Below are 71,445 nucleotides of genomic sequence, written 5' to 3'. Positions count from 1 at the left end.
AAGAGGTTAATTGAGTCATCGCCACAAATCAGATTGCTTTCACAAATGTAGCTTTACACCCTCCTCTAGAGTAAATAGATGTGAAAACCCGGCATATTGACAGCTGAGATAAACAGTGGACTGATAGGCTGATGAATGCCAGCCCATTTGAGGTGACTCGGGGTAAAAAGAACAAATAATTGCAAAATATTTGACAAATATTCTGATTTTTTTTCCTGATTTGTCACTAGATGTTTATTATTAAAATATGTTAAAATATGGTGTTTCAGGGAGAGACTTTATCCATGCTCCTAGATGCATGAAGGAGCATTTCTGCAGGTCCTTCCTTCCTGCAGCTGTCAGACTGTACAATCAATATAGCTCCCAACAAACATAGATGTTTACATCTGTGCTGTATCTTATCAACCGATTCACACTACAACCTGGGCCTCTTATCTGTATTTAATTTTATTTAATATCAATAACTATACAGAACTCTGTTTTTGGTAACTATTGACCTTGATGTAAATGTGTAAAAAAAAATGTGCATGTGTATGTTGTGTATGTGTGCTGTGTACTGTTTGTTTGTATATGTGTTTTTCATTATGCTGCTGTTACAACCAAATTTCCCCTTGTGGGACAATTAAAGGATTATTCTATTCTGTTCTCTATTCTATTCTATCAGAGAGACTTTATTAATCGCAGAGGGACATTGAGTACAAAAAGGTTTTTATACACGGTCATGGCTGTTATAGGGTTGTTGGGTTCAGTTTTGATAAAATGTTGTTAAACATCATCATGCTTCCTGTTTGACAGACACAACTTGTCCAAACTCGACTGGATTCATATTTCATCTCTGCATACTGCATTTCCTGCCATGTTTCTCTGCTGTGTCGAAATTAGAGTTCGTCCAGATTTATAGTGTGTGTTGTTTTTGATCATTCTGTCTTACAGGAGATCTTGTTGGATTATTCCGTATTGGTAGGTTCTTTTTTTTTTTTTCCAAGGTCCGCAGCTGCTGTCTCTCAGTTTTAGCTTTGTAATCTCTTTTTTTTCTTTTTTCTTTTTTTCATTGTGACCTTTCTGCTGCTGTGACCTTGGTCTGGGCGATAAAAATACTCTTCACACAAAGTTCCTTTCACAATAAATATCCTGAGAACTTAGACAGATAGGAAAGATTTTAGATTATTTTTATATTATTTCTTTATTTAAGCACAAAATGATTGCTTTTGTGGCTTTGTTTAATCAGGATCCTGATTAGCAGCTTCAGACTTGGCTGTTCTTCCTTAGCTGACATTTTTGCATCCAGGAAAAACCACAAAATTGATTTTCCACAAACATCACCATCTGCTTAACTGTTAGTGGAAATATCTATACATCAGCTAGGTATTGGAACATATCTTAGGAAGGCGTAGTGAGATTTTTAGACACACCTCAGGCTGTTAACACAGTAGTATAGTAGTTGTATAGTGCCTATTTGTACTACTTTTACAGTTGCATTTTTCAGGGTATGCTAGCTCAGAAATTTGTTATAAATAACAGTTTTAAATGTGATCTCAAAAAAGATGCCCATTTCGCCCAGAGTCACTGTGTCACTGACACTCTGTTTTAACACAGCTCCCCGTCACTTATGAACACACCATTCTGTTGGAATGAATCCTGTCAGCTCAGTTTTCTGTTCGCAGAATTTTAACCTTTTTCCCTGTTTTACAGTATTAATTAAGTTTTTTTTCTTATTCTTTGAGTGTTTATTCTTAATTTACTATTTACTCTCACTTTGTTTGCTTTTCAGCTAACACATTAACAGCCTCAAGTGCAGTTCTGACAAAAAGTTCCTCCGTTGTTTTTTATCCCCCACAGTGTTTCCTCTGGAGAAAGTGTTGCTACTATTAGTTTGTAGATTGTTTTAGTTTGTTCATACAACAAAGTTTGATTAAAAGCACAATATTCTATAATTGTAGAATTTTTAATGTGAATATTAAACCCAAAAATATACCGGTTTTGTTTTTTGTGCTGTTAGCCAGACTTTAAAAAAAAAAAAAAAAAGTATTCCACTCAAACTCAGTTTTAGGAACTTGTAAACATTATTATTTGAGAGAATACTGTTCCATATTGATGGGCTGTTTTTAAGGTCCGCAGCTGCGGACCTTGAAGATTTGGTGGAAACAACTCCTGGATGAAACACTGTCTTTAGCAGCATGCTTTCCCCTGATGAAAAAGTACAGTGTCAGGTAGAGTTGTTATGTGTGTGAACTGTGTGTTTGTGTTTCAGGCAAACCTGTGCAGCTCGTTCCTATGTTTGCGCCGGGCCGTGGTGGCGTGTTTGCGCCAGCTTGTCCAGCGGGAAGCGCTGGAGGTCTCTGAGCATGCCATTGCTCTGGTCAAAGAGCTCCCAAGACGAGACAACACGCAACTTGGTGAGAAGAAACAGACATTTTATGGAAACTATGATGATTATCAGCCTTCTTTTTTTAACAGGACTGCATTTTTCAGTTTGTTAGTGTTACCAGTCCATTTTTTTTTTTGTTTGGATTGATAATAAATGAATGAGTGTGTTTTCTTTTTCACCAACTTTATTCTCTGGCCCTTCAGCTCACTGTTGTTGTCTGACTTCTGTTGATCTCACGTTTTTATTGATGTGTGTTTCATTGCTTGTGAAGCTCTCTTTGTGCAGTGAAATTTTCTTGATTTTGTATTATCATTAAATTTCACTTACACACAGTTACTTGCTTCTGTTTGTAGCATATGAGCAGTTTATTGCAGCGCACCTCTCTTCTACATCTTTGCTCACCTAATCCTTTCGATCTGTCTGAGCAGATGTCACTATAAAAGAGGTCGGTCTCGAAGGTGCTCTGTTCATTCTGCTGGACCGGGAGTCAGACTTCAGTCTGAGGAAGGACATTCAAGAGACTCTGGTTCATATGATGGCAGCGAGTGCCACCAGCAGCAAACTGGCCCACTGGCTGAAGCTCTGCAAAGATGTCCTGTCTGCAACTACAGGTGGGCTCAGGAGGTTGGCAGCCTGTAGCTGTTTCTTTGAGTACCCAAAAGCTCAAGTTTACATTTCTGTTTTCAGACTAAAAGTTAAAGGGCTTAAATTATATAAAGAATAAGATTTTTTTTTTTTTTTTAAAGGACAGAATTTTATTTTATGGAATTTGGGTTCTGTCAGAAAAAAGGAGGGAGGGGTCAGCTGAAAAAGAAATATTTCATTGATGATTGCTTTGAATGTGTAGAATGAAAAAAGCTGGCAAAGCTGGCAGTTTGTTTGAAAACTACTGAGGATTAAGATAATACCTGGTGATTATGAGTTAATGGGTCACTGATAGCGTCTGTGACGTTAGAAATCTGTGTTAAAGATGGTCGTGCCCCATTGGAGTCGAAACAGGAGGATGAAGACGCAGACCCTGGCAAAGATGATGACTCCTCTGCCTTCAGAGCCCGGTCTGAGTCTGGTGGCCCATTCACAGCGCTGCGCTCAGCCACACGTTGTTTCGCCATGGAGTGTGTGTGTCGCATCATAGCACAGTGCGAGACTGCCGACCCAGCTCACTTTGACATGCCTCTTGCTCAGGAACAACGCCTGCATGACTCCACTGGTAAGACCTCACAGGGATTTGCTCGGTTTATGTTTCTGGATGTCTCAGACATCGTTGATCTCTCACCCGTTTCTCTCAGATTTCCTGGTCCTCCATCTTGGCGACCTGGTACGCATGGCGTTTATGGCATCAACAGATCACAGTGATGAGCTGCGACTAGCAGGACTCCAAACACTCCTGGTTATCATCAGACAGTTCTCAGCCATTCCAGAACCAGAGTTTCCTGGTCATGTGATCCTGGAGCAGTACCAGGCTAATGTAAGGATCAGTAACTCATCTGAACTGTTGATTTTAGTTGCCATCAACAGCAAGTTACTAAAAGAAGAGGTGACACTACACAGGGGTAAACGGGCTCCTGAAAATCCTGACTTTTTTTCTATTTGAAAAGATGCTACAGAATCTGCTGTGTCAGAGTCCTGTAGTATTTTCATTTGTATGTGTTTGCAGGTTGGAGCTGCTCTCAGACCCGCCTTCACCGCTGATGCTCCTCCTGACATTACTGCCAAAGCCTGCCAGGTGAACAGTTGTCAGTAATCATTTTCATAATCCTCACTGCTGCGCTGCTCGGGTCATTCTGTCTGCCCTGCAGGTCGTCAGCTAATGAACAGAGATGTAAAGTGTTACCTTTAATGCTGCCTTTTCCTCTACAGGTGTGTAGTGCATGGATCGCTAGTGGTGTAGTCAGTGACCTCCGTGACCTGCGACGTGTCCACCAGCTCCTTGTCTCCTCATTGGCTAAGGTCCAGAGTGGAAGGGAAGCGTCAAGCCAGCTGTACAATGAGGCTGCTGCTGCCATGGAGACACTGGCTGTTCTCAAAGCCTGGGCTGAGGTGAGTATTTACCCTTTTTAGTTGTTCGTTTTGGAATCTTCTCGTCATCTTACATCATTATTGAAATGTTTTATTGCAGACAAAAATACTTCTCTTTTTGTTTTGCTTTTTTCTGCAGCGATAGTAGCGCAAAGACTTGAATCCAAACGTCCATTCGTGTGTCTAAAATATTCTTGATAATACAGCTCGGGATAATGTTTCGAATAGCACTTACCTCAATACTCTCCTGATAACAACTTGTTGCGTGTTAGGCAGAATGACTTGATAGTGTTTTTAATAACAGCCCTAAGCACCAAATGTCTCCAACATCTTGTTTTTGGCAAGATATTATCTAGATAATGAGTATTGTGTATCAATCATAAATATTTCTACAGAAAATAAATTAAATTATTGCTGCAATTTTCTGTGGTTTTCTTCATTTCTGTCAGGTTTACATTGTAGCTGTTCAGAGGAGCAAACAAAAAGAAAGCTCTCATAGACCAGCTGACCCATCGGTCTCCTCTCTGGCCAGTGACAGCTCAGGCTCTGAGTCAGGAGGGGCGGGCCTTCTGAAGTTGGTCCAATCAGAGCTATCGACACTGAGCCGTCTATGGCTGGCAGCACTACAGGACTATGCACTACTGACCCTCCCACAGGAGTACTCATCACAGCTACCTGCAACAGGTGGGAGAGAATTTCCAGCACAAATTTGTGAATAATTTTTCACTAAGAAGTATATTTCATATCTACAGCACATATTCCAGGCAAACAATGTTTTAAAAAGTACTGTAACATCAAAACGTGATAACTTTGTTAACCATAACCCAGTTGTTTATACATTTGGACAAGTTTTTTTTTATTTTCACCCCCAGTTTTCTTGCATGTTTTGCAAAGTATAGAGCTTTGCTGGGGGTTGTTGAATGTCATGATATCGCAAAAGCCTATTTCCTGGTGTTGTGTTTGACACAAAGTAACTTACTTTTACTGAGCTGATGTATTCAGTTACATATTATGCATTTTTGTTAGGGGAGCTGCTATTCATAGTCCTGATATAAACTTGTTTTGATTTCTTTTTTTCATATAGGGCCAGGTATAGATAGCTTTTCTCCCCTAATAAAGGAATCAGGACCACAGCTGTGATTAGATGATTTTATTTTGAGAGATATGGTGTTTCTTTATTTTTTTCCTCTCCCTCTTTCTCATGCAGGAGGTTCCTTCTACACAGCAGAGACTGTCAGCCAAGCAAGACGTCATTACACATCGTCCTGGGCTCCCATCCTCCATGCCACCTCCCTCTGGCTCCACAGCACAGGTTAGTATTCCTCCTTCTCACTCTTAATACCGCTGTTCTTTCATTGTAATAAGCAGATACATGTAAAAGTATCTGTTACTTTACGTGTGTGTGCAGGTTTCGTGATGTCAGATGAAGCACCTGCTAACCTATCTAGACCAGCAACACCTACCTCCATGGGAAACAGAAGCTCTGTGGGTGGAGCAAAGAGTCCGGAAGACATTAATACTGACAGATTGCACCTCATACTTGGTAACAAACTGGTTATAACTGCTGAGTAAAATGTGTTTATGTATTAAATTCTGTCCTATTGTATTGACTTTAATCATGTTGGTCTCGCATTCAGGGATCAGCGTGGAGTTTCTCTGTTCTCCACATTCAGAGGACCAGATGGAGACCATCACCTCCTGTCTGAGAGCTCTGCAGGTGCTGCTGGAAGTTTTGTGGCCCCGAGCAAAGATTGGAAATGACCAGGTGAGGCACAGCTTTTACTAGTTTTCACAGTAAACACGATTTGAAACATTAGCCTTTCGACACTAGAATCCAAACTAAATTGTACAGGATTGAATTTGACTGGCAATTCTATATGTGCAGTATTTATTTCCCAGTGAATAATGACGTGAAGTTATGACTCTTCTGTACAGTTAAATGCAATATAGGGTAGTGTAAATAATAGTAGTTGTTTTTTTTTTTTTTTTAGCTGGCACAACAAAAACCTAAAACCTCAATTAATATTAATGGCTGTCATCTCTCTCTGTGTTGCATGGTTTGCTGCTTCACTCTACATGCGCTCACCTAGAAAGGGTCATTCAAAGCTCATTTAACTCCTAATAATAAACTGCATTGGTCGAGTGCTGACTTTCTTTGTCTGTTTAGGCTCTGAGCGTGGAGCTACTCAGCGTCCTCCACAGACTCATGGTGACCAGAGAGTCTGTATCAGTTCAGCTCGCTGTGTTGGATTTATTGCAGCGAATTGTAGCTGCTGCTCATGAGCACATCAGGGAGAAACGCCACAGTGCTGAAGGTAAGTAAACACAAAATTTCCTTAGGGATTAATAAAGTATTCTGATTCTAAAAAGATTATTCTGCTTCTTCTTTTTGAAACCTCACGTGGTATCTCAGTACGGGAAGCGCTTTCTGGTGTGACTAACCACACCAACTCTACTACTACCACATCTATGTAAGTTAGATCAGTTACTTCAAGGATGCAGGGTCCCCTGACTACTTTTAAATAGTCTGTCTGACGGACTAGTTACACAATATGGGATCAACAAGAAAAGATTTTTAGAATATCAACAAATTAAATCCATAGTAAAAAAGAAATTTAAACCGGGTCAAGTTGAACTAGAAACACCACCAAGTGTGGTTCAATTTCTTACTCTTAAAACCCCCAAATTACTTTCCAAAATATACAGAATGCTTTCTAAAACAGATGAATCAATATCACTTCCTATTGCAAAATGGGAAGCGGATTTATCAGTTAACTTAGACCAAAACTTCTGGTCTCAGATTTGCTTAAAAACCTTTCATCTAATTAGAAATCCCAGTCTTCAATTAATTCAATACAAAATATTACATAGAGTGCACTATACAGGTCATCGGATGTTCAAGATGGGCTTTATGGCTACCAACAACTGCTCACACTGTCAAACCAATTCACCGGACAATTATATCCACGCTCTTTGGTTCTGTCCACCAGTTCAGAAGTTTTGGCGCGAGATATGTGAAGACTTATCAAAGTGTCTGAAATGTAACATTCCAACTTCCCCTTTAGTGTGTTTGTTGGGCAGCTTAGATAATGTCACTTCAGAAAAGAATATAGCCCATATGGTTTTCACTGCCCTATGCATAGCCAAGAAAACAGTCCTCATGAACTGGAAAAATAAAAATAATCTTAATTCTAACCAATATAGAAATTATCTATTAGATTACATTAGTCTTGATACAGCCTCTGCCACCACATCAGATCAATTGCTCTGGGCTCCTTTGATCAGCTCCATCACCAAGTGGGGGTGGGGGGTCATAGTTTGGTCCCGCCTTCACTGTTGTGATTGGTGTGGGGGTAGGGACAGGCTTAGGGCGTCGGGGGGTTCCCCGGAGGCATCTTCCTTGGGGGGCTCAATCCGGGGTAGCGGTCATGTCCGGTTAGGGGCTCTGTTGGCTCTCAGGTGACAGTTTCCTCGTGTCTGCGTGCAGCGGGGCTAGGGGAGGGTCTGTGCTGACGGACGTGGGTTACTGACCTGGTAGCCTGGCTGCCCCTGAGTGGGTCCGGGATGGGCGTGAGGTTCTGGGGGCGCTCCGTCTCTGGGCTGGGGCCCGGGCCGGGCCTCGGGGGCTTGGGTCCTTGTTGGTGTGTTGCCGGGGTTGTGGGCGGGTGGGTGCATGGGGGCCCAGCCCTGGAGCAGGGTGCCGCCGGTGCGTCGAGCCACCTGGGGGGCTCTTCAACTGGTGAGGGAGATTGTTACATCTTGCAGGAGCTTTCCTCTCTTCAGGAACTCTCTCTGCAGGAGGGGGAGATACAGGAGAGGTGGAGGAAGATCTCAGCCTGGGCGTCTATTGTCTTATGTAGTCTGGAAGATGAGTGGATGGTGGGGTGGGTGCAGTTTTCTCTGTGGTGGGGTTGGGTGGACTGTCCCGGGCTCTGTGGGGCCGGGCGGCGCTGCTGTACTGGGCCCCGGTCCGGATGGGCCTGTGCCCCCTTTCCCTGGCGGGTTGCAGAGTATGGGGGTGCCTACTGGGGTCAGCGGGGGAGCTGGCCCCAGGGAGGGGTCACTTGCCCCTCCCTTCCTTCCCTCCCCATCTCCAGCTGCCTCCCTCTTCCCGCTCCACCACAACCACCCACATATGCAGGGCCTTGGAGTAGGGGTATGTCACCAGGGTGCAGAGGAGGCTACCCCCCCCCCCCCCCCCCCTGTCCCCTTCTGGCTGCCTCTGCCTCAATTTTATCCCACAACTTGGACATTCACATTACTCACACTCTCATTACACATACATATAGGATCTTGGGGGTGGGCACGCTACACGGACTCCAAAAGACCATCAGGGTGTACACCTCACCCCTGCCGTCGTTGCCCACCTCTCAATTTTAAATACACGTAGACATTGAGGGCTAGCAGGAGGGGCTATGCGCTTACCTGCTGCTCTCTGGCAGGTAGCTCCATGCCCTCCTGGGTTTTAAATGCACCTTAGAACACACATGCATCAACACTACAATGAGCGGGTGGAGGGAGGTTTGGAGTCTTCTCACACCCCCATTCTCTGCGGCCTGCTGGAGCGGGGGGGGCTAGGGGGAGGAGTTGGCCGTCCGACTGCGGTCTGGGGTGTGGGGCCTCCCTGCTGCTGCGGAGTCAGGGCGGTCTGCCTCTCCCCACCGCAGGGAAAAGGGTAACACCACCTGGGTCTGGGTGCAGTTCCCCCCTCCAGGGGCAAGGGTACCTAGACCCGTTTCGTAGAGTACGCTTGGGGAGTGTGATTGTGTGTACAGTGTCTGTCTATGTCTGTCTCCACGTTGGTTGAGTGTGGAGTAAGTGCATATGAGAGCATGAGGGTGGGAATGGATGTTTGTGTCTGTGTGTGCCTGTATGTCTGTGTCTATATGTCAGGTTGGGTATCAGATGCCACCTCTCTGGGGACATCTCAGGCCCTCCAAGGTTTGGAGGTCTATCTCCCCCCACCACTACTTCCCCTGCCAGTGGCGGACTCCCTCAGACATCGGTGCGTTGGTGGTTCTTTGTGTCTGGGGATGGGCGTCCAGGTACACACCGGCTCACTCCTTGGCGGCCGCTTATCGGGGCCTGGAGCCTGGGGCTCGCTCGGGCCACTTCGGAGGTGGGGTGCCCCCAGCCTCTCGGCCTGGGGCTCGGTCACTCAGGCACAGCTGGCTGCCGGCGGAGCTCACGGGCGCATCACTGCAACCCCCCCTGGCTTCTGCTCCGCGGCTGCTGAGTGACCCCTCATCTGGGACTCTCCTCAGCTCTTTCTGGGACAGTGGCGCGGCTGCCCCTCTGTTGGTCTTCCTTGGTCTCTTGTGTTCTGAGGGCCTCTGGATGTCTGGAGTTTTGATCTCCTCCATACCTGCTTCATGCCCTGGGGGACGGGGCTGTGGCCCCCCCACACCCTCTAGCAGATCATTACATGAAGGAACCTTTTAAAACAACAAGCACGTCCATGCTCACAGGTGTACACACGGGTGATCACACCCACAAACTACACCCTTTTTGGCTCCTACCTCAAAGCACACTGTGTTCTGTTGATCTTATGTGCTGCACAATAATGTTTAATATTTAGTATTTACTGTCATATTCCCATATATCATTGTGATGTTGTTTATTCTATTACTCTTGTTCTCTTCTGCTTGTTTTCTTTTTTCTTTCTCAACAGGTGATCCAGGTGATCGATAGATGCATTTTCTTTTTCTTTCTTTTTTTTTCTGCCCATTCTGTTGGTTTTTGTTTTTTGCCCTTCTCCCCCGTCCCTCTTCTCAGCTCTTTCTCCCCTTCTTTCCTCCAGTCAAGTCTATCCCGTATTCAGCAAGTGAAAATAAAATAAACAATAAAAGGTGAATCAAAGGGACCATTATGGCAAGGCTGGGATGGTCAATTTGGTAAAGTAAATCCGTTGGGCATCTTTCTTTGCCTTTAGACAATAATTCTGATGGCAAAAGAGCCAAACGGGACAGGCAAAAAAATAAAAAAATAGTCTGTCTCGCACATATAAATTACATGGAACTGACACCAGCACCAGTCTCTAATTTTGATTGCTCTTTACTGGCCCAGCAGGCACTGGATGGTAGAGCTAGCTTGTCTGCGCCACAGCCAGCCAAAGTCACTGTCTTTGCACAGGGGAGATATATCACTCTGTTTTCTCTTTAAAATAAGCGATGCCCTCCTTGGGATGTGGAAGAAACACACAGAGAATGCCTGGTCTTGTTCAGGGGCTGTTATAAAGGGGATCAGGGGATCCCGTGTCCTTGAAATGATTGGTCTGTCTTAGTAAGATATAGTAGTAGTGGTCAAGCCAGAAAGTGCTTCCAATAGTGAGATACCTCACTCGTTTATGTATCATTTCTTTTGTGTTCAATAAATCCTCTTAGAGGAGTAAAACCAGCTTCTCAACCAAGGGAAGCAATAAACCATTTTTACAACCAGACGGCAAAAATTCCTTTCTGATCTCAACAAAATCGTAACGCAAGCTTCACTTTTTATCTTTTTCTGGAACTTCCTGCTACATTGAATCTTTCTCATCAGGTCTCAACAGTTCTAATAATTGTAATCTGTAATTTTTAGATCCAGTTTGTATATGTCTGAACCTATCTAGATTGTTGCCAAACAGAATAATTTAAATGCTCCTTTCGTACTATTTAACTTTAATGTTTCTTAGTGGATGATGGCGCAGCAGAGAAGGAAACACTTCCAGAGTTTGGGGAGGGGCGAGACACTGGTGGTTTGGTTCCTGGTCACTCACTGGTTTTTGGTGCCCTGGAGCTCTGCCTCTGTGTACTGGTCCGGAAAATCCCACAGCTGAGCCCCAAACTGGCTGGAACTAGTCCAATTGGTAAGGAGATGGATGGGAACAGGGAGGGCTGCTGCAGAGAGGGAGAAGAAATAAATAAATGGAAGGACTCAAGGGAACTTCATTTCAGATACTCTCTGTCAGTGGTGTATGATTGGCTAGACAAGCACAAGACAAAGATTTTTGTAGCTACTGTCAAAAACAAAATTTTTTTTTAAAAATTCCAAAGTAGCATTCCTTCATTCTTGCGGATAAAAGTGTCTGCACATATAAACCTATCAGTATTTTTGGGGTGTGCATTTAGGTCCTGGAGGCTCAGCGTGGACAGACAGCGACTGTCGTCTGGTAGCATCAGCTCTTTGTGTGCTTTCTGAGCTGCCGTCCATCTGCTCTCCTGAAGGTGAGAGCATGAATCACCCATTTTCTCATGCTAACACAACAATAAAGGGACTGGCATGGTTGTATTAGAGCCCTTGAGTTTTAGCTACTTACTACTGAAGGGCTCTGGGCTGTGTGTTGGTTTTTTGGAGGAGAGCACATCTGCATAGGTTGCATACCCATAATCCTTCAGTTTGTCTAGCCAAATATCTATGCAAATGGACACACATGCGATGCATCTCCTTTTATTGGTCTGTTGTTGGTTTGATGGCTGTCTGTCCTCTTTGTAGGCAGTGTGTCCATTCTCCCCACTGTCCTCTACTTGCTGCTGGGAGTCCTGAGAGAGTTGGTCCACCAGCCCAGCGCGCAAACAGGTTAAGACAAATAATTTAGACTGTAATGTCCATAAATAATTTATGTTATTAATGTGGCTAAGGTGGGTGTTATACTAACTGTGAAGTAACAAAGTAAAAACGTCTATACCAAGAGCATTTTATACACATAAAGTAAATAATTAAACTGACATTGTCACATAAAAGTGACATAAATACATAAAAGTGACATTTACCAAAAACAAAACTAAAAGAGAGTCAGGATTAATCGGGTGGACGTTAACAGCATCTCATTCAGTTTTTAAATAAGCACATCTTCTCTCCTTCAAAGCCAAACTGTCAGAGCTGAAAATAACAATAAATTGTGTTTCTGCAAGTTTAGAAATGGACTTCAGTAAAATGTATAAGTATTTTGTCCACTCAGTGATCATGTTTGACATCAATGATGATGTTAAACTTGCTTACAGGTGCTTCAGCAGTTGAATCGGCAGGTGGGGCTTGTCTGAGTGTGGTCATCCAGGCGGCTATTCAGGCTCTGAAGTCCGTCTTGACTTCACCCATGAGCAGACAAGAGAAATGTCGAGGATCCTGGAACCTGCTGCTGCAATCTGCTCTAAATACACTTCTAACATTTTGGGACAGTGGTACGTACAGTGTAAATGTAACTTACAAACGTGCAGCTCTCTGTAGTTTTAGCAAGTGCTTCTAAAAAATCTTCAATTTGCCACCCATATACCTACAGGCACTATGCAATAAAGCTGTAAGGTATTTCTGTGCTAATAATAAAGTCCTCATTAGCAGTACTCCCTATGGCCAGAGAGGTGATGGAGAGAACTGTAGACTCCACACTGACGGATTAAAAATTACAGCCACTGGCAGAAAAATGCTAAACTACCAAACACTGAAGAGAATGCCTGAAATTGTTTCTTTGTGTAATTTCAGGGCCTTCCAGCTGTGTTGTAGACAAGGTCAGCCTCCTCACCGCTCTGACCGTCTTCCTGCTATCTGCTGGTCCTGATGTCTGTACCATTGAGCCTCTGCACAAGCTCTGTCTGCAGCGCTTCACCACCAGCATAGACTCCAAAGACCCTCTGGTAATATCTGATAGTTAGGCTATATTCTGACCATGACCTCTCTTAGAAGATGGACATTCTAAAAGCCAGAGAGTGTCTGCAAGACCTCAGGTAGTATAGAGGTCTATATAAAAACAGCCCTCGGCGCCTTTGCTGTTAACCTTAGTAAACACTTTCCTGTTGACTTTGTGAGCTCAGCCACTAATTTCAAGTTTTACTGAATACACCGTGAAGTTAATTCGGGTCTGTTTCAGACTCGGAGAGTAGCATAAAGTAGGGTTTGCTCATTTACTAACAACTTGTGACAGAGAAATCATTATGAACTGAGCATGCAGCATTCTGCAGTTTCAGTCATTTCAACCTTGTGTTTTGACAATCAGTGCTTTTTGTTTGTTTTCTTTAAAAGGAACAATGTATACAGTGTGGCAATGACCATCTTTCATATACAGTTTGTGCCTCAAAGTGGTTTTTCCGCCACATATTTCTGTTGCCATTAACTAGACCAGTGGTAAATGGTAAATGGCCTGTATTTGTACAGCGCTTTACTAGTCCTTAAGGACCCCAAAGCGCTTTACACATCCAGTCATCCACCCATTCACACACACATTCACACACAGGTGATGGCAGCTACATTGTAGCCACAGCCACCCTGGGGCGCACTGACAGAGACGAGGCTGGCGGACACTGGCACCACCAGGCCCTCTGACCACCACCAGTAGGAAACGTGAAGTGTCTTGCCCAAGGACACAACGACCGAGACTGTCGGAGCCGGGGCTCGAACCGGCAACCTTCCAATTACAATTCGAGCTGCCAACTCTTGAGCTACGATCGCCCCAGTGGTGTCAAACACAAGGCCCGGGGACCACAATTGGCCCAGCAAAAACTCCATCCAGTCCACTGGACAGCGTTGAAAAATGTGGGGCATAAATTTCAAACTTTTAACTGTAATTTCATTTAATATGTTTCACAGTTTTTGCTCCTTATAATTTCCCAACTCTCCCAAATCCAGTTTCACACGGCACCGAAGTAATTATGGGTTAGATAAAGAATTAAGCAGCAGAAAGGTTTCACAATTAAATGTAGACTTTTTTTTGTTTGTTTGTTTTGTTTTTGTTTTTAAAGTGGGTCCACATTAAAACAGGACATTTTCTGCAAGTTAACAAAACTGTGTTTCGTGATTAGAGGACATTTAGGGAAATGAGCTACCAAAGTTTTACACCTTGTGCTTAAATTTTATGACATCAAAGAGTTGTCCCTACAGATTTTTCATTCACTATAGTGGCATTCCTTTATCATGTAATAAAACTCTTATATTAGAATATCTCAGGGATTAAATATGTAGGAAAACGTCTTTACAGCGAGATAAAATAGTTTCACTTCAAGTCAATGTGGGCCCACAATGTAAAAGAGTTTGACATCGTTAATCTAGACAGTTTGGGGTACGCCATATTCTTCCAGACCAGTAAAACTCTGGATTAAGGATAGAGTTATGTTCCTCTAAGTCGATATTTGAGTAAGTGTGGGGTTCGACAGTGACAGTGTTTCCTCCCTTCTCTGCTCTAGGTTGTGAGTCACTGTTGTCAGCTGCTAACGACAGTGTTTCAGGCTCAGCCCGGTGTGGCCATCCCATACATCCAGGCCCTTGGTCCGACATTGATTCGATTCCTCCAGGTATCCAACCAAACTTATTTACCATACATGAGTATCTGAGTTGCTTTATGTTCATTAATAATATATATATTATTTTTTGTAATATGTTTAATTTTCTTTCTGTACTGATGCTTGCATGTACACTAAGGGAAAATGAAATAAAAACCTATATGATCAGTAGAAGGCATTGTTCAGGTGATTTCAGCATATGCTTCCTCCTCAGAAGGTGGAGCGGAGTCGTCCTCAAACTCCACAGGAGCTGCTTGGAGTCTTGGAGGGGATCCGAGCGATGGAGGCTTTGATCCAGGCAGCTGATGAATCACAGTGTGAGTAGAGTCTGTAGCAGAGACATGGTGGAGTCAGGAGATGATAGAATGGAAGAAGGTAAAGCAAGGCTCTCTGTCCAAAGGAGGATAGTGGTGGAGTGCAGCAGCCTGATTTGTGCTCTAAATGTGCTAATCCTTCTCAGTATTCACTGCTCGCATATCTGATGTGTTCTCCTTCCCTTCCTGATTAACCAGCATGCAGCCCTTCACAACCACGCACTGAAGTGAGAAGCTGTGAAATGTTAGTTTGGTTAACCAGTGATTCAAATTTGGCTGTAGGTGTGCGTGAAAGATGAATGTGTCTGCTGTGAGAACTTAAAGGTGACTAAATTACTGGTTTAAATAAGCTTCCTTGAGCAAAGGTACAAGTCCATCCAGCTTTTGCTGAGATATTTAACAGATAAAACATTCTCCCCCATCTGAAGCTTGTTCCCATGTTTTGTGTATTTTGCCCTTCAGGTCCTCAGCTGGTGGCAGTCTTGCTGCCCCTCCTCATCTCCTTTCTCCTGGACGAAAATGCCCTTAGCTCTGCTCCCCTGCCATCCAGGTCTCTTCATGATTCGGCACTCAAGGATCTGATGCGCTTTGGCCCTCAGCACCCAGCTGTCTTCAGGTTGGTAGTGATGTGTGCAATTATTTTGTTGCATACGGGTCTGGTTTGGTTTGTATGACATGCTCCTGCTGCTCTCAGTGGACTGAACTGTACAAGCAACCTTTTTAGCTCTTTCATAATTTGTTTTTTTTTTAATGTAGATTACATGTTGATTTCTGGGATTCGTGAATATTTTATTTTCCTGCTTTTTTTACAATAATGTGATTATAGGCTGTAGGAAAAAGCATTGTATGACTCCTCTCTGAGGTTTTAGGATTTTATTGATCTCCAGGAACTTTTGGATGATTTTCATATAGTTCAAAATCATTTCCACTGTAGTTTCACCCTACCTGTGAAGGAGAGATTGGCAGTCTCCATCAGTAATTAAATCATGTCATGCAGAGCAAAGCCATGTTTTGTCATGCTGCTTTTAATGTTTTCAAAAGACAAAGGATCAGTGAATATGAAGCAGGTGGTTATATATTTTCCTTCCTCCTACAGGTCACTCATCACAACATCGCCTCACCTGAAGTCTCGTCTTCAAGCTGCCATCAAAGGAAATCAGGAGAGTTTGAATATTAAAGCTAGCAGTGCTAACCCAGCTGCCCACAGCACTGGGAAGTCCTCTCCCAGCATCACGCTCAAAACAAAGTTCCTGTGAGGCAGCCAAGCTTAGATCCGCCACACAGAGTCTGTCTCTGGAGTTTAACGTCACTAACACACTGTGGTACTTGTGATTGTTCTGAGGGACATTCTGACTGGTTCTGTGGTACACCATATTGAAAGAGTGATAGCAGACAAAAAAAAATTCTGTGAGTTCACTTCCTGTCTCATTTTGGAAAAAAGAAAAAAAAAACTAGATCGAATTTTGATTTTTTTTTCTTTTACTTTTTCCAGCACACTGCATGCCACCTCACATTGACGCTTACCTTTATTATGTCATTTGAAAAAATCAATTCTGCCAGGTTGGCATGTTTTATCACACGAACTGTGCATCATACATACCTGTTGATCAAATCACAGACTGACTCCTCCCCAGGACACATGAGCTTCAGTTCATATCTATGAGAATGAACTTGAAGAGTTCAAACTCAGCTTCAAAACGAACTGAGGCCAGTGTCAGTAATTTGGTGAATGATCAACATGATGGCTAACAATATCAAAAAGAGTCTTGTGTGAAACCGACTGAGCTTTATTCACCTTGAAAAGAAGGGAATGTGATTAAATTGTATTCAGATAGAGCTGTGTGCAAACAAGAGAAGGAACCAGTTTCATTGGTTCTGGCATGTGACACGGACGCCTCCTAGATGCCTCCTGAATGAGCTGTTTTGGGTGTATCCAACAGGTAGGAGACCCAGAGTCACACACGAGAAATGTCAGGTAGTCAGATTTTCCTCAGTTCCTGACTAAGTAACATGAACAGAAACCATCTGCATAGCTATAATAAGAGCTTTTAGTGCTAAAGGGAAGATGCCTTGGTGCTTCCTTTATTATCCCCTTTAGTAGAGGATACAATAGAACATTCTGAAAGGAGAGGAGATAAATCCTGCCCAGATTTCATTCATCAGATCATTTATAAAAACAATCAACATAAGTTGCGCACATCATTTAATACACACATCAGGTTAATAGTGCCTTACACCGCTCTTATGTTCTAAACCATCAATGATAGGCTGTTAAACCCACAGCTGAACTGTGAACATTACACTGCTGTGATCAGATTTGCTTTCTTGAGGTGTTGCCACGGGAACAATTATTTGTACTGTAAAGAATTATGAGCTATATCTTAATGATCAAAGCGTATTAAAGGTTTACTACAATTCATTTTGTATTAAGTGTTGCTGTATTGCAATGTGATGGACCGAGTTGAAAAACAGGAGGAGCCCAGGAATTATTAGAAAAATATAGTTTCCATTTATTTAACCCCCAAAAATTATATTTACAAGACTAATAAATGTTGAGCTCATAAAAGAGGTCAAAGAAACAAAACTGAACTCAGGCAAAGACTGCAAACTTAACAAACCAAATGACTGCTCAAACATACATAATTGACCTAAACATGAAATGACATACAAGGGTATATATAATGGCTGATCAGACCATTGTGACACATGAGGGGTAACAAACAAAACACAATCATAAATCACAAACGATGCAGTACAATCTAGTTTGTTAATAAACTCAACCCTAAAGAAGAAAATCAAAACCCCATTAAACCCTAAACTCAAATATTTAATTAAATACAAATACTTTGTTTTTAAAGTAAAGAAAACACACATTCCCCCCTTCAGCAGGAAGTGGTGGTGTGGTCCAATTATCTTCCTTCATATTTAATGGTTTCAAACCCTGGCTACCATCTTTTGTCCGGCAACTCCCAGGGATGATGGCAGGTAAGAAATAAAAAGACAAAAGTTAGTCAGAAAGCAAAGAAATTAAGTAGTATGAATACATAAGTAAACTAAATGTGCGCGCTTACAAATAGAACAAATGTATCCAAACCAATCAATAAAGTTATTGGAAACTAAAATGTATTACTATGTTCAAATGAAGAATGAAAATACAAAAGTTACTGACTTTAGAGTGTGGCCACGGGTTTGGCCATCACATGCAACTTCTTGGGTTATTAAGCATTAATTTGAATTAAGTCACAGCATGCCATCATAAAGGTGGGACTTTAACTGATCAACCCTGGGATACCTGGGTCATCAGTTCAGTCTTTTGAGTTAAATTTTTCACCTCTTGCATATGACCTCAATCCAATCTCTATCGTCAAGACTGGGACAATAACAAAAAGTGACATAACTGCTCCTGTATATTGTTAGTATCCCTTTCCATTTGCCCGTGTGTTTGCTTTACCATTAAAGCCACTACCTGGTGTTTTAAAACTACCAACAGCTGTTAGCGTGCATGTCCTAAAAGGCAACATTCAGTTGCCTGAGGTTTTTTTTTTTTTTTTTTACCCAAGTATAAGTTTTGCACACTTGCCAATTTCACTTTGTTATTTTTTCATTTGATTTTTTTATGAACCCATTCATGATTTTTTTTTCAAAGACATTGTGCTAGGATTGATCACATGTCATTTTTCTGCTGCTCTGAGCACCACATACATTTTATTCAAGCAAAAGCAGACACATCTACAGTAGATATTTCCAAATCTAAGCAATCTAGATGAGGAAACAGCACTGCAGACCACAGGAAAACACATACTTGTGATTTTTGAGGTTAACTGCCCCTTTAACAACACTACACTAACAGTTTGATGTTTTTTTGAGTGTGCTGTTATCTACTTTAAAAAGCATTGACTGGTTACTTAAACCTAAATCTCATCAGTTTGTTTAAAAAGAAAAAAAGTCTTGACTTTGTAAATGTAAATGTTGTCCTCTTAACATGATTTTCTTGAATGATGATGGGTAACATTAAAGTACTGACCAGCAATAAGTGTACAAGGCAGCAGAGATTGAGTGTCTGTCTCTGTCCTGGCCATCTCATTTGTGCAGTGTACAGGTGTGAACAGAATGAACGAGTAGGTACAGTTAAATGTTCTGAACATGTACAAATAAACTGTCTTTAAATTCATCTCTTTGTTTTCTTCACATTTAGGTTTTCATGGTTTAGAAAACTGACTATGAAGGGTTTAAAGATGGTAAATGTAAACCTTCCAAATGATCATGTCCTCCAAAGAACTGAGTCATGAATTCAATCTAAATTTGAATACCGCTCAGACATTTGGTAAAAGGACCACAGCATAATTCAATCACTTGACCCTACCAGCAGAAATAACTGTTAAAGAAGGTGCATTTCAAGATCTACATCCTAATCATCGGAGTTCAAAGTACGGTAGTAGTAAGGCAATATATCTTACGGTTAAGAAATACCATTGCTTTTCCAATAGATAAACTAAACCCAGCAGACAGAACAAGTAGAATGTACATAGTGCAATGCATAAAATGTGACCAAATATGACCAAACACATATTTTAAAAAAAGGCAAAAACATCTGAAAATAAATACTGGAATTTTCTACATGATACATTTAAACCAAAATATAAAGTAATATTACACATATAACAAGTCAATTTACAAAAGAACCAAAAACAATTACGATTTACTAAATGTGGTTAAAAACAGCACAGCAAATATCAGATGACATTAAAGTGGCTCTGTGTAAAGTGTAATAGCGCAGCTTTGAAATAAAAAGTTAACTCAAAGGTGATTCTCTTTCAAGTTGGCTCTCTTTACCGCTTTTTGTGTAGCCCATTTAATTAACAACTTACTGATAACGTCTTATTTGATTTACCTGCAGCATGGCCTCTTCATCTTTCCCTCCTGCGCTTTCCTGCTCAGTGTGTTTAGTAACTCCTCTCTGGAGCTCTGGAGACCCAGTGTTGGGCCAAAAAGTGATTTCTGATGTCATTATGTGTTTTTAACGTCTACTGTCTTTACTAATATTAGTAAATACACTCTAGTGAATATGATTCATGAAGGGATTGTAGATCAAATTAAAAAGAATACCTGTTTTTGAAGTATCTTCATGACTCTGCGTATTTGTACCTATATTGTCATCAGTCCAGTCCTTTTTGGTCACTTCAAATAATTTTATAGAACTACTATCATCTAGTTTTAATGTCAGTGGCACATTGTACCAGGATAAATTGGTCTCTTTAACAAAAACTGGTTGCAGCAGCTATTTTATGATAGGAATGCTTTTACTGGCTCCAAATTAGTTGACATTCTTCCTGAGAGATATGATTGATCTGTTTTTGACAGAATTTAGGTCAACAAGTAATTTCTAACAGCTTAAATTCCTGCAATCACTTTTTGAACCGGCTTCGCACCCTTGAAAAACCCGTAGCTAGCCAGGCCACTGTAGCTGGAGCAGCCAAAGGTAGCGTAGGCCCTGTTGGCTCTCCCCCAGCAGATTGTCCCAAGGGAAAACAGGATGGCTAGGTAACAGTGAGGAGGAAGCGTAGTTGTAAACAAAAGCCCATGATACACCACCAACCCTTTCCTGTGTATAATTGGTTCTCTTTCATAGCATTCGTTTCGTGTCTCACTATGGGAACGCCTCCTGCGTGACCTCATCAGAAGCTCAAATACCATTACGCCAGCCCTTACAGGCTGGCTAGGTGACGCCCATGTCAGGAGGGGCCAGTGCCTCCCTATATAATAGGCTGACATAGCGTCAGATGTCATTCAAAAACCTCTTCTCGCTTCTCACAGAAGCCTGCAGACAACTGTGCTATTGGGTGCTAAAGCTAAACTGTCCACAGATTCGAGTGAACAACTCGGTCGCCGGGTGCTTTGTTCCGAGCTTTTCAGTTGTCCACTAGCATACAAGCAGTAGCAATACTGTTCTGTGGCTAGTGCGGGTGCCAAGTAGCAATACTTTCACCCAGGGAAGTAGCAATACTTTCCGAAAGCGAAGTAGCAACACTTTGCTAATAAAGGTACCCCTAGCTTCACCATCAGGTAGCAATACCCTTCGAGGCTAGCAGTTTTACACATTAGGTAGCAATACCTGTAGAAAAGTAGCAACACTTTTCACCCCACGCTAGCGAGGAATAGCAATATTCTCCGCACTCAGTGTCAGTCTCGCTAACGTGCGCAACCCTCTAGCTAACCATGGCTACGACGGCCAACGAAGTTGCAAAACTTTGTCCTTGCGGCAAGAAGATTTCTGCCTGGGATACACACCCCGTGTGTGCCGCATGCCTGGGCTTATCTCACGCTCAGGCTGCCCTGACGCCTGCACACGACTGTATCCACTGCACGGCTTTCCCACGCAAACTACTCCGCCGCAGGCTAGCTCGCCGGGCTAACCTGTCGGGCGGCGACCCTTTGCTGTGTGAGGCTGCTGCGGCGCAAGGAGAAACTGAGATGCCCGATAATTTGGCCGCAACGCCAGGGCCGAGCTGGGCAGAGGCAGACCCTCAGCCCATCGCGACCGCTTTCCCGTTGCTAGAGGCACACGGAGATCGTGTGTTTTTCCGCGATGCTGGAGTCACCTGGGGAGGAGATGCTAACGAGGACGGAGATGAGTCGGCTGACTCGGAGCTCCTGCTGTCTGACGACGGCGAGGAGGACGATTCCACCTCCTTGGCTAGCATCAGCTGGGCTGCAAAGCCCTCGGCTACCGGCGAGGTTGAAAAACCGACACCGCCGTCTCCCCTGGATCTCGACATGCAGGACATGTGCAAGCGCGCAGCCGCTAGGCTCAACATCCCGTGGCCCGCCATACAAACAGAGGTTGTAAAGTCTCGTTTTGACGGTAAGAAATTGCCGAAGGCGAAAAAGACGGGGAAGCATGTGTTGCCTGTTTTCCCTGAGCTACTCGATGAGATAGCGGTGACGTGGAAAGCAAAACCTTGCAGCGAGAAACACCCCATCGTGGGGAGCTCCCTGCTGGATTGTGAAGGGATGGAGTCTATCGGCCTCCGCCGGATGCCACAAGTGGAGCCGTTGGTGGCGAGCCATCTTCACCCGAAGACGTCTCTGTCCTCATCGGCCCCATCTCTCCCCTCCAAAACAGACCGCTTCCAGTCTAGCCTTACAGATAAGTGCTACAAGGCAGCGGCTCTGTCAGTAAGAGCCCACAACGCCTCTTCTATGCTAATGGCTTACCAAGCTGAGCTAGAAGAGGACATGACAGCTAACACAGATACCACAGTGTGGGAAGAAATCTGCGTTATAACTGACCACGTCCTCCGCCTCCACAAGGTAGCCATACAGGCTACTGGGAGAGCCATGGGCCTCATGGTTCTTCAGGAGCGAGCACGCTGGCTCGGGCTCACCAACCTGACGACTAAGGAAAAAGAGGAACTCCTCGACACCCCTGTCGTCCCTCACGGTCTCTTCGGTGCGGCTGTTACATCCATGCAGAAGAGATGTGAGGAGAAAAAGAGAGATGAGGAGGCTCTGAAACTCTGCCTGCCGAGGAGGGCCCAGCATGCCACCCCGGCAGCGCCGCGCCAGTCATTCACGCAGGTGGCGTCTCGCCCGGTCCCCGCTTTCAGGATTCCCAAAGTGCCTAAGACGCAGGCAGCCCCCCAGGCTGCCGGGGCCCCTAAGAATCCATGGACTCGGAAGCAGTCTCCCCAGGCCAGACCTCAAGCGGCCCCTCCTCCTCCCCCCGCTGCCGCGATCGTGAGGAGGAAGAAGCGGCCGGCCTGACAGCCTCTCCTCTAGGCGGGAGCGAACCCAGTTTCCCCCCTTCATGGGCCACCCTCCCGCCTCCCAGCTCCGTTCCAGAGCAAGTTCAACGGGACGTGTTCCACACGAGCACTTCTCTCATGCATTCTGTATTAAAAAAGCCCCGACACGCGCATCCAGGCAGTTTGCCGAGGGCACTGTCGAGTGTTGCAAAACACATGGGAAAATCAAACATGCTGAAAAACGGAGCACCGTCTGCCATAACGCAGCCCGTGGGGACTCGCGTTTCCACGGCTGTGATGATGCAGATGAGCCCGTCACCTCGCTCGCCTGTGACAGAGGTGACGGGACACCGAAATGGCGTGTGTTTCGCGCTGCGACCACAAGGGGGCGCCAAAACGCCATATTCGGTGGAGTGGCCGGTGAGCGCTCTGTCTCTCCACATGAAGAGCTGGGCGACCTGCACTCAGTCAGCATGGGTGCTGAGGACATTGAAAAAGGGCTACAGGCTGCAATTCAGTGTCGCTCCACCACAATTCAAAGAAATTGTTTACTCTCGTGCTCCGGGCGAGTCTGCCAGTTTTCTCCTGGAGGAAATTTCCACCTTGAGAGACAAAGGAGCTATAAGAGTTGTCCCTCCCGAGGAAATGCACAGCGGATTTTATTCAAGGTATTTCCTTGTGCCAAAGAAAGGGGGGAGGGGGATGAGAGCCATTCTGGATCTCCGTGCCCTGAACCGGCATTTGAGGACATACAAGTTCAGGATGTTGACGCACGCCTCGCTGCTACGGTTTGTACGAGCGGGCGACTGGTTCACATCAATCGACCTGAGGGATGCTTATTTCCACATCCCCATATATCCCCCACACCGAAAGTATCTGAGATTTGCTTTCCAGGGGATGGCTTACGAGTTTGTAGTCCTGCCTTTTGGTCTCTCACTGAGCCCAAGGGTGTTTGTGAAATGCACCGAGGCAGCAGTGGCCCCGCTCAGGAAAAAGGGCATTCGGGTGGCCACGTACATCGACGATTGGCTGGTGGCAGCACCAACCCGCCAGGGAGCGACTTGTCACACAAATGCTCTCATACACCATCTGGAGAGTTTGGGTTTCCAGATAAACGTGGAAAAGAGCTCATTGACGCCAACTCAATGCATTACTTTCATAGGGCTCAGCCTAGACTCCCTTCGGGTGAGGGCTTTTCTGTCCCCGGAGAGAACGGCGGCCATACAGTCATCCCTTGCACTGTTTCGCAGAGGCAACACAGTGACCCTCAAACAGTGCCAGAGGCTGCTCGGTCTGATGGCTTCTTCTCTAGTGGCGATAACACTGGGACGCCTGCACATGAGAGGCTTTCAGCGCTGGGTGGGCTCGCGGGGACTGGACCCTCACCGAGACGGCCACCGTCGCGTGAGAGTCTCTGCAGACTGTTCACTCGCTCTCCGCGAGTGGAAGAGGCCAGGTTTCTTGTCTCAGGGCGTTGCCATGGGGGCAGTTTCAGCCAGGAAGGTGATTTCCACAGATGCCTCTCTTTCCGGCTGGGGGGGCCACCCACGAGGGCAGAACAGTGAATGGGGAATGGGGCCCTCACATGCGCTCCGCCCACATAAACTGTCTGGAACTGCTGGCGGTTCACCTGTCGCTAAAACACTTTCTCCCTTGGCTGAGAGGTCATCATGTTTTAGTGAGGTCGGACAATTCCACCGTTGTGGCCTACATCAACAGACAGGGGGGTCTGGGGTCCCCCAAGTTACACACGCTGGCACACAGACTGATAGTCTGGAGCAGTGTCCACCTGCTGTCACTGAGAGCAACTCACGTGCCGGGGATCTTGAACTTTGGAGCAGATCTTCTCTCCAGGGGCAACCTGCTGTATGGGGACTGGAAGCTTCACCCGGAGGTGGTGAAGCAGATCTGGCTGCGATTCGGTCAGGCGACCGTGGACGTTTATGCATCCAGGGAGAATGCTCAGTGTCCCCTGTTTTACTCGCTGCACGATCAGAGAGCTCCACTCGGGGTGGATGCTCTAGCTCATGAGTGGCCGAGAACCCTCCTCTATGCTTTTCCCCCGGTGGCCCTCATTTCTCCAACTCTGGCCAGAGTGAGGGAGAGAAGTCACTATATGATCCTGATAGCCCCGCACTGGCCAGGGAAACACTGGCTGGCGGAGATTTTTCAGCAGCTGTGCGGCCCTCCTTGGCCGTTACCACTGCGCAGAGACCTCCTGTCTCAGGCACAGGGGGAAATATTCCACCCCCACCCAGAGAGGCTAGCTCTATGGGCTTGGCCCGTGAGTGGTTTAACCTGAACATGGTGGGGCTCCCTCATAGTGTTATCGACACCATTCAGTGTTCTAGAGCATCGTCTACTCGGACGCTATATGAGCACAAGTGGCGTGTGTTTGAAAGCTGGTGCTTAGAATCACAGGCCATCCCTTTTCAGTGCTCTGTGGCTGTGATTCTGTCATTTCTTCAGGCCCTGATTGATAAGGGTAAAGCCTTCTCCACCATCAAGGTGTATTTGGCGGCGATTTCAGCCTGCCATATTGGTTTTGAGGGAAAGACTGTTGGCCAGCATCCCTTAATATGCCGTTTCATGAAGGGTGCACGGCGTAAATTGCCTACGTCTAGGCCGTTGGCTCCATCGTGGGACCTTCCCACAGTATTGGCTGCGCTCTCCTGTTGCCCATTTGAACCCCTGGAACAGGTTGAGTTGAAATTTCTGTCCTTGAAGACGGCTCTTTTAATTGCTTTAGCTTCTGCTAAACGTGTGGGAGAGATCCACGCTCTCTCAGTGCATCAGTCATGCATTCAGTTCTCCTCGGATAATACGAGGGTCTGTATGCGGCTCAACCCTGCCTTTGTCCCGAAGGTTGTCGGCGCATGTTCCCCTATAGAACTGCTGGCCTTTTGCCCACCGCCTTTCTCCTCAGAGGAGCAACAGCGGCTGCATACCTTGTGTCCAGTCCGTGCTCTGCGCATTTACATGGACCGAACCCAGAGTGTCAGACAAAGTGACCAGCTGTTCGTGTCCTGGGCTAAACCACATATGGGAAAGCCTGTGTCTAAACAGCGCCTCTCCCATTGGATAGTGGGAGCAATTGCCTTGGCCTATACTAGCGGGGGCTTTCAGCCCCCTGCTGGCTTACGTGCGCATTCCACTAGAGGTCTGGCAACCTCATGGGCTCTCTTTAGGGGAGTTTCTATTCAGGAGGTGTGTGCAGCTGCATGCTGGACCTCGCCTCATACATTTGCTAGGTTTTACAGGTTAGATGTGACAGCGCCTAACCTAGCACATTCGGTCCTCAGTGCAGGTTCTTCCCGGGTGGGGGCCTCTCCCCTGTGAAGTGCTGTTGGGGACAGTTGTCTTCTTAACAGGCATGTCTGGCAATCCGGGAGTCAGTATTTCTCCCATAGTGAGACACGAAACGAATGCTATGAAAGAGAACTTAAGGTTATGTATATAACCCCGGTTCTCTGAGTAGCATGAGTGAGTGTCTCACCAGACCGCCCTCCTTGCTATGGAAGCGAGGAAGAGGTGGGCTTGTTTTGAATGACATCTGACGCTATGTCAGCCTATTATATAGGGAGGCACTGGCCCCTCCTGACATGGGCGTCACCTAGCCAGCCTGTAAGGGCTGGCGTAATGGTATTTGAGCTTCTGATGAGGTCACGCAGGAGGCGTTCCCATAGTGAGACACGAAACGAATGCTATGAAAGAGAACCGGGGTTATATACATAACCTTAAGTTTTCCCCTTACTGCAACACCCGCCGTGGAGCTATGTATTTACACACCTCTCTGCATTTAATTACATGTTATTATTAATCCCTGTCTCTCTTCCACAGCATGTCTTTGTCATGTCTTCATCTACTCACCCCCAACCTGGCGCGGCAGATGGCCGCCCCTCCCTGAACCTGGTTCTGCTGGAGGTTTCTTCATGTTAAAAGGGAGTTTTTCCTTCCCACTCTCACCAAAGCACTTGCTTAAAGAGAGTCATATAATTGTTGGGGTTTTCTCTGTTTTCTTTGTATTTTTGTAAGGTTTTTACCTTACAATATAAAGTGCCTTGATTTCTATAGTGCCTTGTGATTCCATCCTGCCTTCCTGTAGGCATGTTTGTCTTTTATTGTCTTATGTACATACAAAGCACCTAAAACTTAAGTAATGCCTATGATAATTGCAAATATGCAGTGATTAGGGAAGTTGTCACGTCATCATAGTGCCAACAGTTTGGCTCCATCCTATAGCTTTTCACTGAGTTCTCACACTGAATGTTAGAACAAGGTCATGTGTGTTTCTGTTGCTCAGTAATACTGCTATATTACTGTAACAAATGGAGCCTCCACTGAAAGCAGAAGAGTTTATTACAAAACTCGCACAGGCTGTTGATGTATTCAGGGTAGTAAACTCACTTTTCATAATAGGCTGAGCAATTTTAAGTTTGTTTATCCTATCTGAGGCTCTCTCAAATGACCAAGATCATCTCCAAAAGGGAGAGCCCAGACACCCCTTGGAGGAAGCTAATTTCTGCCAATCATTCCTTCTGTCCCTACCCACATGTTGGACCATAGATAAGAGTTTGAAGGTGTCTTAACTGCTAAACTGACACCTCCACTTTCAGTTCTCTTGACCACGAAAACCTGGTATAAAATCCACATTACAGCAGGTTACAAAAGTAACTATCCCAGAGCAATCTGGAGGTCACAAGCTAATGAAGACAACAGAAGCACATTATCTGCAAAAAACAAAGATGTTTTTCAACAAAGCCCACCAAATTGGAGACTCCACCATCTGGCTATGTCTAAATATTCTGTTCATAAAAACTATGAATCTGTGACAAAGGGCAGCCCTGGCAGAAACCAACACACACTGGAAATGAATCTAAATTACTGTACTCAATACAAACCAAGCTCTTGCTGCAGTTGTACAGGGACCGAATGGCCAGTAACAACTGGCCAGACATTCCATACTCCCTAAATACCTCACACACAGGATGTCCTGAGATATGCAGTCAAATAGATTTTCCAGGTCCACAAAAAACATGCAGACTGATTGGACAAATTCCTATGCACACTAGTAATGAATTGGTGCAATATAATCTAAGCCACCACCAGACCTCCATGCAACATTGCAGAGACATGTCAGCTAGGGTAACCCCACAACATCCAGGGTGAATCTCATCCAGCCCAGCTACCCTACCACGGAGCAGTTGTTCAACTCAATCAGTGACCTCACCTCAAGTGATAAGCGAGTCATCCCCCTCAGCCTCACTCTTCTTCCATACAGAAAACGTGACAGTGGGATTGAGGTATTCCCTAAATGTTCCTTCCACTGCCTTACCTATGTCCTCAGTTGAGGTCAGTGACATCCCACCACCGCTTTGAGACCAAAAGTCTTGTTCAGTGGTCTAACCAACTCCTCCCACACCCGAGTTTTTGGGTCAGCTACACTCCGCTTGACCTGCTGGTCTGTCAGCTGCTTCTGGAGTTCCACAGGCTAACCAAGCATGATAAGACTTCTTTTTCAACCTGATAGCTCCCTTGAACTTCTGGTTCTGGGATTACTGCCACAACAGGCACCAATGCCCTTGCAGTCACAGCATTTTGCAGTTGCCTCAACAATACAGATGCAGAACATGGTCCACTCAGACACACTGTCCCCACCCTCCCTCAGAATGCAATTGAAGTCTTGTCAGAGCTGGGAATTGAAGATCTGGAGGACTGGGGCCTCTGCCAGATGTCCCCAATGCTTGCTCAATATACTTTGAGTATGCCATGTCTGGCCAGCATCTTTCCCCGCCACCTGATCCAATTCACCACCAGGTGGTGATCAGTTGACAGCATAGAAGCTCTTTTTACCCAAGTGTCCAAGACATATGGCCACAGATCTGTTGCCATGTGAACTTATGAACAGCTCAAACATGGTGTTTGTTATGAACAAACTTTGGAAAATATAGGAAAATATATTGGCCCTTACAGCTAGAATACCTATAAATATTTATACTTACTTTTCTATATTTACTTTTACTTTTCTATTTGTACTTCTGCTTTACTTTTATATATTTATACTTCTGCATTACATCAACACCTTAGTTAAGTTGTAACTGCAAACGCTTCTGATGTGTACCTCTAGTAATCTAACTATACATGGCTGTTGATGCAGGGACAGTGGCAAACGGCCACTTGCACATGCTACTTCGTGGCTCTACATAAGTACAAATTAAACTTTAAGGGAGATGTGGGAGCTGTTTGGGGACATCTGTAAATTTAAATCCACGCCGTGCTAATATTCAGTGTGTTATATATTATTTTTTAAAATGATATTTATGTGAGAGCTCGCGATTTACAAGTCGTGATATATACATTTTTGAGAATAATTAAGAATATTAATGAAAAAATGAAGCGAATAGCTTTTGAACATTGGCATTTCCGAGGCAGATAGTGACCTCTGAAGGCAGCGGGCTCAATCGCCTCAGCTCTCCATTTCAGTCCGGTCTGTTGTGTTTTGCGGGCCGCCTCCACTCTGACCTCTTAAGACTCTTTGAGAAGAAATGGAAACACCTTGACATAACTCCCGACACAAACGGCTCTATACCCTGTATTTGAACCCTGAAGAATTATTCATACACTTGTCGATCGTCTCTCTGTCGAAAAGAGCAAAAACGGTGAGTGAATCGTTCTGCTGGTGACCTGAAGATCGAGGCCGTTGTCGCTTGAGTTTTGTGTCCGCTGTTTCATCGTGGCCTCTCGGCTCTCGTGGAACTCGAGTCCGGTGGTTTCCCTTTAGAAGTCCGAGGCCGCATGTATAGTTGGTTGACAAAGCAAGCATAAAATACAGATATAAATGATTTGAATAATTAAAAAAACATTTTTGGACCAGACGCTTCAGTTGTTAGTAGGGAGAAAGCTTTTTTGTTGTTAAAGTCAGCTTGCTTTTGAAAGCTAACGTGGTGCTAAGGCTATCTAATCGGCTAACATTAGCCGGCTTTCCGGGTTTCGGTACATGAAATTACTTTTATATTGAGCGACAAACAATTGTATGACTTAATTGAAAGCAGCCGAGTCTGAGGTTGGGGGATTATGGAGATTTCTTTAAGTTTTATTTCGTTTTATCGGCCTGAAATCGGCCAATGCTTTACATTAGCGAATCTGGAAGTGAAGCTACTACTCGACTATAAAATTGTATGTACCCAACTGGACAGCTAACTCTAAGGCTTATCGCTTCCAATAACATAGCTGTTCTATATCTCTTAAGTTGGTTTGTGTGAATAGTTCGGCTCCGTATGGCTCGTCAAATAATAAAAATTGCGGTCATACGATTAGCTCTCTCGGATATGGCTGAACGTGTTTGTTTTCCATTAGTCATAACAAAGCTTTCTTTGCCCGACTTTTTAACATTGCGTATATATGAAGTATAAAAGTTTGAATTCAACATGGGAACATTTAAATGTTGATTTCTTGTGTTACTACATCAACATTTATTTTTATATTATTGTTTTGTTTTATTTACCTAATGGTCACTTCTCTTAACAGTTTGCTGTGTAACTGTTATGTGATGTGTAACTTTTATTATGTTGGTGTACTGTAACTGTTTCACCATATTGTGAGCGTGGCAGCTGTTCTGTAGGTTTCAATCATGTCAAGCGAACTTTGCCGAATTACTGAGTAATAAATGTCCATGTTTCAATTGCTGTCTTTCTGGTTTAAGAAATGCTTTATGGAGAGATTACATTCTTTTAATCTTGTCTCAGGTATCCACTCCTTATTGGAAAAGCTATGTTTCGGCAAATTGGTTTCAACAAAATCAGTACAGTCTATGCTAAAGTAATTTTTTGTGATTAGATAATTTAACAAAGTTTTACAGGTGTGTGTTCTCCAGTATGTGTTGGTGTTAAATTAGTTTTCTTTTTAGTCTACCCACATTTCCCTAAGAAGCTTTTCCATTTGCCAGATCGCTGTAAGTACAATAAGAATTGGTTCTTAATACTTGCCTGGTTAAATGCTGCCATATTTACCTCTGAAGTTGGATGTCAGAACTGTGAGTGAGGTCACTTCCAAATTGATTGTTTCATTTGTAGTCAGATTTTCTCAGTTTCTAATAGAATTTTCAGCTGGAATGCCCCCTCAAGTCTGACTTGCGGTGCATTCCTGAATAAGTTGTAATTCCTGAGTTCTTCGTTGGAAATTGAATTTGGAATACCTATTCGAACACACAGCAACTGCCAAGTTAACAATCCATGGCAGTCCTTAACGTGTGCAGTAGTAAAACTTTTCATATGTGCTACCAGTATTGTGCCTTTGTGACTCACTAATCCTGCAAATGTCTGTGTCCACGTATACTTTTTGGTCAGACAGAAGGAGGAGATGAGATTTCCCCCACCCGAAATGCACTCCCATGCACGTTCTAGGATCCTGACTGTGTGTCACTAGAATTGAATGATGTAAGCAATTGTCCAATGTTGATTGGCTGACAGGTGGGCCAAAATGAAAAAGGGAGCAATAGTGGAGTTTACTGGGAACAGGGAAACTGTGAAAGAAATTTTGTGGATGAAAAATTAATGCATGAAAATCACAGACAGTGGCTGCAGTGGACACATTTCATTTTTCACAACACTTGTTCTTGCTTGAGCTCTTTGAATGTTAGAAATTGGCTCAGTGAAGCTGGAGGATGAACGCCAACTTTTTTCCCACTCAATAAAAGTTAACGTGAGGGATTCTGGTGGTGAGGGACAAATGCAATCGCATAGCAGGATGCTATACACGGGCCAGACTTCAGTCAGGAGAACAACTGAGATTATTCATCCACAATACGAGGTTAGTTATTAATATACTGCAACAACATGGGAATAGAACAGCTGCGAGAGAATTCAGCATTAATGAATCAATGTTACGGAAGTGGAGGAAGCGCCGTTTTTGGCTTTCCCCATATTTCAAAAGTGCTTCATCTCTTTGCTATGACTGTCGCCCGGCATAATTTGCAGATGATAATGGTTTTAGCCGCTATTGGCTAGTCGGTCGCATTACTCGATGAGTCACAAGAGCTTTGTCAGATGTTGCCACACATGCAGTTGATATCAATTGATCAATTCTTACAGGGTGACAGTAGCTGAGCTGTATCCCTCCATGCTGCAGGAAAACTTTGTGAGAGAACTGGAGGTGCAGAGGGAGAGTGGTGGCAGGGCTTTAAGAGTGTTGTGATAGTAGCGTCTGGAAACACTTGACTTTACTGAAGTTATTGTGTTATGGCACATGCCATCGCCAGATCTTCTATATTATAAATTCGAGCTGTATCTTAAAGCTTTGATATACTAATGGCTGACCTAAAGTCTTGGTTGTTATATATAGTGGAGCGGTCCCCAACCCCCGGGCCTCGGACCAGTACCGGTCCGTGAGTCATTTGGTACCGGGCCGCGAGAGTTGAGGCTCAGGTGTGAAATGTATAGTTTTCAGGGTTTTTATCAGTTTTCAGCGTTATTTTGTTATCATTTCTATCGTTTACTCGGTTTTCCTTGGTCTTTTCACGTGTGTTATGAATAAATTTTCTTTTTTTCGATACCAGTACTAGATGTATTTTGTTGTATTTATCCGCGACACCTTAAAGGCCGGTCCATGAAAATATTGTCGGGCATAAACCGGTCTGTGGCGCAAAAAAGGTTGGGGACCGCTGATATAGTGGATTTCACTATCTAATGTTTTGAACAGTAACCAATGCTTTTAGACTAAAACGTGGTTTCTATGAGGCATCCTTCCAATTCTCAGCTACACTCAAAGAGCCTAGACAACCTCCACAGGGTAAGCTTTGGTCATGAACAGGAAGAATGAGAAAGTGTTTTCTATCACACTGTGTAATTCCCAACTTCTGTCTGGACTTGGACAATAGAAACACTATCAGGGGTTAAAAGGTGTTAGAGGGAGGGCCAGCCAAATTCTGTCTTGCTGTGGTTGCCCCATGGTGGTGGTGGGGTTGAGAAGAGGTCAGGATGCCAGTTGTGATGATTAATCTGTGGATAAGAGGATCTGCATCAGCACAGCCTGTTTATATCCAGACAGTCAAACAAGCAAGCAGACTTCAAATTAACCACTAATCAACTTAGGGTGCAACCAACAGACTCTCAGCAGGGACTGCTGCATGGTAATGCTTCTGAACAGAGCCTCTGGTTTGAAGACGTGTTTAACAATAAAAAAAATTCTAACTTGGTTTTGAGTTTTGCATTGTCACAGTAAACTTAATGTTTATAGGCTGCTGCTTTCAGTCAGTGGCTGGTAGGAGTATAGTTGCAACAATAGTCAAGATTTCAAAGCCTTAATATAAGTGCTTTGGCAGCTGCCATTTGTGTGTGTGTGTGTGTGTGTATATATATATATATATATATATATATACATACATATTAGGGGTGCAACGATATTCGTATCGATATTGAACCGTTCGATACAGTGCTTTCGGTTCGGTACGCATATGTATCGAACAATACAACATTTGTAATTTATTTTATCAATTTTCCTTCTGACGATGCTGTCTGTGTTGAGCGCTCAGTGAATCTGTGTTCGACTACTCCGCCTAGGCTGCACTGTCGAGCGCAGATCCACTGAGCGCTCAACACAGACAGCATAGTCAGAAGGAAGAGCGCAGGGCAAGCTAGCGAGACAGAAGTTAAGCTCTACTTGCAACATGGACCTCATTCAGATCTGGCGTTTGGAATTATTTTGGTTTTCATGTGACGTATGACCCTGAAGGTAAGAGAGTCATGGACTAAAGTAAAACAGTATGTTGGATGTGCCATGCAATGCTCAATTACATTGGTGTGAACTAGTGTGTTAGCGCAGTTAGCTCGTTAACGTGTTTGCCGTCTAGCCCCATGCACGGGGCGATCGGCGGTAGCTCGTTAACGGAGATTTGCCGTGTTGTGGCGTTAAGGTCATTTCAACGAGATTAACCTGAAAGCACTAGTGGGAACACAACGAATATGACTGCACATTTACGCCGACATCATCCTAGTGCAAAGACAAGTGGAAGCAGACAAAAAAAAGCAAGCATGCTACTAACTTTAGCCGAGTCATTTAGACAGCTGTTAGCACATGATTCTCCTTATGCTGCTGAGAATATAGCCCAGAAGAAGCGGATAGTATAGCTTTTATTTTGGAAAGAGCCATTTCTCTGTAATAAACTCTCTTTTCCAAAGATGAGTGATTCCTCAATCAGATACAGGGCTTGCAATATCGCTAGCCCGACGTCCCGGAGCTAGCGATTTTTTTCAGTCGGGTTACCAAAATCTATCTCTGCCCTGCCCGTCAGGCTATTGTAGGAAAAATATATGTCAATGCTTTTGCATTCTTTCAGAAATGTAGCTGGGTAATTATGTCATTGGCATTGGTGAGCCACTGTCAATATGTGACATATTGAAATCGCGTTTGAATTTGCGCTTGTTTTTTTGCTTTCACTTTGCAATCGTGCGAACTGTGTATAGAGAGCGACAGCACTGATCTGTGAGTGATGATAATTTGTGCACCAATTCCTCTGACATCGTCTTATTAATCGTTAGCTTACTATGCAAACATGACAAGTGAAATCTCCCGCAGCAAGCTTAAACATGTGAGAGGTTGATCGCGCAGAGAATCGCTGAGCTTATGTGAGTGAGCGTGTAAAAGCATTTCAGTTCTGCTGAGCCAAATAAGACAGGTCAGGGTGAAGAAGTGACAGCCAAAGAAAAGCTTTCCACAAAACGGAGAAGTTATGACAAATCAGACTATAAGGCAAAAAGAAAGTGCAGCTTTATGGTTTCATGGACAAAAGAATTTCTGTGGCTGCAATATGATGAGCTAAATAACCAGGGCTGCACATAAGTGGTCCGCAGGTGCGCATTCGCTGTCAAAATAAAAAACACGCACAAGGGTTAGGGTTAAATTTAAAAACTGTACTTTTGAGTTAAAATATATATTTATAATTTTAATAAATGACAAATTAAAAAGGCATGAACATTTTTTTTGTATCGAAAAAATATCGAACCGTGACACCAAAGTATCGAACCGAACTGAACCGTGAATTTTGTGTATCGTTGCACCCCTAATACATATATATACTTTTTTTTTTTTTTTGGGAGCCACAAGTGACCGCGAATGAAAGGGTGGAGTGCCAAGTTTATCAAGCTACATCCAGAAACCTATATGGATACAGTGTACAGATACAAGTAGCTGCTGGTGGGTACTAAATAACAGACTAATGAAACTGAAAAGTTTCACTCACCAAAACAGAAGTACAAATGTGGATTGTCTGTACCTCAAAGGTGGCCTTAATATCAGTCAGTCAGTTTCATTTAAAGGCACCAACATCACAAATGCTTTTGAGAGGTCCAGTAAATCAAAGCAGCCACAACATCTGTTATCCAGATGGATGAGTTGTAAAAACATTCAACCTCCCACTTTATAAAATAGTAAATATATAAATGGATGAAAATATGTGTTGTTGTTGTTGTATTTTTTGGGGGGTGGGGGTTAATGCTGTAACATGGGACTGACATGGGAGTTGGTGTGGCTAGACCCCAATTTGTGTCCATTAGATGAACTGCAGTTTTTTTTTTTTTTTTTTTTTTTGCCACCTTTACTTTAGCATTGGTTTTTGGCCCTTCTGTTTTTCTAAATGTGGATCAGATAATCATTTTAGTGTGTTTCATGTACAGACAGATGAATGTCAATTGAGCCTTTCTCCTCTGTTCTTCCTGTTTGCAGGTAGAGAGACTTCATGTCCCAGAAATCCCTGTGAACGTCAGCACTTCCTCTTAAGTGTGTTCCCTTTCCCATTCTCTCTCTCTGGTTGGTTGGATGAGTCCCAAACAGCGACACAACTGATTGGGTGTTGAGCCAGACCGGGTAGCCAACGGGAAGCTAGGTGAGGCTTTCATTTTGTTTGTTGGTTTTTTTGTTTTTAAATTATAATAATTTATTTTACTTCCAGCACACTGATTGCACACAAAGTCCACATAACAGACACCAAAAAACTGATGTAGCTTCAGATCGTATTTCACTTAGTGACGTCATTGTCAAGTAAGGAAGCGTTGAAAAATGCTGTTACAAATGAATGGCAAATTGATACAAACCCCCAAAGGTGATATACCTGGCAAGTAAGTTTTTTGTTACCCCCCTATTGGTACAAATTAAAACATGATCAGGATCATATAGCTTGGGTAAATTACAGCGAGCTGGCCAACAAAATCACATTTAATAGGAAGTGCTAACACTTTTAATTATATCTAACAATAAATAAACCGTACAAATCAGATTTGTTTGAGCATTAGTACAGTAATAGCTTACACGGGGGCTCGGTTAGCTACTTAAATGTAGCTAAATTATGCATCTTTCATCTCTACTTTGATTGCTTGCACATAAATGACAGCTGTGAGTGACAGTAATAAGATTTCTGTATATTTCTGTTGCTTTAGGCTAGCCATCATGGCCGATGTGGACCCAGACACTCTGCTGGAGTGGCTGCAGATGGGTCAGGGTGATGAGCGTGACATGCAACTCATTGCTCTGGAGCAACTCTGCATGCTACTGCTCATGTCAGATAACGTCGACCGCTGCTTTGAGACGTAAGTTTGTGTATTTGTCTCACAAGCATTCAGTTGGTCATGATTTCAGAATTCAGCACTCTCTCTTCCTCACCGTCACCCCTCTCTTATCTGCCAGATGTCCTCCTCGGACATTCCTTCCAGCGCTCTGTAAGATCTTCTTGGATGAGAGTGCTCCAGATAACGTGCTGGAGGTTACAGCCCGAGCAATAACCTACTACCTGGACGTGTCGGCAGAATGTACCCGCAGGATTGTGGGAGTGGATGGGGCCATCAAAGCGCTGTGTAATCGACTGGTGGTAGTGGAGTTGAACAACAGGACCAGCAGAGACCTGGCTGAGCAGTGTGTCAAGGTAGGAGACAACTGACTATAAGAGAGAGGCCCATTTCATTTGTCTGATCTGTTTCTTGTCTTGTGGTGGTTGTTGACAGCTTTTAAACATAAGCCAAAAGCCTCAGTCCAGCTTGCTTTGCTGGGCTTTCAAATAAATCCTCAAAATTGGAACGTACTTCCTTATATAAGAGGAAGTCTTGTGATCTGACATGACATCTGTCACACATTGAAAGTCCATATGTGAAGGAAAGTTGTATACATAGTTGCTCATGTCATATAGTAATGTATTAACATTTGGAACAATCATTGAAGTCAGTTAATTTCACAGAAAAAGTGCACTCTGTAACTGACCAGATCACACCTCCTCACTTCACCACTAAAATCTTGTATCACGACATGAATTGACTGAAAGTATATGTTCTGTTATAGTTCTAACACACTACCCTGGCTCATCAGAACAAGGGTAATATCAGTCGTATGCAGCTGATCCCACTGCTGTACCGGAGAACCAGACATGATGCACAGCATGTGCTGTTACATATGTCTTGATTAAACTTGATTATTGCTGTTGCAGCAGTTGATGAAATAGTTACAACCTTTAATCTATTGAACTAAATTACAGTTTCATCTTTTCCTACTGGGCTGACTGTCAACACGCTCTTCAGTGTCTCCAGCTGTTTCCTGCACACAATTGTCACAGATTTTCTCAAAGCATTGGGCTGTGTGGCACGCATGTGATTTTTACACTTTAAGCAGTATGATAGTGGAACAAGTAAAATTTGTGGAAAATAATAATACTAATACAAAAAAGTCAAATACTTAGAGTATTTAAAACCTCAGAGGGGTTTAGTTTCTTTTTTTTTTCTTTTCCCTCAATGGAGTCTAATCAGAGAGGAGGGCATCTCCCTGATCTGTTGCTGTGTTATTGTCCTGAACAGAAAGCTAACACATGAAATGAAGTTTTGATCAGCTCAGGCTGCTTCTCTGTTTGGGTGGGGTTCTTTGGGGTTTGGAGACAGAGCTATGCCATAGACATGAGATCACAACAATGTGCTGCCAGATGTTTATTAATTATTTTCCCAAACAGTGGTGTTTATTCAGGCCTTACTTTGTCACCAGTCTGATGTGTTAGATCAGACTTGTGCTAGAGGCCCAGAGGGGTTCTTTATCCACTAGATTTTCTGTTTTTCTGTCATTTGGTCCTGTTATTTTCAATTTTTCTTTTTTTGATCTTCTGAGAAAAGGTAGAAATATCAATTAGTGAGGATGATGGGAGATCAGTCTCTATGTTGAGTGCTTTAAATAAATCATTGACTCACCCAAAAATGTTATCTAATGGCATAGTTTGGAGAAGTCTGTGATTCAGGTACACCAAGATTTGGAGTTACATATTCCTTCTAGAGATTAAGTTTGAACATATGTTTTCGTGTTTCTCCAGGTGCTGGAGTTGATCTGTACCAGAGAGTCTGGCGCAGTGTTTGAGGCAGGCGGGCTGAACTGTGTGCTGAGTTTCATCCGAGACAGTGGGCACCTTGTTCATAAAGACACTCTGCACTCAGCCATGGCTGTTGTGTCCCGCCTTTGCAGCAAAATGGAGCCCCAGGACTCTTCTCTGGAGACCTGTGTGGAGTCTCTGTCTAGCCTCCTCAAACACGAAGACCACCAGGTAAATATAGAACAGGGGTTGCATCCAGTTAATGCACTTTTCTGATTACAAATACATGGTATGAAAGAGACTTTGAAATAGTTGCTGCCCTCCCTTCTTATTTGTGTTATTTGCCACTTTTCCTAAACTGAGGGTGGTCATAAAAGGGGTGGAGCTAAAACTGCTACTTTCTACTATATGAAGGGGGTGCACCAAGTATTGAGATAACTGAAGTTTCAGAGTTTGGATTGTCTCTTTCTCTATGAATAGATATTACAATGAAAGATTAGGTTTTTGTTCTCTCCTAATGCTATAACAACTCCTAGCTTCAACACAGAGACTATAGCTTTGTGCCTCTGAGAAAAATGATTTAAAGAAAGAAGTAGTGGGACTTTTAGAACTAATTAAATTATAATGTTTTGTTTAAAAGGTACTGTGTTGGAACATTAATAACTCGAATTTCCTTTTAGAAGCTCATTAAAGAGAGAAAATTGTGAAAAGCATTGCTAGATCTTTAACCTTGTTCAGGCTGAATATGCTATAACTCAAAACTCTCCTCTCCTGCAGGTGTCAGACGGTGCTTTGCGCTGCTTTGCCTCACTGGCTGACCGGTTCACACGTCGTGGTGTAGACCCTGCCCCTTTAGCCAAACATGGCTTGACAGAGGAGCTGCTGTCCCGCATGGCGGCTGCTGGAGGGACAGTGTCAGGCCCCGCATCTTCCTGCAAGCCAGGCCGGCCTTCAGCAGGTGCAGGCCCCTCGGCTTCTGACTCGAAATTGAGCAACCAGGTGTCTACCATTGTCAGCCTGCTGTCAACACTCTGCAGGGGGTCTCCGCTAGTGACACATGTAGGTCAAAACACCTTGAATGAAGATGTATTTATTACTTTATTAAGTAAGAAGTCTGATCAACATTAAATGTTCTCTTTCTGGGTGTCCAGGACTTGTTGCGTTCAGCACTGCCCGATTCGATGGAGTCAGCGCTGGGAGGAGATGAGCGCTGTGTACTGGACACCATGCGGCTGGTTGACCTCCTGCTGGTGCTCCTGTTTGAGGGGCGAAAAGCGCTGCCAAAGTCCACAGCAGGGTCGACGGGCAGGATCCCAGGGCTGCGACGTCTGGACAGTTCTGGGGAGAGATCACACCGACAGCTCATCGACTGTATCCGTAGCAAGGACACAGATGCTCTCATCGATGCTATTGACACTGGAGGTGATGATGCAAACTAATAAATATTACAGAAGCCATGAGTCTGAGTGTTGATAGTTTGGAAAAATTTCATCACACTTCCTTTTAACCTTGTAATCATATCAGCTAGACTGTTATATATTTGCATATGTATTACAAAAAAAATAATAGAACTTGGTTTTAAAGTTGGCTCCAAAAGTATAGGCTTTAAATGTATTGACAAGCTAAACTTCAGTGAAATTAGGTAGAAAACGGGTGGTGTTTTGCTGAAGGTTGTTTGTGTGTGTGTGTGTGTGTGTGTGTGTGTGTGTGTGTGTGTGTGTGTGTGTGTGTGTGTGTGTGCGCATTATCGGTAATAATGGAATGTTGTTTTGTAGCATTTGAGGTGAACTTTATGGATGATGTCGGACAGACGCTGCTCAACTGGGCTTCAGCTTTCGGCACGCAAGAAATGGTAACGATAAAACTTGCCATTTAATCTGGACTAAATTAACTGAAGAACATCTAACTGACAATGATATTAATTTTTCAGTTTAATACTATTACAAATTGTTATCTGTGTATTATTTAATTTCAGTTTCACCAACTGTCTATTGTTCTAGGTTGAGTTTCTTTGTGAGAGAGGAGCAGATGTCAATAGAGGTCAGAGGTCATCGTCACTGCACTATGCTGCCTGTTTTGGACGCCCGCAAGTAGCCAAGGTAACACACGAAAGCTAAGGATGAAATGCACATTTAGTCCTGCAGTAGTCCAGTTTTCTGAAACATTTTTTTTTCTGGAGTAATGTGTTTTGCTGACTGATTTTTATTTTTATTTTTATTATTTTTAATTTTTTTTTGCATTGCTTCCTTTGTAATGTGTGTGTGCAGACTCTCCTGCGTCATGGGGCCAACCCTGACCTGAGGGATGAGGATGGAAAAACACCTCTGGACAAGGCTAGGGAGAGGGGACACAGTGAAGTTGTAGCTATACTGCAGTCTCCTGGTAAGTAAACCAGGACTATGCAAGACCACTACTGCTATTGCTGGTTCCGCTGCTATATCATTTCATTGTAAAGTGCCTTTTCTGTCTCTGACTGAAAAACTGATATTAACCCAATTAACCAGGCCCTTTGCACCTACAGTAGATGTGCTTTATGCTTACCTGCACTTGGTTTTGCTGACAGAGAGTGATGCACAAATGTCTATCGGTCTCAAAAGGCAAACAATCTGTGTGTTTCAGGAGACTGGATGTGTCCAGTGAACAAGAGTGATGACAAGAAGAAGAAAGATCTTAACAAAGAGGAGGAGGAGGGCAGTGAACCCAAAGGAGACCCAGAAATGGCTCCTATCTACCTAAAGAGACTTCTGCCTGTTTTTGCACAAACATTTCAGCATACCATGCTGCCTTCTATTAGGTAAATGACAGTGTCTAAGCACTCTGCAGCAGCCATTCATTCACCTTAATTTACCATTGTTTACTGGGCTACATCAGATAAACTGTAAATATTGTCGAATTTACATGAGTTAATCGAATCATATTACATTGTGTTCTTTCTGTTCTGAATCAAACTTCACTACTATGTCCAGTGCAAATCTTAATTAAAGGAGCAGAAGTGGACATAAAAGGAACTGCTGTCTATAATTAAAACCAGGCTGGGAGTTCTCACTAGAAAAATGAAGTTGCATGTTTCTATTTTGATGGTTTTCAGGAAAGCTAGTCTGGCTTTGATCAGGAAAATGGTTCACTATAGCAGCGAAGTGCTGCTGAAGGAGGTGTGTGACAGCGAGGCGGGACATAACTTGCCCACGGTGCTGGTGGAGATCACAGCTACTGTCCTCGATCAAGAGGTACAAACACTCAAATACACAGACATGCTTTTGGGTCTTATTTGTCAAACCTTCCAAAACCCAGAATCTTAGCAGGACATACCTAGTTGGAATAGATCTAATTTTAGCCCAACAGAGAATGAACACTAGCTTAAGCAGATGCTTAATATGCCATTAATTAATTACAATTATTAAAACGCTGCCGTGTATATACTACAAAGGCCGAAAGGTGATGATCACATTGACTTACATGGTTTTGGTTTTGGGTGCTTGAGTGCCACACAGCACAGTGGTCCAGTGGTGAGCATTTCTCCTTCAGCTGATTAAGGCTGTGTGAATTTTCTCAACGACGCTGGGCTACCTCCCACAGTTAATTACATGTTATGTTAACTAACTCTAAGTTTTAAATCCTTTTTTTTTTCGGCTACACCATAGATCTGGAGGTTATTTTTTCCATCACAGTTCTTCAAGTCCGCTATCTTATCCTGCATTTCAATGTTCTGTTTCAGCAGTGTATGTTTCATTTACAAGCAGTCTGATTCCAAATCTGTTGTCCATGTTTGTGTTTTTGAGCAGGGAAAGGTTTTCCTTTGTAGTTTTTATTTAATTTAATTTAATTTTTTGTAATAAGTATATTCACTAATGTGGCATCCCAGATCTTGTTCAAAGTCTCTCAACTCTTTATAAAGTAGTGTCACATTTCTGAGCAGTGTGTTATGGTTAACGCAGCTTCTTCCCCACTCTAGACAGCCTGAGGAAAAAAGAGATGCAAAGATGTGAAACACAGGGATGATAAAGACTAAGGAACCACTTTAGTGTTTTGACCACAAGACATGTTTTACCTGAGGTTGATCTTCTTAAAAAAAAAACAAAAAAACCCAACATTTTTCACCATGATGTCGTACTGTTATGTGACAGTCTAAGCATGCCTACACACTACATGTATTTTAGCCAGACACATATGTCCTAAATCTTTTTTCTTCTTTTAAGGAGGGATGTTATAACATGTTTTCTTGCTTTCTCTCTCTCCCTGTGTCAGGACGATGACGACGGTCACCTTCTGGCTCTGCAGATCATAAGGGATCTGGTGGATAAGGGTGGAGATGTTTTCCTTGACCAGCTGGCTCGACTAGGCGTCATCAACAAGGTGTCGACTTTGGCTGGACCAGCATCTGATGATGAGAACGAGGATGAAGCAAAACCTGAGAAGGTATACACCGAGAGGACGATGAGATGAAGCTTAAGATTTAGTCTTCAGTATGTGTATATCATATATATACATTTTTCTCGCAGGAGGAAGAGGTGCAGGAGGATGCTAGGGAGATCCAGCAGGGGAAGCCATACCACTGGAGGGACTGGTCCATCATCAGAGGCAGGGACTGTCTCTACATCTGGTCTGACGCTGCTGCCCTTGAGCTCTCCAATGGCTCCAATGGCTGGTTCAGGTTCATCCTGGATGGGAAGCTAGCCACCATGTACTCCAGCGGAAGTCCAGAAGGGGGATCGGACAGCTCCGGTATGAGTTAACATGCTTATAATGCACTTGCATATCTGTCATTTTGTTCTGCTGACAATGGTTCATCTCTTTTGGGCTGCAGAGTCTCGCAGCGAGTTCTTGGAGAAGCTACAGCGGGCACGGAGTCAGGTGAAGCCAGTAACAGCCAGTCAGCCCATCTTGTCCAGTGTTGGCCCCACCAAGCTGACCGTAGGGAACTGGTCTCTGACCTGCCTGAAGGATGGAGAGATTGCTATCCACAACTCAGATGGGCAGCAGGCCACCATCCTGAAGGAAGACCTGCCTGGCTTTGTCTTTGAGTCTAACAGAGGAACCAAGCACTCTTTCACAGCAGAAACATCCTTGGGTGAGTCTCATTGTCTAATAAGCAAAATGTATACAGGTAAGCTATCAAACAAAGGAAAATATTCTTCCCGTTGAAATTTACTAAACAGTACAAACGTGTTCAGCAGCGTTGTTAAATGTCTCATTTTCGTGTGTGTCTTTGTGTGTGTTCGCATGTGCCTGAGTAGGCTCAGAGTTTGTGACTGGTTGGACGGGGAAGCGAGGCAGGAAGTTAAAGTCAAAACTGGAGAAGACAAAGCAGAAGGTGAAAAGTATGGCAAGAGAGCTATATGATGATCATTTCAAAGCTGTAGAAAGCATGCCCAGAGGAGTGGTGGTTACTCTCCGGAACATTTCAACACAGCTGGAGTCTGCTTGGGAGCTGCACACCAACAGACAGGTACACAAGTACACATTAGTAGACAGACTCTCATTGGATTGCAGTAATAAACAGTAATGTAAATGCTTACATGCTTATGACTTATATTGTTAACAGTGTATTGAAGGGGAGAACACATGGAGGGACCTGATGAAAACGGCTCTGGAAAACCTGATTGTAGTTTTGAAGGATGAAAACACGATTTCTCCGTATGAGATGTGTAGCAGTGGCTTGGTCCAGGCTCTGTTTACAGTCCTTAACAATGTGAGCTAATTCTAAATCTCTCATTCATCTGATTATTTATTCTTTATTGAAATATTCTAAGGTACTGGTTTTCAAATAAAGGCCTTAATTAATATATGTGTGTGTGTGTGTGTATGTGTGTGTGTATATATATATATATATATATATATATATATATATATATTTATTAGGGGTGCAACGATATTCGTATCGATATTGAACCGTTCGATACAGTGCTTTCGGTACGCATATGTATCGAACAATACAACATTTGTAATTTATTTTATCAACTTTCCTTCTGACGATGCTGTCTGTGTTGAGCGCTCAGTGAATCTGCGTTCGACTACTCCGCCTAGGCTGCACTGTCGAGCGCAGATCCACTGAGCGCTCAACACAGACAGCATAGTCAGAAGGAAGAGCGCAGGGCAAGCTAGCAAGACAGAAGTTAAGCTCTCCTTGCAACATGGACCTCCCCCACTCTCATTCAGATCTGGCGTTTGGAATTATTTTGGTTTTCATGTGATGTATGACCCTGAAGGTAAGCGAGTCATGGACTAAAGTAAAACAGTATGTTGGATGTGCCATGCAATGCTCAATTACTAGTGGGAACTAGTGTGTTAGCGCAGTTAGCTTGTTAACGTGTTGGCCATCTAGCCCCATGCACGGGGCGATCGGCGGTAGCTCGTTAACGGAGATTTGCCGTGTTGTGGCGTTAAGGTCATTTCAACGAGATTAACCTGAAAGCACTAGTGGGAACACAACGAATATGACTGCACATTTACGCCGACATCATCCTAGTGCAAAGACAAAAACAACAAGCATGCTACTAACTTTAGCCGAGTCATTTAGACAGCTGTTAGCACATGATTCTCCTTATGCTGCTGAGAATATAGCCCAGAAGAAGCGGATAGTATAGCTTTTATTTTGGAAAGAGCCATTTCTCTGTAATAAACTCTCTTTTCCAAAGATGAGTGATTCCTCAATCAGATACAGGGCTTGCAATATCGCTAGCCCGACGTCCTGGAGCTAGCGATTTTTTCAGTCGGGCTACCAAAATCTATCTCTTCCCTGCCCGTCGGGCTATTGTAGGAAGGAAAAATATATGTCAATGCTTTTGCATTCTTTCAGAAATGTAGCTGGGTAATTATGTCATTGGCATCGGTGAGCCACTGTCAATATGTGACATATTGAAATCGCATTTGAATTTGCACTTGTTTTTTGCTTTCACTTTGCAATCGCGCGAACTGTGTATAGAGAGCGACAGCACTGATCTGTGAGTGATGATAATTTGTGCACCAATTCCTCTGACATCGTCTTATTAATCGTTAGCTTACTATGCAAACATGACAAGTGAAATCTCCCGCAGCAAGCTTAAACATGTGAGAGGTTGATCGCGCAGAGAATCGCTGAGCTTATGTGAGTGCGTGTGTAAAAGCAGCAGGATATATATTTGACTACGATGACCTGGATGACTGAGAACCTTCACAGACAGATATATATTTTAGTTCTGCTGAGCCAAATAAGACAGGTCAGGGTGAAGAAGTGACAGCCAAAGAAAAGCTTACCACAAAACGGAGAAGTTATGACAAATCAGACTATAAGGCAAAAAGAAAGTGCAGCTTTATGGTTTCATGGACAAAAGAATTTCTGTGGCTGCAATATGATGAGCTAAATAACCAGGGCTGCACATAAGTGGGCCGCAGGTGCGCATTCGCTGTCAAAATAAAAAACACGCACAAGGGTTAGGGTTAAATTTAAAAACTGTACTTTTGAGTTAAAATATATATTTATAATTTTAATAAATGACAAATTAAAAAGGCATGAACATTTTTTTTGTATCGAAAAAATATCGAACCGTGACACCAAAGTATCGAACCGAACCGTGAATTTTGTGTATCGTTGCACCCCTAATAAATATATATATATATATATATATATATATATATATATATATATATATATATATATATATATAGTACCTAATAAAGTGACATAGTGTAAACAGCAGTAAGTGTATATTGATAATGGCTGTGTTGGACAAAGGCTGTGTTTTTCTTGAAGAGCTCTGTATAGCTGGCATTGAAACTTGAAAGCCTTAACAATCTGTGCCTAATAGTTCATTAGAATCTAGTGTACATCATATATTCATCTCTTACATAGCACTGTCCTTAAAGATGAAAATTTGACATGTCTTATGCTTCTGTGTAGAGTGTGGAACTGGACCTGAAACATGATTGTAAGCCTTTAATGGAAAGAATCAATGTCTTTAAGGTGGCTTTCAGCGAGAATGAAGATGATGAAAGGTAATGTCATGCTCATATTCTGAATTCGATAAATGAAAACAAAGCACTCTTATGCATAATGATTTATAGGACAGTATACTTGTTGTTTGTTCAAACAGAGACAAGGAAAAGAAAGATGGACATAAATGAGGACATTTCTACATGAAGTAGACCCAAAAAAATTGATTTAAAGAGAAAAGATATACAGAGAATGACAAAGGGCAGACAAAGTTAGTCAGAATGACAACTAAAAAAGTGATAGCTTAGTCACACTAGAGTACAAATAGGATGGCATCCTCCCTCGGACTAGGACAAAGTCTGTGGTTGCCTGGTGATCACAAGAACAATTGCAAGTAGTTGAGGTAACCAGCTGGTTGCCCAGAGGTTGAGGGTGTTGACTGCTCAATCACTTCTGATTGTAAGGCAATCACAAGCTTTACTAAACGCATAAACGCAGACAGTCGGGGTTGGTCTGCACTGAGCAGTCCCTGTCTTTGCAAGCAGGGAGTGCCTGCTGGTTGCATTCTGGTTATTAGGGCTGTCACGATTTGTCGACTAGTCACGATTATGTCTACTATCAAAATCGTCGACGACAAATTTAATAGTCGATGCGTCGTTTGAAGCTTTGTAAGATCCCGAAAGACGCAGGAATAAGCAGTAGGATTTAAGAGTGTAATAACTGACTGAAACAGAAGATGGCGGAGCAGCAATCTCCAGTATTATAGCTGTATACAAATTCAGGGGCCACATCCTTTGGAGGCTGCATTTGTAGGCCAATTACGTTACAGCGACGGGACCAAATGCGTCCTTCATTTCCCCAGATTTCAAGGATGGGTCGGGTGTATCCTTCGTGCCTCAACCTACCCCGGGATTCATAGTGCGGCCCAGCCAATTTCAGTTTCCAACAATGGCGGCAGCTACTTAGTTTTAATATTACTCTTATGACTGTTCCTGGGTCACAAAATAAACTTTTAACATATTTTCAGGTGAGAAGGTAACTGTGTAAACTTCAAATATCTGCTCGGTTTATCAAGACATCACTTATTTGCAAAAGTGCTCAGACGTTTTCTGAGACATCTCTTACCCAACAGCTCAAGGCTCACTAGATCTGGCAAGAACACCGGATTCCCGGTACATCGTTTTCAAACACCCCGTGAGCTTTCGCTACTCAGTTTAAACATGATATATAAGTCACTTAGATAACTTTTAAAAATTTTATTGTTTGGTTTTTTTCAGTGTTTCAGTGTTCCTGTTTGGCTGAGATTAAAGTTACAGTTTTTACACAGCTGAATAAATGTCGAACAGAAAACTGATTAAACAGAAGTGTGAGATGGTAGAGATTTTACTCCAATGTCCTGTTAAATTTTAGGGAGCAAAGAGCAGACGACTGAGTTTATTAAACTCCACCGAGACAATCTGCAAATTTCATTAAAAGTTTAATAAACTATCATCTTTCTTTATTTTTAGTTAGCACATACCTTAAACACTTCAAGCTGTAAGCTAATGATAGTTATATAAGACCAGATGCATGCTGATGGAATAAGCTGTACGTTTTACATCCAATGGATGCATGATCTGATTAGTCGACTATTCGCAAAAATAATAGGTGACTAGTTGACTATCAAAATAATCGTTTGTGGAAGCCCTACTGGTTATATTCCCATATCGAAGCGAGCTTGCCAAGCATTTGTTATTTTGCATTTATATAGCCATCAGGCTGCAACTATGTCACTATTTCTGGAGGATTTTGTTTCAGATTTGAGAAATTTACCAAACTCTAAATGTGTACATTTTTCAAAGCAAAAATGACAAATGCAGTGAAATCCCGAGTTCATTACACACAGTTGCTGTAATTTTGTTTGTGCTGTAGTCTCCAGCCTAGTTTGACTGAAATATAAAATCATTATGAAGAACTGAAAGATCCTTTAGTCTCCTTAGTTATCACTTGGATTCTACTTGGTCACATAGCACTGTCGAAGATGTTTAAACTGCCTATGTTTTGTTTGAACTGATTAAAGTTGATAAATGATTCTGTGTGTGTGTTTAGCCGACCAGCTGTTGCCTTAATCCGTAAACTGATAGCTGTCCTGGAGTCAATAGAACGCCTACCTCTGCACCTGTACGACACTCCGGGATCCTCATACAACCTGCAGGTGAGTCAACGTCTGTTCGAGGTCCTGGTGTGTTATTTGGAGAAGCTCTCAGTAATGTTGCTTGCCATAATCACAGCCTGTGATAAAATATGTTTCTGTGCTTTAGATTCTTACACGGAGATTGCGGTTCCGGCTGGAGCGAGCGCCGGGAGAGACGGCCCTGATCGACCGGACAGGTCGTATGTTGAAGATGGAACCACTTGCAACTGTGGAGTCTCTGGAGCAGTACCTGCTGAAGATGGTGAGGAGACACTAAAAATGCATTCAACCAAAATACAGCTAGGAAATACTTGGACAGTGGGGGGAAAAAAAATCACAATTTTGGTACTCTAAGTCAAGTTTATTTATGGCCGTTCACAGACAGCATGCCCAAGTCTAACTTTCGTTAAATCTTTTTTTCATAAGAAAAAAAGATTTTCATAAGAAAAAAAGATTTCTTATGAAAAAGATTTATGATCTTTGGTTCTTTTTCATAAGAAAGAAAAAAAATATGAAAAAGCATGAAAAAGAACCCCCAACCCCTTTGGGAACCAATGTGTTTTGATCTTACTTTTTTGTTGTGTATCAACCTGATTCCAGATGATTTTTGACTTCCCTTCCTCTCTTCCTCTTTGGCCTCTTCTTCCTCTAGGTGGCAAAGCAGTGGTACGACTTCGAGCGCTCATCCTTTGTCTTTGTGCGGAAGCTGAGGGAAGGGCAGACCTTCACTTTCAGGCACCAACACGATTTTGATGAAAATGGTATCATCTATTGGGTCGGAACAAACGCCAAGTAAGAGCAACTTCAGCTAGCTATAAATTTAACATGAGGCTTACTGATCGCTGATTTGCATAAATGATTTGCATCTTGCACTGCAGGTATAAATTTAATGTTATCAAATTTGTGGTTATATCATGTCAAACTAGTGTTCCTCTTACATTTTATTCAGCATACACATTTTAGAATGAAATTAGCAGATTTTAAAATGGTTTATGTTACTGTCTTGATAGCTTGCTCAATCATCCAAATAAAGAAATCCTAGAAAGTTGATTCTGTTCATCTAGACCTAGCTTTTTCAGTATGAGAAACGTTTCGTCTACATGCACACTAGTCCGGATAAATTTGAAAACGGCATTTTCGTCTGAAAACGCTCCACGTCCACACTAGCGTTTTCAGAGAGTTGTGCGTTCACATTGAAACGGCCGAAAACGCTTACGTTCCAGTACTGCGCATGCGTGAAGCGCAAGAAGATTTGACCTACCTCATTTCTGTCTGCCGTTTATTTACTTTCCGGCTCGTTGAAACGTCGCGGCAAAAGGTCGAGGAAAAGCACCGAGTTTTTTAAATGGACTAACAATGAGGTGGAGTTGTTGCTGCGAGTAACACAAAAGTACAAAGTTGCCAAAGCGAGTGAGAATTAAATAATTTAAAGAAAAGCTATCTGGAGCATGTACAAACTGATATTAAATCTTTAATAGGGCTGCCAAAATTTAGAGCAAACAAAACAACTGCTGTTTAATTGGTCACATGACTGCATCACATGACAAAAATGCTCCATTGTTTTAGAAAGTCTGCGTTTTCGAGTGTCCACACTGCGACGGGACAGCTCCGTTTTGAAATGTATGCATCTTCGAGAGCGTTTTCAAAACGCTGCGTTTTTCCTTGGGGAAAACGCCGTCTCAGTGTGGACGGGAGGCCAAAACGGAGAGAAAACTATGGGTTTTCAAACAAAAACGCATTAGTGTGGACGTAGCCTAAGTGACTTCTTCAGTCTCAGCTGACTGCAGGTTCCCCCACACTTATAGGGCTTTGGAGTTGATGTCACGCCGCAGTGCGTTGTGGGATCGGGGCGCCATGCCAGAAGGCCACAAATCAAAACATACACACTGTGTTGGAAGCAGGACTGTCAGAACCATGCTTAAAATCAGCACAAAAGACAAAGGGCTGTATCGTGATCGATTGCGCCCAGACGCCAAGAGACGGTACTTGGAAAAAATAGCGTGCATCTGTAATGTTGACCCGTATTCATTCATTCATTTCATTCATTTATTTGTTCATTTCCAGGCACAACAAATACCTATATTGAACATAAAATGCACAAAACAAAAAACAAAAATTGCCTGAAAAAGGAGTGGGACGAAGAAAACTTATTAAATCCCACCCCTATACTCACTCATCAACAAAAAAACAAAAAACAAAACAAAACAATATACTTCCCGCAGCTACGCCCATTATTGCATACAGTCCCATCAACAGCCCCGGGCGCATACAAGCATCTAAACTGCAGCTCGCAAACAACAATTAGAGCCTTCATAACTGAATACAGAATATATAAATTATAAATTACATTACCACAGGTAACAGGCAGTAATAACTACAAGTAACAAACACACACATACACACATACATATACATACATATATATCTACACACACATGTACATATATGTACATACATACGCACAGTCTTTTTTATTTTTTATTTTTTTTTTATTTTTTTTTGAATCCATACCAGCAATGGTAAGAGGGCGTATGAAATAAGGCAGTGGAGTGGAAACCCAGACAGCCTACCGCCGTTGTCCTATTCCGATATTTTCGTGTACCTTGGCCATGGAGTCAGCGTTGGCCGTTTTTAAGCCTCCACGTTGTGAGTAAGTACAAGATACAGCTAGAGGTTGCACACAACATTGACTTCTCCTCCGGAGCTGCCCCCCAAATTGCTCTAGATGAACGATTCACGATTGATGCCAGCTGTGCGTTGCCATGTAAATAGTTTGCATTTCACGTGTACCTGCACATGTACTTGCTAAGTACATGTGAACAGGTCTTGAATAAAAAAATAAACGTACTTTTCATTTCTGTTTTATTGAAACCACTTGACAGAAAGTACAATTATTTACAATGAACTCTACATGCAACACAGCAGTTTTATGAATATTCAACAACAGCAAGTTTCATTTGGCCCTGGTTTGACAACCACACTGGGGCACATATTCACCAAAACACAGCACACCTTAACATTCCTATCAAGCAGTGTCGTGTCTTCACCCTCACATAATATGAGTAACTCCCGTCCACAGCCTCCGTGACATGGTGATTTTGTTGTTGGTCTTCTGTCAGATCTTCATCTATTACTTCTGCACTGGGCACACCTTCATACTCTGCAGCTGCATAATGAAAGCATGTAAAATAAAATTAGTGCATACACATAAGGTAAATGTACACCAGTATTCCAGGTGCGTGATTCATCTGAAGGTTATGTGCAGATTAGCGTACAATGAGCGCAATTTTGTATGTTTTTGGGGCGGGGGTTACCTCCGATGGGTGCTCTTTTTCGCTTTCGTTGCACTCGCCTTGCGTGCCAGTCAGAGTCTCACCGCTGCAATCCAAGCCTGACGTCTTCGTTTAGTAATATCGGATACATGAGATCCCTCCCGTTGCCTCCAGGAGGGGAAACGATGAAAAGAGAGCCCATTTCCAGCTTCTTGCCTTCCCTATCGTGTGATCTAACGTTGCAACCAACAACACAGTACATACGAACCATAGCTGACGCTTCCGTGTGCTCCGTTTGGCCTACTGTCATGGTGGGAGGGGGTGCTCCAAAGCCCTATAGACGGTACATTTGCATAATGACTGAAATTAGCACCAGTGACTAACAGTGGGCCATCAGGTCAGACTGAAGGAAGTCACTTGGATGAGTAATGAAATGTTTCTCCCAATGAAAACTCTACGTCCAGATAAACAGAATCAAGTTTCTAGGGTTTGTGATCATTTTTCTGTATACTTGCAATCAATGTAAAATGCTATATTTCACACTTTTCTGTTCAGTCCTTCGGTTCTTTTAAAAAGTAATGCAACGTTTTAGATGTTTACATTTAGAGCTAGGGGAGCTTTAGTGGAGTTTTGTTTTGTTTTTGTTTTCTTACCCAGTAAACTAATATTTGTTTTCTTCAGGACTGCCTACGAGTGGGTAAACCCCGCAGCTTATGGCCTAGTGGTGGTGACCTCTTCAGAGGGCCGGAATCTCCCTTACGGGAGACTGGAAGACATTCTCAGTCGAGATAGCTCTGCTCTGAATTGCCACACAAATGACGACAAGAATGCCTGGTTTGCTATCGACCTCGGCCTGTGGGTCATTCCCTCAGCATACACTCTGAGGCATGCCAGGTAATAAGATGGGCGCATCATATGATGTAACACATAACACATGGTAATATAGAATCTGAAATATCATGAAGGTGCTATTTACTCTCCAGATCTAACTTTGGTTTATCTAGGAATGTTGGGTGTTGGCAACGTCTGATTGCTTCTAACTGGCGTAAATTATCCTAAGCTAATCAGTTTAGATGCAAGATATTCAGTTAGGTGTTTACTTGTGTCTGGCACCAGATTACAAGTGTAAAAACTGAGCCAAATCTTGAGCTACACAAGGCGGCTAAAAACGTAAACACTGACCTTCTGTTTGAGCAATCTAAAAAAAAAAGTTTAAAAAAAAAATCAATGCAATTCAATCAATTCTGTGAAGTACACAGAAGATCTACACATAGTTCAAAGGTTATTCATGATGGTGCCATATATGTGCAAGTTATCCATGCCAAAATCACCCCGTGTATAGTATATATTTGTTTTGGAGTAACATGTGTGTCATCCAGATAAAGCCATTTTTAGAAAAAAAAGGCCCTGCTAATTTCAGCAAGTTATTGCCAAAAAGCCATTTACATGCAATTCTAATTATGGCTTTGTAGCAAGAGTCTGTCTGCTAACCCACTAAGTATTTGCTGTGATAAAATCAATAAAAAGTCTTCACGCAAGAAACTAAGCATACCAATTAGTAATCTTAACAGAGGAGTTGATGAAACCTCGTGAGAAACATGCTCCTGTCCCTTAATTTTTTCTAACATACTGGCATCAATATCGCCATCATCATCGTTTTTCATGATTATGTCGTATAGAAAAATAAAACGTTGTCTGCCAGTTATTACCTCACGTTGTAGTGTAGAAACTACTGAAGACATCAGGAAATAAAACCAATATACCACCTGACCAAGTTGTGTGGTAACAATTCTACACCTCTTGTAGGTTTAATTAACGGCAGCTGGCATCCTTGTACATGCAGTGCTGCCATCTTCTGTTTCAGTCCGTTATTACACTCTTAAATCCTACTACTTATTCCTGCGTCTTTTGGGATCTTACAAAGCTTCAAACGACACGTCGACTATTAAATTGGTCGTCGATGATTTTAATAGTCAACGTAATCATGACTAGTCGACTAATTGTGGCAGCCCTAAACAGAATGACACAATGAGACATTATTGAATAGAATGGGCCTACCTCCTGAGAGATATTGGATGATAAATCTAATCCATTCCATGCAATAAAACACTGAAACTGCAGGGGGGAAGAAACAAGTAGACTTTAAGACGTTATGCATCCTATAACTAACATACACAGATCCTGACAAATGGCAGATATGAAATTAGCATGTCTAATTTTTAAAATATTAATCCTCCTGCAGGGGTTATGGCCGCTCTGCGTTGAGGAACTGGGTCTTTCAGGTGTCCAAAGATGGTCAGAACTGGACGACTCTTTACACCCACGTAGATGACAGCAGCCTAAATGAACCTGGGTAAGACTTTTCTCTAAATTCATTTAAACTGCTGAATAACCAAAGTCCATAGATGGTTGAAATTTTATCTAACTGTTTTCACAGGTCGACAGCCACGTGGCCTCTGGACCCATCTAAAGAAGAGAAGCAGGGCTGGAGGCACATCAGAATTAAACAGATGGGAAAGAACGCCAGCGGCCAGACACACTATCTGTCACTATCTGGACTTGAGCTGTACGGCAATGTCACTGCAGTCTGTGAGGACCAGTTGGGTGAGAACTTTGCTTCAGTTGCAGTTTGCTTCTAGTGATTGACAACCAGAGGATTTTAGTTGTTGGTATCATTTTTTGAAAATTATGTCAGTAGCTTAACATTTTATGAACCTTATCTTAAAGCCTTGCATTACTGCTCCTCCTCTATCAGGGTTTGATTTGTTTTCTTTTGCTGTTTTGGCTTTTTGTCTAAGTAACTGTCAAATTGGTTAAATGTGAGATTTTAATTTGGCTGCCTCTTTGTCCTGCAGGTAAAGCTGTGAAGGAGGCAGAAGCAAACCTTCGCCGCCAGCGCCGCCTGTTTCGTTCTCAGGTGATGAAGTACATCGTACCAGGGGCACGGGTTGTTCGGGGCATCGACTGGAAGTGGCGCGACCAGGATGGAAACCCACCTGGAGAGGGCACCATTACTGGAGAGGCTCACAATGGTAAGCAAACACACAATACCAGATGAAATAGAAAGTGATGAACAGAAAAAAAAAAAAACCAATGCACCGTTTACCCAACAGCTGGTTTAATTGCTGTAGTGCATTTTCCAAAACGTTTTGCAGGAGTCCAGGGCCTGTACTATGAAGCGGGCTCAACCTGTTATTTCCCCTGTGCGTTCGCATGAAAGGGGTGGCGATAATGTCTGACCAGTCTAAAAGGGAGGTTTCATGTGTCGAGTGACACCTGATGAATACAGTTAAGACACGCAGTGCTACTGTGAGCTATAAATTGCACAAAAAATGCCAGATGTAGCAAAATGATACATATTAAAACTCAAATATGCACTTAACTAATAACACTTAAAAAAAAAAATCAGAATGTTCAATAAACACTCCAGTTTCAAATAATTAGGATATTCTGGCAATTATTTCAGACATCAGGCTTTACAGGGTTATTGATTAGACAGGTATTCTTGATTTGTGTTCTGTGCTCTATGGCTGCAACTCCACCAGTGTAAGATGACTTAGAATTAGAATAAAGTACAAGATTTTACACATTTTCGAAATGGGTAAAACACTTAAACATACTTACGACATGCTGTAAAGGCATCAGTGAAAATGTGGCACAAAACCTTAGACCCTTCTTCTAGCAGCACACGTTGATAGTAGAAGCTGCTATTATCTGAGGACTTGATTGATCAGTGGATAGTGACTTTATACATGTTGATCTCCACCTTTGTGGTGCAGAAAACCCAGGATTAACCCTGAAGATACCTGGATAAGATGAAATCCTGCTTTGTAGTACAGGCCTCAGCCCTGTTGTTTCTGTCTTCAGGAACTAAAATCTAAACCCTGGCTTCAGCCTCCCCACCCAGGTCTTTGTACTGTGTAAAATATGTTTTAACACAGCAGGTTACTGAACAACTGTGTTTACACTTTTCTCCCTGCTCCCTTCTTCACCTTGAGATGTCAGAAGGATGATGTGTCAGCGGTGTCTTTTTTTATTTATTTATTTTTATTTTTTATTTTCTTGTATTTAGCTTCATGTTCACAAGGCACATGTCACTGGTTTAATTGATCTCCACAGGGGACTGTGGTTACAGTAAAAGGTAAACAGCCAAGTGGAATCTGCATTTAGGAAGTGTTCTGTGGATAAATACCTTTCAGTTTAAATCTGTCTGTGATAGGCTGGTAGAATGAAGGGTTGAGTGTGAATTGTTGAATCTAGGATAATTGGACAGCTCCCTGATTGTGGTAACTTATCTAATTGGCTAAAGTAGGTGAAACTTACGCATGTACACATCATTAGTCAGTTTCCCTAACAAAAACTGACATGATGAAGCTGGCAAGTGAGTTATAACTTAATTAGTTTGTAATGTTTTTTGTAACTTTAAGCAACAACATTATATCCAGCTGAGTGTTTTTTGAAAGGGCCAGATGGGGAGGAATGGTTAGTGTTGGAGTGGATAGATTGTGGAATGTCTAGTCATACTGAAAGAAATGGGCCCTTTTCCTTCTGTAAGGTGTGAAATTAGTGAAAAATGACATAAAAATTTTAGAGATAATTTTGTTTCAGGATTTCTGGAGTCTTCCCTTTTGGCTTCAAAACCAGAAATTGCAATTCTACAATTTAACCTGGAGAGTCAGATAAGGGCAAACATTCTCTCCTCCTCCTCCTTCTCTTCTTCTCCTGTTCTTTTCCTCCTCTTCCTTTCTCTTCCTATCCCATTTGTGCTTCTCACGTTTATTTTTTTTACCCAGATCTGATGCAATCTCAGTGAGCTGAACGAATGGATACACCACCAGCAGCTCCATTTTTTTTCCCCCTATTTCTTTTTCTTTAAAAAAAAAAAAATCATTACAAGCCAAGATGACTGTCATTATTTGAGTTTAATTCCTTTCATCTTTGATGCTTTGCATTTGCCAGAAGTATTTTCTACTTTTGCTTTGTCATTTTCTATGATCATGTCCATATTCTTCTCCCTTGTTGCTCCACCTGCACCCAGAACCCCACATTAGAAATTTAAACAGACAACATCAATGAGTGTGCTGTTCTTTAAAATCAAATGAAATGGCACCCTTATCGGGAATTACATGATATTTTTGCAATGTTATTTTATGTTCTGTACATTTTGTTTGTACAATACACAAAGGAAGGAACAAATGGGTTCAATAGGTTTATATTGCGTGAACTCTACTGAAGAAACATCACTTAAATATTTAGTATATTTATCAGCATAAAGTAAAAAACAGTACAGCAAATATTCACTTATTATTTATTTATTTATTTATTATTTAGTTAATGTTAATTTTTTTTTTTTTAAGTTTTATTTATTTATTTTTGAGGAATGTAGTTAAAACTGTTCAATCTGTCTTTAAAAAACTCTTGACCAAACCCAGAGCCAATGCTAGAGCTAGTGCTCTAAAGAGCCAGTACGTGGTTTGATTCAGTTTCCTGCCCATTATTCCTAGTTGTGACATGTAAATGATGACCCCACAGGACCAAGGAAGCATACTGACAGAGCTTGGAGCAAATTTAACTGTTGTGGAGTGTAGCTCAGCAGATGCTTGGCTCTCAACTCCTAAAACTACAACAACAACAAAAAAACAAAACAAACAAAACTGAAAACCATATGATGGCACATGTACTTGTCAGTGTTGATTTAAAAAGAATGATATATTAATGAAAATCTGTTTATCTATAGTTATTGGTTAGTTAAAATAATATCCCTTCCTCTTTAAAAATTGGTTATTTGGACACATTGTTGGATCTAAGATGGGAATGTGGTAGTCAGTTAACAACTCTTTTTATCAGGCAAAAGATGTTTTAACACCCACACCCACAAACCCCCCAAAACGAAACACTCAAGTATAGTAATTTTCTCTCACTATACTATACTATATTTTCTCTCAGGCTAGTTAGTGCTTTGTTTCATTGTGACTCTAAAGCAATATTTCATGTAAAGTATTTGATCTGGCCCAGTGTGGAGCTGCTCTGACTGTAAGCTGCTTCTCTGCTGTCTACTTCTCTTACTGTCTCTCTTTCTCTGTCTCTCTCTCGGGTCTCTGACATCTATCCGTCCGTCTCCCTCCCATCTCTCTGTCCATCCAGGCTGGATTGATGTAACCTGGGATGCTGGCGGCTCTAACTCTTACCGTATGGGCGCTGAAGGGAAGTTTGACCTCAAGCTTGCTCCAGGGTACGACCCTGAGTCGGCTGCCACAGCGCCGTCACCCAAACCTGTCTCATCCACTGTTTCAGGCCCCGCCTCCACCACGGTGGGACCCTCTGTGACGCAGGCGGCGAGCGGCGGCGGTACCACCACCACCACCTCATCATCTTCCTCCTCCACATCGTCATCCTCGCTTCAGCAGTCATGGAGCAGTCTGGTTAAAAATAACTGTCCTGATAAGGGCGGGGCCTCATCGCTTGGGGGTGCCAGCTCCTCCAGCAGAAAGGGGAGCAGCAGCTCTGTCTGCAGTGTCGCCTCCTCCTCTGACATCAGCCTAAGTTCCTCCGCTGGTTTTCCAGGTGCAGGAGGTCTGCGACTGGAGAGAAGAACTGATGGGCTAGTGCTTGACCAAGGAACCGGGATAGGAGGAGTAATGGGAGGCGGGGTTGGCTCTGATGGACATCAGCAAGAGCCAATTGTCGTTCTGTCCTCTGCAGCAGAGGCCGGATCTGGTTCAGCATCCAGCTCAGGCACACTTACTGGTGATGCATCCACCACAGCAGATGAAACCAGAAACAAAGACTCATCCACAGCAATGGCCACCACTGACCCGGCAACAGCGATCTCCATGGGGCTAGTGAGCGTGAGCTCCCCTGATGTCAGCTCGGTGTCGGAGTCATCTAGCAAGGACACGCCTTCCCAGAGGCCTATGTGCTCGGTGGCTAATGCCCGGCTATCGGTCAGCTCCCTCCTGGCTGCCGGCGCTCCCATGAGCTCCAGTGCCAGCGTCCCTAATTTGTCATCTCGCGAGGCCAGCTTGATGGAGTCCTTCGTCCGCCGCGCACCCAACATGTCGCGCACCAATGCCACAAATAACATGAACCTGAGCCGCAGCAGCAGCGACAACAACACCAACACGCTGGGCAGAAACGTCATGAGTACTGCCAGTGAGTACAGCAGGATTACTGCACTAATACTACAATATTCTTACAACATACCATTAAAAGACTGGTATTACACCTCAGTCCACTATCACGGAACATCACGGGTACTGCCAGCAAGTAAATAACTTGAGTATTACAATCTAATTATCTTTTGAGTTGGAGCTGGGGCGTATGGCAACATTGTTCAGCTGAATGGTGATACATGGTGCATATAACTTATTAAATATTTGCCACAAAAGCAATATATGAGTCGTCACAGGCACCGATTCTGAAATGCACTGATCGGTATAAAATGCAAAAAACAAACTCATGGGTAATACTTCAAAACATTTTTTTTTTTTTTTTTGTCTGGACCTTCTTCAATTTTTAGTAATCTTGGTAAAATAATTTTCCGTATTTCATTCTCATGTTTAAAATGTTAATCATTTCATTGTTTTAAAATTCAGGTCCACAGTTGGTGTGTTACCTAGAGTCGACGATAATAGAAACCACCACAGCAGTCAGCCCAACCACAGCCTACTGCTTTGAGAATAATCAGTGGCAGTACTTCTTCCACTAAAACGTTGCACAAAGTAGACCAGGAATTGCCTGTGAAGGTTCTCAGTCATCCAGGTCATCGTAGTCTAAGGAGCTTGGAAAGAAAAGTGTCTGGAGAAGAAGTTTCTCAGATGAGAGGTGAAACGTCTTCAAGCAACTTAAAGAAGTCCAGACGCTATTCTTTCCAAGCTCCTTAGACTAGGTCTGGACTTCTTTAAGTTGCTTGAAGACGTTTCACCTCTCATCTGAGAAACTTCTTCTCCAGACGGTTTTATTTCCAAGCCCCTTACACTAGACCAGGAGTTTAAAAATCCTTTCCTCTCTCTCCCTTTTTATTTTTTTTTTTCATAAAAACATTTTTTTATTTTTTCCTTCTAGTTAAGTGCACTTTCCATGAGTGTGGCATATGTGTTAATGTGTTAGTATGTCATTATCACAAATCAGCAAATTTATAGTAAAACATGCAACTGTAGCATTTACTTAATCCATTGTCCATTGCTGGACCGGCACTGGGTAACCCACCATAGTGCATGAGAGAAACCTTAAAAAAATAAATTAAAAAAATAAATAAACTGGGTCAATATGGCATGTTTGTTAATACAGAGATACATATGTTATTGAGTTGAGTTATTCTTACACATCGGCCAGCATCTGGCCAATCCAGCACCTTTCACTGTTTATACCGTTACCCCCCCCCCCCCCCCCCCCCCCCAAAAAAAAAAAAAAAAAAAAAAAACCCCAAAAAAACCAAAACATCAGCCCATAAAAACAAAAAAACAGCCTATGGTTGTGCCATCAGTTAACCCTTGGCGTGCCAGCTGTGGCACGTGTGCCCAGGTTTGCTGACCCCTGTACTAGATGAATAATGGAGTGGATTAGAGTTTTACACAAACTAATAATGACACTTAGTAACAAATAAAGTTCCCAAACTGGGTCAGTGAGGCGGAGACCACAGGATGTGTGTTTAGAATTGCTTTTAAAATTAGGAACGAATGCACTATTTACTCAGAGGGCACGATTCAGTAAGCTGAGTTTGCTGTTTGAATGGCTGTGTGAAGATGCTTGTTCTCAGCTTCAAATATTATCTCGTAGTATTTTTAAGTCCAAAGTTACTCAGACCACATGTGGAGGATCGTTCCTCTGGATCACTGGGTAAACCGCATGAGCTGCCTCCAGCCAATCAGCTGTTTCCAGTTAGATGACTGGAGCATAACGAGCTTCACCTGCTGCTTTGTTTCTTTGGTTTCTGACAAACTAACCACCATTTGTTTGTTTTTGTGTGTGTGTTTGTTTGCAGCTTCTCCTCTCATGGGTGCTCAGAGCTTTCCTAACCTCACCACCACTGGCACCACCTCCACCGTTACCATGTCCACCTCCATAGTAACCAGCAGCAATAATGTAGCCACAGCCACCACGGGTTTGTCGGTGGGCCAGTTACTAAGCAACACCCTTACAACCAGCCTGACGTCTACATCCAGCGAGAGCGACACGGGCCAGGAGGCCGAGTTCTCTCTCTATGGTTGGTGACCACACTCTCACTCACTCACTGAGCCTGCTTCAGCTAACTTGTGCTGCCTATTGTCTCTCATATAAGTCAGCACACTGGTTACCTGAACTGTGTAAAAGTTAGCAGATAGGAGCATAGAGCTTAGCCTTAATTTTATTTGTAAATATAACAGAAAAGAAAAACATAGAAATCATTTTCAGCTTGATGGTGAAAATCCCCTTGAAAATCTTAACAACTGGCATCTTGGAGACAGGTTGTTTCGCTCTCGTCCTGTGTGCCCTTACAATGCATATATTGACGCAAATCTTTAAACCAAGTAGTTTTGCTTTTAAACATAATCATATATTTAAGCAAAGTTATTAAAGGCAAACGGTGACACTAACACTTGTTCCCAGGTTCACGATCACGTTATTACAGCGGTCCCCAACCCCCGGGCCTCGGACTGGTACCGGTCCGTGAGTCGTTTGGTACTGGGCTGCAAGAGTTGAGGCTCAGGTGTGAAATGTATGGTTTTCAGGTTGTTTTTTTTTTCGGTTTTCAGCATTAGTTTGTTATCGTTTTTATCGTTAACTCAGTTTTCCTGGGTCTTTTCACGTGTGTTATGAATAAATCTTCTTTTTTTCGGTACCGGTACTAGTTTTATTTTGTTGTATTTATCCGCGACACCTTAAAGGCCGGTCCCTGAAAATATTGTCGGGCATAAACCGGTCCGTGGCGCAAAAATGGTTGGGGACCGCTGCGTTACTACCTCCCTGCTTGTGTGTGTACATACTCTTTAGAACAAGTCATAACAGCAGTTACATCTTTATAATAGAAAACGTGCAGAGATCATTAAAACACATAAACATTGATCATTTAAGACTGTCTTTGCATGTCTTTGTATAATATGTATAGTAACTGGTTGGATTTGGATAAACCGGACCAGAATTAACCAAAACTAAGCTCATGTTTCTAGAATTTATCAACATGTGTGCCAAGCGCCATCTTCCCCTCTTTCCCTTATTCTCAGTTGTTTAACCGACTTCATGTCCATCTGCTCATTTTCTCTCCCTTTAGACTTTCTGGACAGCTGCCGTGCCAACACACTGTTGGCTGAGCTGGACGATGAGGAGGACCTCCCAGAGCCTGATGACGATGATGACGAGAACGAAGATGACAATCAGGAGGATCAAGAGTATGAGGAGGTCCTGGTACGTAAATAGATCTGGGCTTATTTTAAAGATTTGGGTTTTTTTCCCCCTGATGATTCAAAGATGATCTCTCGCTGTAGCTGTGGATGTTTTGTACAAAAGCCCTTCAGAGGGGTGACTATGTCACTGCTGTTCTGCAGGAAGAGGAGGAGTATGAGACCAAAGGAGGACGCAGGAGGACATGGGATGACGACTTTGTCCTAAAGAGGCAATTCTCTGCTCTGGTTCCTGCCTTTGACCCCCGACCAGGAAGAACCAATGTCCAGCAGACCACAGACCTGGAGATCCCTCCTCCAGGTAAAAAAAAAAAAAATGCAAAGGAGGAAGTGTTTGCTCATGACAGGACTTTCAGCTAGTTTCTGTAAATGCTGTTGTTGGCATTTATTTGTTATTTTGTTAGTTGTCAAAGCTTTGACATCACGGCAACATAACTGATCGGTGATAGTCCTGCAGCAATGCTAATATGATTTTATTTAAACAGTAATTAATATTAGAAAAATATTACTTCTGATGTCACATATCCTATTCTTCTGTGGTGTTTTAATGACACGGACTGGTGATCAGTTAAATGACAGGTGCCTCCTGTTGTTTATCTGACCAACCACTGAACTAATAATTGCATTACAGGAAATTAGTTTTAAGTTCATTTTTCATTTTGTTGAATAAAAGTTCTATGTTATGATGGACCCAACTCATTTGTTTTCTCAATGTAGCATATTCTGTTTAACACCTTGTTGATGTTAAAGGCTGAAACGGGTAGAGAAAGTATTTATGGATATTAATGGAGTAGTATAAATAGAAGATATTTAACCAAAAATACAAGTCAGGAAATGAGGACTGAAAGAATCCTTGAGGCTATAGAACTTGCACAGAAATTTTGACTACTGGTGTAGAAATCTTTTTCAGAGTTCAGTTGTTTATTTGAGATCTTAGTTAGATCTGAAATCATCATTCTTTCAAAGAAAAATAAACTCTTTTATGAAAGGTCTGCAGTGTAATGTTCCATCCATGTTTTTAAAAAGGGGTTTCTCTGTCTCCCTTGGTCCAGGGACTCCTCGATCCGAGGTTCAGGAGGAGGTGGAGTGTGCTCCCTCTCCTCACCTCGCTCTCACCCTTAAGGTAAGATAAATTACTTGGTGCTCAAATGAAATGTTTTTTTTTTCCCTTAAAATAATTATTTCAGTTTAATCAGCAGAAGACTTTGAGTATATTTTGTAGGATACAGTCAGTTCCATTCCCAGCTGTCATTGGTGATTCATCCACAGAATACTCTTTCTTTTGCCCAGGCTATCAGTCTGTCTGTGCGATCACAGGATGGTCACAATGTTTAAGCACGTTTGTATCCTCAGATTTTTGCAGTGCTGTGCAAAAATTGCCATGGTAGTTGATTTAACAAACAAAAAATACCCTCATGTTGCATTTAAAATGAAAGTTAATTGGTACCAAAATAATTTTAGGAACATATTCAGTTTTATATCATTTATCCTTTTCCTTTATTGCGTGTATATTTTTGGAAAAGAGTTGTTGTATCTATCCTGTCTGTGTGTTCAGGTGGCTGGGCTGGGTACAACCCGGGAGGTGGAGCTTCCTCTTACCAACTACAGGTCCACCATCTTCTTCTATGTCCAGCGGCTGCTGCAGCTCTCCTGCAACGGAGCTGTCAAGACGGATAAACTGAGGCGCATCTGGGAGCCCACGTACACGTAAGAGAGGAGACATCTGATGCAAACTTTACTGCATTTGACAGGTCTTGGACAATTGTTGACTTCTGTTTTTAATGCAGGATAATGTACAGAGAGCTGAAAGACTCTGATAAAGAGAAGGAGAGTGGAAAGATGGTGAGTCTGTCCAAGTTTTCTCTTTATGTCTGACGGATGTCTGATGTCTCTTCATTGACCTCGGATCTGTTCCTCTTCACAGGAGTTTTGTGAACACAGCATTGGAGTCGGGGGCCGTTCTGGTGGCCTGAGCCCCAGTTCAGTTTCAGCCAATCAGAGCAGTGAGATTCTGGGCGGTGCCAGGGAGGTTGCGCAGGCGAAGGCAGGATGCAGCCAGAATGCCTGTGGAGTGGAGGATGTCCTGCAACTACTGCGGATCCTCTACATCATCGGAGGAGACTCGGCTGCTAACACGCGCACGTTGCAGGAAGGTACGAAAACACTCAGTTGCACACTGGAACACACTGCTTTTATGCTACTGGGTCTAATGTACATGCGCATTTTCCTTAAATCTGTAGCATTTTTGGGGACTTTTGGGACTATAAAATATATGAAAACAAAACAGTTTATTCAACATTTCCACTTTAACCACATTAATGATTATATGTAGTACCTGCATTTGGAATGAAATTGGGTAAATGAGAACGGTGCGTTGGACAATCCTTAGGCAAATGAGAATTTGTTGCTTTGCTCACTTTGGTTTGGTAGTCAAACCAAAACACAAAGCAAAAAATGCTGGAGAAAAAAGCCGAATTAGAACTCAGTGGGAAATCCACATGCCAGCTAGTGGTGGCTAAGAACAACGTGGACAATTAAGCTTAGCTTTAATCCAACAGACAAAAGAGCTAACTAGCAGCAGTGATCTAGCCTGACTTGGCAGAGGACTTCTTAGAGAAGTGACTAACGTAAGAACTGATGGAATACTGTGATGACAGAGGTGTATGGGTGCAGACAAGGCTGTACATATCTCATCACAGGTCATCAGGTGTGAATACGCTTCTACGGAATACGGAAACGTGACGGTGTACAATCCTCGTACTATGGGTATTGTACTATGTCTGTTCCACATGCATGGCAGAAAGCAAGTAATACAACACAGCGTGATCTGACATCAGCCACTATAATCTGTCAGCCCCTAAGTGCAAACTTAGTGTGATATCCACTATCAAGTATTGTATCAATGTATGGTTAAAATATGACAAGTGTTTTAAGTGGTGAGTAGAATTAGAAAAATGTTATTTAAATGACTGTAGAGTGCATGACACAATGAGAATATGTGACAGTATGTGACAACTTTATCCCAAAGAAAAACAAAAATCTTCATTTAAAAAAAAAGTGTAACTGTCTTTTAGCTCTTTGACCTTTTTCTTTAGCACAGTGCGTAAAACATCAGAAAATACTGATTGCCAATAAATATGTCAACAGAGCCAATGTTTGTCAATATCAGCTATAAATCCTCCTGCTAATTAATGGTGGTCAGCAGAGGCTACTGTGCATGATTCTCCATTGGCAATGCACTGGCTGTAGAGAGCTACAAAACATCATGTCTGTTTGCCAGATCGAGGATATAAAGGATATAAAGCATATGGTACTGTGTGGGCCACTCTTACTTGTGCTCTTGTTGGTCGATCAACCAGCCATGGAGAAGAGTTGGTTAACATACAAAGAGTTCAGTTCAGTTCATTTTTATTTCAAACACGCCCTGGTGTGTCAAGAGACACTTTTTGCTCTTTTGTATTCTGACGTTTCTCCTGGTGCTTTAATTTATGATCGGGATACACTGTTAAACATCAAAGACTCAATGGAGATCTACTGTGACAGCTGGGACAGCTACAGAAAAACTTTTCCTCCTCCTCTGGAGTGTTCCGCACCTGACTGCGTGCTACTGTGCACAACCCGCGGCATTTACACCCTCAAGAGACGAAAAAGGGGAACGAGGGCCGGCGTCCAGGTGAAACGGAGAAGGTACCGGAGGCTAGCTGCTTGGCTGTGGGGTGACTCTCGGTGCCTGCGACCAGTTCCTCTCCTGTCGTTTGTTGGGGATGTTACGCCGCCGCCTGGGACCCGAGCCCCATGGCTCGAAAGCAGTTTGCTCACTCTGTGTCCGTCATCCATTTTCCGTTTTGCTGGTGACAGCTACATCTGCTTATTGATCAAGGTTTTTCCCAACTCTGGAGTCGCCGCCCTGCCCGGCAGGTCCACAGGTTTGCACAGGTGTTTAATTCAAGTACCGTTGCAGTCAGCTGTAGATTCCGCAGATAAACCGTCATCAATTCGGTTCGCCCTGCTTAACGTTCGCTCTATAACGAACAAATCATTTATTCTAAATGATCTTTTTATTAAGAGTCTCTAGATTTTATGTGTCTGACTGAGACTTGGCAGCAAAATAAGGATTATATCCACTTGAATGAAATCTGCCCGTCTGGCTGTTCTGTCATTGGAACTCCGCGTCTTTTAGGACGTGGTGGAGGACTTGCTGCTGTTTACCCAGGACAAACTCATATGCAAACTGGTGACCTCGGACTTCTTTTCTTCATTTGAGTCACAGATGATGAAGGTCGGTTCTCTGAAAACCTTTTACTGTATTTTAATCTATCGACCTCCTGGACCTGCTGGGGTCTTTCTAACTGAATTTAACGACCTTCTGACATCGATCATTAAACTGGAGAAGGTTGTAATATTGGGAGACTTAAACCTTCATATTGATGACGCTTCCTGTAACACTGCTGCTGAGCTCATCACTATCACTGAGTCTTTTAACTTTAAGCAGCATGTTTCTGGCCCCACACATACAAAGGGCCACACTCTTGATCTTGTTTTCTCCCTGGGTTTAAATATACATGATGTATGTGTGGAAGATGTGAGTGACCATAGTTGTATATTCTTTAATTTGTCATTTTACGTAGATCCTTCACCTCCTAAATTGATGATCCAAAGGCGGATTATAACCAGGATGCTGCTAGAAGGTTTTCTGCCATGTTTGTCCCTCGCATGGCTCAAATGATATGGATTCACTAGGGGTGCAACGATATTCGTATCGATATTGAACCGTTCGATACAGTGCTTTCGGTTCGGTACGCATATGTATCGAACAATACAACATTTGTAATTTATTTTATCAATTTTCCTTCTGACGATGCTGTCTGTGTTGAGCGCTCAGTGAATCTGTGTTCGACTACTCCGCCTAGGCTGCACTGTCGAGCGCAGATCCACTGAGCGCTCAACACAGACAGCATAGTCAGAAGGAAGAGCGCAGGGCAAGCTAGCGAGACAGAAGTTAAGCTCTACTTGCAACATTCAGATCTGGCGTTTGGAATTATTTTGGTTTTCATGTGACGTATGACCCTGAAGGTAAGCGAGTCATGGACTAAAGTAAAACAGTATGTTGGATGTGCCATGCAATGCTCAATTACATTGGTGTGAACTAGTGTGTTAGCGCAGTTAGCTCGTTAACGTGTTTGCCGTCTAGCCCCATGCACAGAGCGATCGGCGGTAGCTCGTTAACGGAGATTTGCCGTGTTGTGGCGTTAAGGTCATTTCAACGAGATTAACCTGAAAGCACTAGTGGGAACACAACGAATATGACTGCACATTTACGCTGACATCATCCTAGTGCAAAGACAAGTGGAAGCAGACAAAAAAAAAAGCAAGCATGCTACTAACTTTAGCCGAGCCATTTAGACAGCTGTTAGCACATGATTCTCCTTATGCTGCTGAGAATATAGCCCAGAAGAAGCGGATAGTATAGCTTTTATTTGGAAAGAGCCATTTCTCTGTAATAAACTCTCTTTTCCAAAGATGAGTGATTCCTCAATCAGATACAGGGCTTGCAATATCGCTAGCCCGACGTCCCGGAGCTAGCGATTTTTTCAGTCGGGCTACCAAAATCTATCTCTTCCCTGCCCGTCGGGCTATTGTAGGAAAAATATATGTCAATGCTTTTGCATTCTTTCAGAAATGTAGCTGGGTAATTATGTCATTGGCATCGGTGAGCCACTGTCAATATGTGACATATTGAAGTCGCGTTTGAATTTGCGCTTGTGTTTTTGCTTTCACTTTGCAATCGTGCGAACTGTGTATAGAGAGCGACAGCACTGATCTGTGAGTGATGATAATTTGTGCACCAATTCCTCTGACATAGTCTTATTAATCGTTAGCTTACTATGCAAACATGACAAGTGAAATCTCCCGCAGCAAGCTTAAACATGTGAGAGGTTGATCGCGCAGAGAATCGCTGAGCTTATGTGAGTGAGCGTGTAAAAGCATTTCAGTTCTGCTGAGCCAAATAAGACAGGTCAGGGTGAAGAAGTGACAGCCAAAGAAAAGCTTACCACAAAACGGAGAAGTTATGACAAATCAGACTATAAGGCAAAAAGAAAGTGCAGCTTTATGGTTTCATGGACAAAAGAATTTCTGTGGCTGCAATATGACGAGCTAAATAACCAGGGCTGCACATAAGTGGTCCGCAGGTGCGCATTCGCTGTCAAAATAAAAAACACGCACAAGGGTTAGGGTTAAATTTAAAAACTGTACTTTTGAGTTAAAATATATATTTATAATTTTAATAAATGACAAATTAAAAATGCATGAACATTTTTTTTGTATCGAAAAAATATCGAACCGTGACACCAAAGTATCGAACCGAACCGAACCGTGAATTTTGTGTATCGTTGCAGCCCCTAGGATTCACTTATTTTGTCTTTTAACAATCAATGTAATCTATTTTAGATACTATGGTGGCACCTCTGAAACTAAATGTTGTCCATTCTTCAAATTTCTGTCCTTGGATAAATGAAAGTATTCGAAATTTTAGGAGATATTGTCGCAAATTAGAACGTTTATGGAAGGCTTCCAAGCTTGAGGTCCATAGGGTACATCTCAAGGAATCAATTTTCTCACTTAACGACATGATAAAAAATGCCAGAACGGAATATTTTGCTAATCTAATAGCTTCAAAAAAGAAAAATCCCAGAGTATTGTTTGATACAATTAAAAACATTGTCTCTCCTGATATTCCTCATGTACCAGTCTATACTAAATCTGATTGTAATGACTTTTTTAAACTATTTTTGTTAATAAGGTCGCTGCTGTCAGGTCTAATATTTTTCCATCATCCTCTCAGTATCACACTGACACATTGCTTACCTCTGATACCTGGTCCTCTTTTACTCCTGTTACCTTACAGGTCATCAGTGCTCTGCTTGGTCGAATGAAACTGACTTCAAGCCACCTTGATGTACTTCCTCCATCATTTTTCATTAGTGTGTTTGATTCTATTGGCCCCTGTATTCTGGAAATAATTAATACTTCTCTTTATACTGGCTCAGTTCCCAGCTTATTTTAAACAAGCTATTGTTGAACCAATATTAAAGAAACCACATTTGGACCCATCTCTTCCAAGCAGTTACAGGCCAATATCAAAACTACCATTGGTGTCAAAGATCTTGAAAAAACAGTTTGCAGAACAACTTTTTGGAAAAGAACAATGTTCTGGACATTTTCCAGTCTGGTTTCCGCAAATTGCACTCTACTGAAACTGCTTTGCTTAAAGTGTCTAGTGACATTCTGATGGCAGCAGACTCTGGAGAGTACACTGTTCTGGTTATGTTGGATCTCAGCTCTGCTTTTGATACTGTTGATCACAGTATCATGGTAAATAGGCTGAAGGACTTGTTTGGGATTACTGGTGTTGTTTTAAAATGGTTTATGTCGTATCTATCTGAGAGATCCTTTACTGTCTGTATAAATCATGTGCTGTCGGAAACATCAGTTCTGCCTTCTGGGGTACCTCAAGGATCTGTTTTAGGTCCTATTCTCGTTTTGCTGTATGTACTCCCTCTAGGCCACATTATCAGACGTTACAGTAATATTTCTTATCATCTCTATGCTGATGACATTCAGTTGTACTGTTCTTTCAAAGCTTCTGAGTAGTTTAAATTATCTTGTTTAAAATAATTGTCTGTCAGAAATCAAACAATGGTTAAATGACAATTTCCTTCAGTTAAATGCAGATAAAACAGAAACTTTGATTATTGCACCTGATCACATGCTCTCAGAAATTAGGCAGCATATTAGTTTTTTAGACCCTTCATTTCAGTCGAGTCTCAGAAACATAGGTGTTATATTTTACAGTTCAATGTCTCTTGAGAAACACTCTAAACAACTTGTCCGGAACTGTTTTTATCATCTAAGAAACATTTCTAAACTCAGGCTACTGGTGTCAAAGGCAGAACTTGAGATGATTATTCATGCTTTTATCTCTTCTCGTTTGGATTTTTGTAACGGTCTTTTTACGTGTCTCAACAAATCAGCTCTGGATCGCCTTCAGTCTGTACAGAATGCAGCGGCAAGACTTTTAACTGGTACAAACAAGAGGTCACACATTACTCCAGTTTGGCTTCTCTTCATTGGTTGCCTGTAAATTTTAGGGTTCATTTTAAAATTTTAGTTGTAACTTTTAGAGCTCTGCGCGGTGAAGCTCCCCAGTACATCTCTGACCTGTTGAAACCTCATGCTTCATCCCGAGCACTTAGGTCTTCAAGTCAGAGGCTACTGGTAGTCCCACGTACTAGGTTTAAAACACGTGGGGATCGAGCTTTTCAGGCACCTAGGCTGTGGAACTCTCTGCCGTTGTCTTTACGCTGTCTAGACTCTACTGACTCCTTTAAAAAGCAGCTGAAGACAGTTTTATACAAACGGGCTTTTAATTAATTTTAACTTGTATGTCTGATCTTATTGTAAAGCACTTTGTGATTTTTTTTATTTATTTTTAATCTGTGAAATGTGCTATATAAATAAATTTTACTTACTTACTTACTTCACAATCATTATAAAATATCATTCCATTCTTTTGTTTGAAAAGGAGTAGGCAGAAGTATACACTTATTAGTCCCTACTTGAAGTGAAAACCAATTGTTTAAAAACATGAAAAGTGTGTGCAACCACTCTCTGTACTTTCCATAATGTATTTTTCCACCCACATTATTTTATGTATTTTTTTTTTTTAAGTTTCAAGATGTGTGGTTTTTTTCCTTCATGGTAAACTCTACTGTTGCTCCCTTCCCTATTCTGGTCGGCTAGTCAACCAGTGGTATTCAAGTTATGTGCTTTCAGGTTTCCAGGGTACTGGACGGGTATGTGTAGGTTTGCAGTCTGCCGTCTCCCTTTATAAAATATCTTTAGAAAGGGGCAATACCATGGTACGATAAACTAGCTTCAAGGAAAAGGTTAAAATAGTTGCTTATGTTGAAATGTTTGCATGGTTGTATTGTTAAAAATGGGGACTTAACTTGGAGGTTTGAGGGGGGAATGGGGCTCTCATTTCAAAATCTTGAAATTGTGTTTGCAGATATAGATGAGCTTCAGTTCAATGCATCTCCTGAAGATTTCACCAGCAAAAAAATCACTACAAAGATCCTGCAACAGATTGAGGTCAGTTTGTTCCATTTTTGTCATTTCATCAATCTGAAAATTTCAAGACTTTCTTAAAAAAAGACTTCTTGAAAGTCTCTAAAAAGTTGGCCTTTCAATATTGTCAAAAATCACAACTCCATTTTCTGTTAACATAATGTGTTGTAGTGCACAATGTGCAACACCAGGTTTCAGTATAGTGATTAAAATGTGTAACCTGCTGAACCTCAGACAATTATGGTGGAAAAAACCCTAAATGCAATACAAGCTCCAGTGAGTGCTATAGTTCATTAGTTAACGATGTCAGGTTTTAATTGAATGTTTTGGTTTCCCAGGAAGCCTCTAGCCCTTGCAAGTGGAGCGCTGCCCGACTGGTGTGAACAACTCACCTCCAAGTGTCCTTTCCTCATCCCTTTTGAGACCCCGACAGCTCTATTTTACCTGCACTGCTTTTGGAGCCTCCAGGTGAGTGTGATACAGGAGTAAACAAACCTACCACACATAACTTGAGGCATCTCAGCTCAGTTTTATTTGTATAGCTCCAGTCCATAGCAGTAGTTCCCTA

General features: G+C 42.5%; 2 protein-coding genes across 5 annotated transcripts in view; both read left to right on the top strand.

Moving 5' to 3' along the window:
- Positions 1-17,364, top strand: part of heatr5a (HEAT repeat containing 5a) — a gene marked incomplete at its 5' end in the record, with an annotated part of 19,519 nt that extends 2,155 nt beyond the window's left edge. Inside the window, 21 exons of the mRNA XM_040041722.1 lie at positions 934-960; positions 2,252-2,396; positions 2,797-2,979; positions 3,339-3,578; positions 3,658-3,836; positions 4,026-4,094; positions 4,229-4,408; positions 4,837-5,071; positions 5,595-5,699; positions 5,796-5,930; positions 6,025-6,152; positions 6,555-6,702; positions 11,058-11,231; positions 11,494-11,589; positions 11,858-11,941; positions 12,367-12,543; positions 12,842-12,993; positions 14,536-14,643; positions 14,846-14,948; positions 15,408-15,561; positions 16,042-17,364. Coding sequence (XP_039897656.1) covers positions 934-960; positions 2,252-2,396; positions 2,797-2,979; positions 3,339-3,578; positions 3,658-3,836; positions 4,026-4,094; positions 4,229-4,408; positions 4,837-5,071; positions 5,595-5,699; positions 5,796-5,930; positions 6,025-6,152; positions 6,555-6,702; positions 11,058-11,231; positions 11,494-11,589; positions 11,858-11,941; positions 12,367-12,543; positions 12,842-12,993; positions 14,536-14,643; positions 14,846-14,948; positions 15,408-15,561; positions 16,042-16,201 — 2,982 coding nt within the window. The remainder of the gene's footprint in view (positions 1-933; positions 961-2,251; positions 2,397-2,796; positions 2,980-3,338; positions 3,579-3,657; positions 3,837-4,025; positions 4,095-4,228; positions 4,409-4,836; positions 5,072-5,594; positions 5,700-5,795; positions 5,931-6,024; positions 6,153-6,554; positions 6,703-11,057; positions 11,232-11,493; positions 11,590-11,857; positions 11,942-12,366; positions 12,544-12,841; positions 12,994-14,535; positions 14,644-14,845; positions 14,949-15,407; positions 15,562-16,041) is intronic.
- An 11,782-nt stretch (positions 17,365-29,146) lies between these two features.
- Positions 29,147-70,980, top strand: LOC120740051 (E3 ubiquitin-protein ligase HECTD1). 4 transcript variants are annotated; one of them, XM_040042135.1, is made up of 34 exons: positions 29,147-29,349; positions 35,408-35,567; positions 36,118-36,267; positions 36,365-36,599; positions 38,019-38,246; positions 38,793-39,074; positions 39,167-39,437; positions 39,791-39,867; positions 40,016-40,114; positions 40,283-40,397; positions 40,635-40,809; positions 41,104-41,242; positions 42,261-42,431; positions 42,515-42,737; positions 42,820-43,083; positions 43,250-43,461; positions 43,558-43,704; positions 45,892-45,986; positions 48,013-48,118; positions 48,225-48,359; positions 48,750-48,889; positions 52,051-52,263; positions 53,612-53,722; positions 53,807-53,973; positions 54,225-54,401; positions 57,514-58,521; positions 60,353-60,574; positions 61,619-61,752; positions 61,893-62,049; positions 62,801-62,871; positions 63,304-63,455; positions 63,536-63,590; positions 63,673-63,901; positions 70,819-70,980. In XM_040042135.1, exons 3-34 carry the CDS (start codon positions 36,128-36,130, stop codon positions 70,956-70,958), a joined length of 6,090 nt encoding a protein of 2,029 aa, XP_039898069.1. In that variant the 5' UTR covers positions 29,147-29,349; positions 35,408-35,567; positions 36,118-36,127; the 3' UTR covers positions 70,959-70,980. The 4 variants fall into 4 exon arrangements, with proteins under 4 accessions (XP_039898069.1, XP_039898071.1, XP_039898070.1 ...); XM_040042136.1 differs by having other exon boundaries at positions 29,148-29,349; positions 57,664-58,521; XM_040042137.1 differs by lacking the exon at positions 60,353-60,574.
- Positions 70,981-71,445: the final 465 nt, after the last annotated feature.

Source organism: Simochromis diagramma, unplaced genomic scaffold (genome assembly GCF_900408965.1).
Source record: "Simochromis diagramma unplaced genomic scaffold, fSimDia1.1 OVJJ01000304.1, whole genome shotgun sequence".
Classification (NCBI taxonomy): domain Eukaryota; kingdom Metazoa; phylum Chordata; class Actinopteri; order Cichliformes; family Cichlidae; genus Simochromis; species Simochromis diagramma.
The sequence above is the reverse complement of the archived record's forward strand: the minus strand, read 5'-3'. Positions and strand labels throughout refer to the sequence as shown.

Excerpts from the sequence above, each read along its gene's own strand:
- LOC120740051 (XM_040042135.1), top strand. The coding sequence starts at position 36,128 with ATGGCCGATGTGGACCCAGACACTCTGCTGGAGTGGCTGCAGATGGGT. Across the intron at positions 38,247-38,792 it reads TCAAACACGAAGACCACCAG|GTGTCAGACGGTGCTTTGCG; the intron begins GTAAATATAGAA and ends CCTCTCCTGCAG. Across the intron at positions 43,084-43,249 it reads CACAGCAGAAACATCCTTGG|GCTCAGAGTTTGTGACTGGT; the intron begins GTGAGTCTCATT and ends GTGCCTGAGTAG.